The sequence below is a fragment of the Loxodonta africana genome, chromosome 1 (assembly GCF_030014295.1).
Source record: "Loxodonta africana isolate mLoxAfr1 chromosome 1, mLoxAfr1.hap2, whole genome shotgun sequence".
NCBI lineage: Eukaryota > Metazoa > Chordata > Mammalia > Proboscidea > Elephantidae > Loxodonta > Loxodonta africana.
This window is the reverse complement of record NC_087342.1, coordinates 125,197,337-125,269,425: the sequence shown is the minus strand read 5'-3', so window position 1 is coordinate 125,269,425 and position 72,089 is coordinate 125,197,337.

Below are 72,089 nucleotides of genomic sequence, written 5' to 3'. Positions count from 1 at the left end.
GGGATACAGATCCCAAATTCTCATAAAAAGACCATACTTAATGGTATGACTGCGACTAGAGGAATCCCGGAGACAATGCTCCCCAGAACTTCTGATGGCACAGGACAGGAACCATCCCCAAAGACAACTCATCAGGCATGAAAAGGACTGGTCAGCGGCGGGGAGAGAGATGCTGATGAAGAGAGAGCTAGTTAAATCAGGTGGACACTGGAGAGTGGGTTGGCAACTCTTGACTGGAGGAGGGATGGGAAGATAGAGAGAGAGGGAAGATGGCAAAATTGGCACGAAACGAGAGACTGAAAGGGCTGACTCAATAGGGAGAGAGCAAGTGGGAGAAGGGAGTAAGATGTATGTAAACTTACGTGTGACAGACTGATCGGAATGGTAAATGTTCACTTGATGCTTAATAAAAATTAATAAAAAAAAAAAAGACATGGTGACAAATTGGTTTCAAATTGAAGTAGTAGGTGGAGTCAAGGATAACAGTTAGGTTTCTGTTCTTGGCTGATTATGTAACTGAGAAAACCAACCCCGACACAGAAAACAGAGGAAAGGAGGCAAATATAAGAAACAAAGACAAGGAAAAAAAAAAAAAAAAAGATTAGTTTTGTACGTGTGAGTCTGAAATGCCTGTGGAAATACCTGGTGAAGATTTCCATGAGATAGTTGGTGAAGCCAGAGGTGATATTTGACTGGATGTGACTGTAATCAAAGCAATGAGAGGGAATGTGATTACCTAGGGAGAATGCAGAATTCTAACCACCTTTCAGAAAACAGAAGGCATCGGTCCCCCACATGTTCTCTTAGAAGTTGTTGGCGTTCTCGGTATTCCTCCAAAGGATTGTCAGAGGAGGGTTTCTAAGATACCACTGATGTTTTTCAAATTCTTAAGCCTCCTTTCTTGCTGGTTTGCAAACACTAACTTAACCCCTTACCTCCCACTGACCTGGCTTTCATATTCATCTATGAGGTTATAATTCAGTGTAATTACCATATTTCCCCTGCATTTCGGTGCATATTCCAACAATCTCCCTAAGCCCTTCTCTAATAGTCTTTGGCTACCTAGCTTTTGTCCTGCTCTCCAAATCCTCAAGGAAGCTTTCCCTGACAGTGAAATCTGAATTAACGTCCCCTTAACAGGATTCCATAGCAACATGTATCTATATCTATTCTAGCACTTATCCTCTTGTTTTTACTGCCATCGTTTTGTCTTCTGTCTTCCTCCACTACCTTACATACATTTTGAAACTATGAATTTTTTTATTTATCTCCACTACTTAAAACAGTGTCTCAATCTACAGGGGCCCATAAATGTTTACTGAATAGAAAAATACTGAATTTAATTTCATTTTGGGTTGCATTAATTTGCAGAGAATTGAATTGAATTGAATTTTTATGAGGCTGACTGGTAAACATGAAGGAGAAACAGTTGTTGACGACAGGACAGCTTTACATTGAATCAGTTTTGATGTTTGAGTCATGTAACCTGGAATCTCCTACAAAATGCTTCTTTTTAAAAACTTTCAGATACACCTCAGCTTTTGTCTTCTTCCTCTCCTTTGTCCTTCTCTGGAGAAAGTTATTAATACAAAAACCTGCCCTTTACTCCTTTCTGTACTTTACTGCCTTGGCCAGAATTTCTTCTTGTTGTAAACTGTCTTGAGCCAATTTGGCTCTTCAGCAGTTGTCAAGTTCTTTGTAAATATCTGAGAAAATATTAAAAGTAGGCAGTGTCACTATGTCTACTTTCCCACAACCTAAGCAGTAGGTGGTATGTTGTAAAGAAAGCAAGCCTCAGGTCACATTCTGTCAAACATACAAACGTTATCAGCGCAGAGTCAGGAAAAAGCCATACCACACTTCTTTAACCTGAAAAAATCTCACTGTGCCCTTAGGCTCTCTAACTCATGTTTTGAATGAAAGTTGATTTTAAGGCTGACACAATGACATCCTGATGGCAGCTACAGCCAACAGCCTTGTGGCAGAGCCAAGTAACAACTTCTTCGGTAAAGTGGAGAAATAAGCAACAAATTGCGCTGCATACCAAGAGTCATTCTGTGCTTGCCCTTTTTGTATGCTTAACTTATGAAACTTGAAACCATTTATTTGTTCAATAAAAACATTAAATCTACCATCCTATGAACTGATTAATAAGATATATGTTGACTTTGAAGTGTTAAGCAACCAGCATTTTAGTGCTGATTGCGGATTTCATTTATCTATTGCTGCATAACATACCATGCCAAAACCTTAGTGCTTAAAACAACAAATACGCCCACAATCCGGCAGTACTATTAGAACTCAGTAAGGAGTGCTCATCTTTTCTACACTTACAACCTCCTGGGCTAGAATGTCCGAGATGGTTTCTTCACTCGCATGCCTTATGTCTCAACAGGAATGGTTGGAAAACCAGAAGGCTAGCTGGTTACTTCTTTCAATATCTCTCTGTCTCCTGTTTCTGTTTCTCTCTACCTTCACATGGTCCCTCCACATGGTTAGCTTGGACTACCTCACATTAGGGAACTGTCCAAGTATTAGATTTCTTACATGGCAGCTGGCTTTCTTTAGAGCATAAAAGGAGAAGCTTCCAGGCTTTCTTAATTTCTGCATTCAGAAGTCCAAAAATGTCATTTCTACCATGACTGGGCCAGCCCATATTCAAAGGAGGGCAGTTGGACCCCATTTCTTGGTGGAGGAATAGCAAGTTCAGACTGAAAAAGAGAATGTACAGATAAGATTGCTACCTTGAGACCATGATCTATCTCAAATACTTAAACATTTTAGCCAAAATTCCTAAGGTATATATTAAAGCAATTAATACTCATACACACATCACAATATTTATACTAACATATTTTCAAAGCATATTACAGATAATATAATTTTTAAACTCTCTTCTAGTAAGTGCCTCTGTAGATCATGTATGAATTATTCTGTCATTTGTGTGGCACCCTCTGTGTACAACAACGTTAAAAATAGCAAATTGTATCTATCCTGTGAATGCCCACAGACTACTCTTATACATTTTCTGACCCTTGACCCCTTTCCTGGAGGTTTGGCCTGCGTGAATTTCCGGAGCATTCCCAAGCACAGTGGGGGACTTGGGACTTAGCCTGCTCTGTGGGGAATTTCTAGTTGATACTTCCTTTCTCTCCTCTCTAAGGCTTCTTCCCGTTCTCTGCTGTCACTGCTTCAAACTCGTGAGAGGTGGTTCAACCACACGTGTTACCATTTCTGGATACCTCCACCGTAAATGTGGCCTATTCACTTCTTTCCTCTTTTTGCTGTTTTGTCCCCCTACTTCTCTGCTCTTTTCATTCATTTTCTTGTCCCTAGTTCATACTTCCCTCCTTGGTGCAAGGGTTCCTTAGGTAATAACTGTTACCAACTGAAAATAATCTTTTTCTTCCAATGCTGTACTTTTTATTTTTTTTCATTTTTGATTTCCATTTGATTTTTTTCCCCCAGTTTTTTAATAATTTATTTTATTTTGTTATTGTTGAAAATGTGCTCAGCAGAACATACACTGATTCAACAATTTCTACATGTACCATTCCGTGACACTGATTACATTCTTCAAGTTGTGCATTCATTCTCACTCTCCTTTTCTAAATTGTTCTTTACCCATTAACATAAACTCACTGCCTCCTAAGTGTCCTATCTGTCTTTTCGAGCTGTTGTCAATTTGATTCCCAACAATTCTTTAAAAGACCACAATGCTGAAGGCAAATATTCTTTACTAATTCCTTTTGGATGTTTTAATTGTTTTATCACCATCATGCCGACTTTTACCTTGAAGTCCTTTTCATTGTTTGAAGTTATGTTTAAACATTTAAATAAGTTAAATGGTACTTAAACAGCAGTGATGACAAAAACTTAGGAGGACAAGCCACAATAGAAATACTTTTTTCAATGGTCATCTTTTATTAACTGTCCAATTTTTAAAAATATAAAAACAGTTAAACTTACCTCACTAAAAATTCCAAGAGCCACTTAATTTGAATTCACTAGATTGATTTTTCAAATAATCAGATACATTTTGAAGGTAAAGACTCTTTAAAGCAGCCTCAAAATAGATTTACTTGTTATTGGCAGGGAAGAGAAAAGGAAATACATTAAAGTTGTACTAGTTTTGAGCATTATTTTACTATCCTTCTATGACTGAACAAGAATTTTTTGGCAGAATATTAAAATATTTATTTTTTTCTAGGTACTGCTGTTAAATCTGGAGTTTATTTAAATAGAAACTCATACAAAATCTTAGCTGAAAATTAGCTTAAAGATCATAGAGTTCAAATCCCTCATTTTATAGGTGAGAAAACTTGTTGACAGGATGAAATGACTTAACTAACTTTAGGCTGCTACTAAAGACAGCTGGGAGCAGAACTAAAGTCAGCTGTGACCAAGAAAGGGCTCCATTCTGATCTTTGAATGGAAAAATTTGATTACTTTGTTGGGCAGATTTGAATCATTGGTGAAGAAAACTGGAAAAAATCCTGGTGTTTAAATTTGTGTTTGTAAGAAAGGAAAAGGGTCAGATGAGAAAGGAAAAGTCTAGAATGCTGAAGAATGGCATAAGTGTTCATGGAGTGAATCAGAGTAATCAGCAGACCAGAGATAAGTTGGGATACAGAGCAAGAGAGAAGTTTTGAAGCAGCTACTAGAAGTGTGGGATTTATGGAGAACAGAAAATGTCTAACCATAATGTTTAGGAAATCCTATTGTGTGGCTACATATATTCTGCCTCCCTTGGGCTTTAATAAATTTTTAGTAAAAGCGTACTTTACTCTTTAATGTTATTGTGGAGTTGTTTTTCTTTTGTGGATGCATTGCTGTCATAAAACAAGATTTAAGAAATAGGAAGGGAAACATAGTTTAATCTGAGATATACTTAGAGCAAGACATCTTACATTAAACTTTGCTACTATTCCTAAATCATATTTTGGTAGAATAATGATGACTTTTCATAGGTGCTAATGCACTAATAACCAAATGTATTGAGTACATGCTCTGAGCCAGGCATTCTGTAAATAATGCAATTTTAGACATTTAATTTACTCATCACAATATCCCTAAAGTGTAGGAATCTTTATTAGGTCCACTGAAAACAAACTAAAGTGTACCAAAAAACCAAACCCATTGCTGTCAAGTTGATTCTGACCCATAGTGACAGAGTAGAACTGCTCCACTGAGTTTCCAAGCAGTGGCAGGTGGATTCAAACTGCGAGCCTTTTAGTTAGCAGCTGAGTTCTTAAGCACTGCACCACCAGGGTAGAAATAGTAAATCATTCATCCTAGTCATAGCTAATAGCTTACACAGACATCAAGATACAAAAATAGTCACTGATGAAGTGACCGCCATTAAATCCCTTCCACTCAAGCATCCTTCCCTGATTAACATCTGTGTGGTTCAAACTATCACATCTATGTCAAAGAATAAGTCTGTCGTCTCTTTGCCAGTTGTCAAAGTTAAAACACAATTGTCGAAGTTAAAACAATTAAAATTGTTTATAAAAGAAAAAAACTGTACATCTTGCAAAAAATGCAGGATTTCTCCATGTTGACTAAAGTATCACTGAGAGCAGTTTAATCACATGAAGAGTGACAGATAAATGAGGATACAGCAGAGTTAGAACAGTTAAAAATGGAAGAAAAGCAAATTCATAAGGATGGTGAAAAAACACGACTTTAAACAAGAATGACTTGAATTTGACAAATCAAATGCAGCCCATGGGAAAGTAAAGGAAATCCTAGAATAGTTTCACAATAATAACCTTTTTATACTGGTAAAGTAAAAATCAAAGTAAAAGATGTTCTTTCATATCATTACAGTATTTCACTGGGAGAATTATGCTATCTCCTTGAGCCCAAAGAAACTCAGAAAACAATCAATTCTTCATTTATTCTTGGTATTTTCTAATAATTAAAGCATAATAGCCATATTTTCCATAGTCCATTGAATATATATTATCATTAAAATCACAAGTTTGTTTAATCTTTTGAGATGATATCACAAAGAAATTTTTTTTCTATATTTACTATGAAATTTTGGTGGAGTTTATATACAGATTCATTTTAAGTGGTCTTATCCAGATACCAGTTATCCTCAGATAATTAGTAACCTCTATTTTTCAGTTGAAAACCCTGGCGGCATAGTGGTTAAGTGCTACGGCTGCTGACCAAAGGGTTGGCGGTTCAAATCCGCCAGGCGCTCCTTGGAAACTCTATGGGGCAGTTCTACTCTGTCCTATAGGGTCACTATGAGTCAGAGTTGACCCTGTGGCACTGGGTTGATTTTTCAAAGTCTTCAACATCAATAGGAAAAATTATTGTTACTTCTTCTCTTTTGTCATTCAAATAACTATTATGATCATGGAAGATATACTCTTGTATTTTCAGCATTTTTTCATGAATTTCTACTAAAATTATTGCAGGATTTCATATAAGGCTGTGTTCCTATACTCACACTTACTGATTTTCAGTATAGATCTTGTTGGTAACGCAAACTGATTTTCTGAACCTTACCTTTGTCGGTTCTAGCTGTTGTCTTCAGACCAGTAGTTGATGCTGAAGATATTGAAGTTGAAGCTTTTATATAAAGTTATGAGGAAGTAAAAGACATCAACTCCAGCAAATAAATCCTTGAGGGCTTCTTCCAAACTGTTTGATATTATCATTCTAAGTTGAATGCTTACAAAATCCGACTTAGAGGTAATAAAAAATGATTCCGGAAAAAACCCTACCCAATGACCTAAAACTAACAGGTGATAAAAAATTCAACTGGCCCAAATCCAAGGAGGCAAAGATGCTTCTGAGAAAATGCTTGGAGTGGCATTATGAAAGCACAGGCTGTTTCAAAATGTCATTTACATTCTGAATCCATCTTACATTTAAAATTATAGTTGCCACTGAATTCAGAGGAGAAAGGAAAAATAAAAAGCTCTGACATTCAAAAATTTGATTAATCCAGTTATATGAATATGATATGTCCTCTACATTCGAAGGGGCTTTTAAGAAAGAGGAAAAAATTGCAATTGTTAAAGCAATACTCCTGTGATTACGTTTTCCTCAAACTAGAGAGAAGTTTTGTTTATGTCAGGTTTGTGAGAATGTATATTTTGAACAATTATGGCTTTTTATCATAGAATAATATACAGTGTAAAAAAAAAAAGTTTGTGTCAAGTCAATTCCAACTCATAGCGACCCTATAGGACAGAGTAGAACTGCCCCATAGTGTTTCCAAGGAGCAGCTGATGGATTTCAACCACCAACCTTTTGGTCAGCACCCGAGCTCGTAACCACTAAGCCGCCAGGGCTCCAACATAGAGTACAGGCTATAATTTTTTAATAGTTTAAAAAATATGATTTATATAATATTTATTACATTATATCTAATTTCTTTAACTTTAGCTACTTTGTAAATGCTTCCTTGGGCTCCCAGGGAGAATCCATCTTTCCATTATTTGTGCTGCCATACCTCCATTTACAACTTCACTTTAGCAGCTATCATATTGCTCTGTAGTCAGTTATTTGTCTATGTCTTCATTTTTTTTTTTCCCCGAGAAGTCTTGCTTAAGAACACACATCACATCTTATCATCTTATTATCATTTCTATCCTTAAGGTTTAGTACTGTGCCTGACACATAGTAGGTAAAAAGCACATTAAAAAAAAAAAAATTAAGAATGGTTTACTTCAAAAATGTATTTTTACAGTTCTTAATGCAAAATTGTAATAGTAGGAGGGATACAGCTCCATATTGCTCAAAACTACATTTTGTGGAAAGGGTATTTTTTTTGCTGTGTTGTGGTATCCAAAAAAACATTCAGCATGTTTGTTATTGCCTGAGATTGATTTTCCCTTTCTGAGTTACTCCTAGGTTTTCAGGATGGTATACTTCTAAGTCCCTTTTCTGCAAATGGTTGGGCCAATTAAGCCGTCTTCTTTTGTTCGTTGTATGTCTGAGAAGGCACAGGAACAAGAAAACATATACACTGAAATCTAAGTTCCATGGTATCTGCCTTCCTTTAAGAAATGGTTAGTTTTATTGACATCCACTAACCAATCTAGTTACATTTCATGTAGTTTTATGACTACTGATTTTCTATTTGGTATTCAGCAGACCCAGTACACGTAGAAATAAATCTGTGCCTTTATGACGATGGTGTATTTTGTAATAAAATAAGTAAAAAAAAAAAAAAAAGAGAGAGGGAGAGAAAATTTTCTATCCAAATTTTCATATTTAGCAGCTTGAAAGCTGGAACCAGTATCTCAGAGTTGAAGTTCCAAAAATTCTAACCCAACAAAATAAACAAATATTCACATCTGAAGAAAATAATAAGTAATGCCCATACCTCTTGGAAACCCTGGTGGTGTAGTGGTTAAGTGCTACAGCTGCTAACCAAAGGGTTGGCAGTTCAAATCCACCAGGTGCTCCTTGGAAACTCTATGGGGCAGTTCTACTCTGTCCTATAGGGTCACTATGAGTCGGAATCGAATTGACGGTGCTCGGTTTGGTTTTTCGGTTATACCTCTTAGGGAAACTGGTGGCATGATGGTTAAGTGCTATGGCATCCAACCAAAGGTCAGCAGTTCAAATCCACCAGGCGCTCCTAGGAAACTCTATGCGGCAGCTCTACTCTGTCCTATACGGTCGCTATGAGTTGGAATCAACTTGATGACAATGGGTTTTTTTTTTTTTTCATACCTCTTAACCACCATTCATCTGTCAGTTTGGCTACTGTGGTGGCTTGCATCTTGCTATGATGCTGGAAGCTATGCCATGGGTATTTCAAATACCAGAAAGATCATCCATGGTGGATAGGTTTCAGCGTAGCTTCCAGACTTTCAGCATTTCTCAAGCTGAAAGAACTGAAGAAAAAAATCAAGACTTGATTTGCAATATCGAAGGATTCAATGGGCTAAAAATTGAATGACACAGGAAGCATTAAAAGAAGATGGAAGGAATACATAGAGTCACTGAACCAAAAAGAATTGGTTGACGTTGAACCATATCAGGAGATAGCATGTGATCTCAGGCGATAACTGATGGTATCCAAGGGAGAAGTCCAAGCTGCACTGAAGACACTGGTGAAAAAAACGCTCCAGGAACAGACAGAATAGCAATTGAAATGTTTCAATAAACGGATGCAATACTGGAAGCACTCACTCATCTATGCCAAGAAATTTGAAAGACAGCTACCAGACCAACAGACTGGGAGAGATCCACATATGTGCCTTTTCCAAAGAAGAGTTATCCAAAAGAATGTGTAAATTATTGAACAAGATCATTAATATCACACGTAAATAAGATTTTGCTGAAGATTATTCAAAAGTGGTTGTGGCAGTACATTGAAAGGGAGCTGCCAGAAATTCAAGCCAGATTCAGAAGAGGACATAGAATGAGGAATATCATTGCTGATGTCTGGTGGATCTTGGCTGAATGTAGAGAATACCAGAAAGATGTTTACCTGTGTTTTATTGTTTATGCAAAGGCATTTGATTGTGTGGACCATAACAAATTATGGATTACATTGCGAAGAATGGGAGTTCCAGAACACTTAGTTATGCTCATGAGGAACCTGTACATAGACTAAGAGACAATCGTTCAAACAGAACAAGAGGATACTGCAAGCTTCAAAAATCAGGAAAGGTGTGCGTCAGGGTTGTATCCTTTTACCATACTTATTCGATCTATATGCTGAGCAAATAATCCAAGAAAGTAGACTATAATGAAGGAGAATGCTGCATCAGGATTGGGGGAAGATTCATGAACAACTTGTGATAATGAAGATGACACAATCTCACTTACAGAAAGTAAAGATGACTTGAAGCACTTATTGATGCAGATCAAAGACCACAGCCTTCAGTATGGATTATACCTCAACATAAAGAAAATAAATACCCTCACAACTAGACCAGTAAACAACATCATGATAAACAAAGAAAAGATTGAAGTTGTGAAGGATTTCATTTTACTTGGATTCACAATCAACACCCATGGAAGCAGCAGTCAAGAAATCAAACCAAGCATTGCATTGGGCAAAGTGTTAAAAAAGCATAGATGTCACTTGAGGACTAAGGTGCTCCTGACACGATCCATGATGTTTTCAATCATCTTATATGCATGTGAAAGCTCAACGATAAATAAGGAAGACTGAAGAAGAACTGATGCCTTTGAATTATGGTGTTGGTGAAGAATATTGAATAAACCTTGGACTGCCAGAAGAATGAACAAATCTGCCTTGGAAGAAGTACAGCCAGAATGCTCCTTAGAAGCGAGGATGGCAAGACTTCATCTCACACACTTTGGACATGTTATCAGGAGGGACCATTCCCTGGAGAAGGACATCATGCTTGTTGAAGTAGAGGGTCAGCAGAAGAGAGGAAGCCTCTCAACGAGATGGATCGACATAGTGTCTGCAACAGTGGGCTCAAGCATAGCAACAATTATGAGCATGCTGCAGGATCAGGCAGGTTCATTCTGTTATACATTGGGTCGCTGTCAGTAGGAACCGACTTGACGGTACTTAACAACAAGAATAACAACATACCTTTTAAACTTCTAAGTTATGGTGCACTAGAAAGGTCCGGCCAAAGAAGTAGGTCATGATAACTTCGCACCATGTAGAAACGAGTCCAAGCTAACTTTTCAGCTAGTTTTCAGTATCTCCAATAATGACTCATACCCCTATCTCTAGATTAGGAGTGTACTTAGCTCCTTCCAACATCCAGCCGTTTAAGATAAGAATGTAGAAAAAAAAAATCAAGTTAGAATTGTTATATAGTCATCGAAATTATGAAACCAGGTAGTTGTGAGATACAACTGAAGATCTATTTATTCTGAGTGCTAGTTTTCTCATTATAGTTTTGGAATACATAACAAGTCTGTTGTGTGGATTAAATTTGGTAGGATATATAAGGTTTCCAACACAGTGCTAGACACATAATAAACACTCAATAAATGATGCTTCTTTTCTTTTCCTTCTTTGTCATTATTAATGTCATCATCATCATCATCAATGCAAGGTCCTAAAATAGAGTCAAATAAATTAATACAAGAAGAAAGATACAGTCATATATTTGTTAAAAAAAAAAAAAACTTTGTTATCCTAGTTGAAAGCAGTGTTAATAATATGATGTAGCTGATAAAAACCTAATTTTATGTTAGTATACAAATATATGTGTAGAATCTAGAATTATGAGAACAAAAGCTCCCACTAAGACAAAGTAAATGTGCTTACATTATCAATGTTCTAGTTTATCCTCTTTTACCATCGATAAAGGACTTTTGGCTAGAATGCAGAGGATGGCCCAAATTGTAAAGGGAATGAAACCATGTCATTTGAGTAAGAGTAATGGAATTACTGTGAGTTATTTTATTTTTTCTGATATTGTTAGGGTTAGCATATGAAAAAGGAGATCTGGTTGCACAGTGGTTAAGACCTAACCAAAAAGTTGGCAGTTCGAATCTCCCAGCTGCTCCTTAGAAACCCTATGGGGTAGTTCTACTTTGTCCTATATGGACACTATGAGTCAGAATCGACTTGATGGCAATGGAGGTATATGGAAAAGGGATTAGACTCATTTCACAAAGTAGTATGAGACATAACAAGCACTAATGATGTGGTTATAGGAACACAAATTTAAGTTCAAAGTGGAAATGGTTTTTAGAGTTTAATAACAAAAGAGATGGTACAAGAGGTACAGAATTTTCCATAACTGGAGATATTCAAGCTAGAAAATCATCTTGCAGACAATTTATCAAAATGATTCAAATTCAAAAAAGTGTTTAATTAGGTTAATGACTCCTGAACACCACCTAATAGACAAAGTACCAGTTTTCACCATCCCCGGGTAAAATAAGAATCTCTGTTTCAATTTCAGAAATTTAATTAAAAATAGAAACAATTCCTTAGTCTTAAATTATTTTTTCTGATTTTTGTTGATAAACTGTGTTTTTATTTCAAATTATAATACTTGTAAGTGCTATTACTAGGAAAAATAGTAAACTGGCAATCCAACATCAGTCCTCCTAATGTTTTTACGAATTTAAATTGTGATATCTGGAAGTCTTCCTGGAGGAAAGCATAAGGTTAGAGTATGGTAATTTTATCTTGCTGTTGTTGTTGTTAGGTGCTGTTGAGTCGATTCCGACTCATAGCGACCCTATGCATAACAGAATGAAACACTGCCTGGTCCTGTACCATCCTTACAATCGTTGTTATGCTTGATCTCATTGTTGCAGTCACTGTGTCAATCCACCTTGTTGAGGGTCTTCCTCTTTTCCTCTGACCCTGTACTCTGCCAAGCATGATGTCCTTCTCCAGGGACTGATCCCTCTTGACAACATGTCCAAAGTATGTAAGACACAGTCTCTCCATCTTTGCCTCTAAGGAGCATTCTGGCCGCACTTCTTCCAAGACAGGTTTGTTCGTTCTTTTGGCAGTCCATGGTGTATTCAATATTCTTTGCCAACACCACAATTCAAAGGCGTCAACTCTTCTTTGATCTTCCTTATTCATTGTCCAGCTTTCACATGCATATGATGTGACTGAAAATACCATGGCTTGGGTCAGGCACACCTTAGTCTTCAGGGTGACATCTTTGCTCTTCAACACTTTGAAGAGGTCCTTTGCAGCAGATTTGCCCAATGCAATGCGTCTTTTGATTTCTTGACTGCTGCTTCCATGGTTGTTGATTGTGGATCCAAGTAAAATGAAATCCTTGGCAACTTCAATCTTTTCTCCGTTTACCATGGTGTTGCTCATTGGTCCAGTTGTGAGGATTTTTGTTTTCTTTATGTTGAGGTGTAATCCATACTGAAGGCTTTGGTCTTTGATCTTCATTAGTAAGTGCTTCAAGTCCTCTTCACTTTCACCAAGCAAGGTTGTGTCATCTGCATAACACAGGTTGTTAATGAGTCTTCCTCCTGTCCTGATGCCCAGTTCTTCATATAGTCCAGCTTCTCGGATTATTTGTTCACCATACAGATTAAATAGGTATGGTGAAAAATACAACCCTGACGCACACTTTCCTGACTTTAAACCAACTAGTATCCCCTTGTTCTGTCCGAACAACTGCTTCTTGATCTATGTAAAGGTTCCTCATGAGCACAATTAAGTGTTCTGGAATTCCCATTCTTCGCAGTGTCATGCATAGTTTGTTATGATGACACAGTCGAATGCCTTTGCATAGTCAATAAAACACAGATAAACATCCTTCTCGTATTCTTTCCTTTCAGCCAGGATCCATCTGACATCAGCAATGATATCCCTGGTTTCATGTCCTCTTCTGAAACCCGCCTGAATTTCTGGCAGTTTCCTGTCGATATACTGCTGCAGCCATTTTTGAATGATCTTCAGCAAAGTTTTGCTTGCGTGTGATATTAATGATATTGTTCTATAATTTCCACATTCAGTTGGATCACCTTTCTTGGGAATAGGCATAAATATGGATCTCTTCCAGTCAGTTGGCCAGGAAGCTGCCTTCCATATTTCTTGGCATAGACAAGTGAGCACCTCCAGCACTGCATCTGTTTGTTGAAACATCTCAATTGATATTCCATCAATTCCTGGAGACTTGTTTTTCACCAATGCCTTCAGAGCAGCTTGGACTCCTTCCTTCAGTCCCATCAGTTCCTGATCATATGCCACCTCTTGAAATGGTTGAATGTCAGATAATTCTTTTTGGTATACTGACTCTGTGTATTACTTCCATCTTCTTTTGATGCGTTCTGCGTCATTTAATATTTTCCCCATGGAATCCTTCACTATTGGAACTCGAGGCTTGAATTTTTCCTTCAGTTCCTTCAGCTTGAGAAACACCGAGCATGTTCTTCCCTTTTGGTTTTCCATCTCCAGCTCTTTGCACATGTCATTATAATACTTTACTTTGTCTTCTCGAGATGCCCTTTGAAATCTTCTGTTCAGTTCTTTTACTTCATCAATTCTTCCTCTTGCTTTCACTGCTCGACGCTCATGAGCAAGTTTCGAGAGTCTCCTCTGACATCCATCTTGGTCTTTTTCTTCTCTCCTGTCTTTTCAGTGACCTCTTGCTTTCCTCACAGGTGATGTCCTTGATTTCATTCCACAACTCATCTGGTCTTCATTCACTAGTGTTCAATGCATCAAATCTATTCTTGAGATGGTCTCTAAATTCAAATGGAATATACTCAAGGTCATATTTTGGCTCTCGTGGACTTGCTCTGATTTTCTTCAGTTTCAGCTTGAACTTCCATATAAGCACTTGATGGTCTGTTCCACAGTCGGCCTCTGGCCTTGTTCTGACTGATGATATTGAGCTTTTCCATCATCTCTTTCCACAGATGTAGTCAATTTGATTTCTGTGTGTTCCATCTGGCGAGGTCCATTTGTATAGTCGCTGTTTATGTTGTTGAAAGAAGGTATTTCCAATGAAGAAGTCGTTGGTCTTGCAAAATTCTATCATTTGATCTCTGGCATTGTTTCTATCACCAAGGCCATATTTTCCAACTACTGATCCTTCTTCTTTGTTTCCAACTTTCTCATTCCAATTGCCAGTAATTATCAATGCATCTTGATTGCATGTTGGATCAATTTGAGACTGCAGCAGCTGATAAAAATCTTCTATTTCTTCATCTTTGGCCCTAGTGGTTGGTGCATAAATTTGAATAATAGTCGTATTAACTTGTCTTCCTTGGAGTCGTATGGATATTATCCTATAACTGACAGCATTGTGCTTCAGGATAGGTCTTGAACATTCTTTTTGACGGTGAATGCAACACCATTACTCTTTGTGCTGTCATTCCGAGCATAGTAGACTATATGATTGTCCGATTCAAAATGGCCAATACCAGTCCATTTCAACTCACTAATGCCTAGGATATTGATGTTTATGCATTACATTTCATTTTTGATGATTTCTAATTTTCCTAGATTCATACTTCATACATTCCAGGTTCTGATTATTAATGGATGTTTGCAGCTGTTTCTTCTCATTTTAATTCGTGCCACATCAGCAAATGAAGGTCCCAAAAGCTTTACTCCTTCCACATCATTAAGGTCAGTTCTACCTTGAGGAGACAGCTCTTCCCCAGTTATCTTTTGAGTGCCTTCTAACCTCGGGGGCTCATCTTCCAGCACTATACCAATGTTCTGCTGCTATTCATAAGGTTTTCACTGGCCAATGATTTTCAGAAATAGACTCCTGGGTCCTTCTTCCTAGTCTGGAAGCTCAGCTGAAACGTGTCCTCCATGGGTGGCCCTGCTGGTATCTGAATACCGGTGGCATAGCTTCTAGCACCACAGCAACACACAAGTCCCCACAGTACGACAAACTGACAGAGGCGTTTATCTTAAAACCCCTAAATTTTATGATTCTTCATTCTAATGCCCACTAATATAGAAAAGACAGCCTATCATAAAATTTTTTTTTTTTATACAAAGAGGGAAATTACAAATATATTGCCCTTTGCACACAAAATCTTCGATGCACTACATTCACTTGGCTACTGACTTTAGTAATCATCCTTTAGCTTAGTTTTGTTTCCTCTTCTAATTTTCAGGTGCTGTTGTCTTCCCTGGTACGCCTTTGCCTACTCTCAACTGGTCAGAAACCATAGGATCTGGGCCAAATCAGCCTGCTGCTTGTTTTTGAAACTAAAGTTTTATTGGAACACAGCCACACTGCTTGTCCATGGGTTGTCTAGGGCTGCATTCTCACTACAGCAGTAAAATTGGGTAGTTGAGACAGAGATAAGTGGCCCATGATCCCTAAAATATTTACCTCTGGTCTTTTATGGTGAAAAAAAAAGTTACCAACCTCAATATTATACAGGGCTGGATTAAGACATGTGAGGGCCCTAGGCACTGATAATCTGAGGTATCCACTTCTCTACTTACTCACATGTTTGAATGGAATATGTGAGTTATTTATATATATACACACATATATAGATACATATGTTTGTATATACATGTGTGTGTGCATTTATCTTAGCTATCTGTGATGTAACTTCTTTTTTAAATGTGGCTATAATATTAGCCATTGAATGCAAAAGTGGCATATGCCATTTTATTAGAATAATATAAACTATGTTATAAAGTTTTTAGTGGATGAGAGGTACTAATATTTTTAGTATATACCACATTTTCTGCAAAAAGAATATTCTACATATTCTACAACAGAGAAGATGGATTTAGTTGTTTCAACAATCAATGTAAAATTCTCTTGGTCTCCCACAATGAAAAATTGACTTTCACCAGTTTTGATTTAAATCGCTGATACTTCAATTTTCCTGCTTGTTTTATAATAAATGCTATAATTATAAATGAACAACTAAAAATATATCATAACTTAAAATTGGATGATCAGAAAACAAATATTACAACAAATTACTGTATTTTATTTTTAGATACATCTTTCATCTCCAACATGTTAAAATCAAAAACATTTCTTTCTATTCTTTGCTCTGAAAATTCTTCAATAATTTCATCACAACTAAGCTGCCAAGCCGTATCTACTTCCAAAGAGAGTAAGGGTAATAAATTAAGTCTTTCTTGACTACTGTTGTATGCTGAGGGTTTTTGAGTCTCTTTAGGAACAAAAATGAGCACTCTGCTGTGTAGTTTGTGATCATTAAAGTTAGGGATATGAGTAAAGCAATTTCAACATTGAGAAATATGCATTATATTTTATCTTCTATAACGGAATCATATGTGCTTACGTGGTGTTAGGTGCCGTTGAGTTGATTCCAACTCATAGCAACCCCATGCATGAAAGAACAAAACACTGCCTTGTCCTGCGCCATCCTCAAATTGTTGCTATGCTTCAGCCCATTGTTGCAGCCACTGTGTCAATCCATCTCATCGAGTGTCTTCCTCTTTTTTTCCTGACATTCTATTTTACCAAGCATGATGTCCCTCTCCAGTGACTGATCCCTCCTGGCAACATGTCAAAAGTATGTGAGATGTAGTCTCACCATCCTTACTTCTAAGGCACATTCTGGCTGTACTTTTTCCAAGACAGATTCGTTCGTTCTTTTGGCAGTCCATGGTATATTCAATATCCTTCGCCAACACCACAATTCAAAGGCATCAATTCTTCTTTAATCTTCCTTATTCGTTGTCCAGCTTTCACATGCATATGAGATGACTGAAAACACCATGGCTTGGGTCAGGCGTACCCTAGTCCTCAAGGTGACATCTTTGCATTTCAACACTTTAAAGAGATCTTTTGCAGCTGATTTGCCCAATGCAGTGCATCTTTTGATTTCTTGACTGCTGCTTCCATGTTTGTTGATTGTGGATCCAAGTAAAATGAAATCCTTGAGAACCTCAATCTTTTCTCCATTTACCATGATGTTGCTTATTGGTCCAGTTGTGAGGATTTTTATTCTCTTTATGTTGTGGAGTAATTCATACTGAAGGTTATGGTCTTTGATCTTCATCAGTGTTTCAAGTCCTCTTCACTTTCAGCAAGCAAGGCTGTGTCATCTGCATAACACAGGTTGTTAATGAGTCTTCCTCCAATTCTGATGTCCCGTTCTTCTCAGGTTTTTTGCTCAGCATACAGATTGAATAGGTATGGTGAAAGGATACAACCCTGACGCACAACTTTCCTGACTTTAAACCATGCACTATTCCCTTGTTCTGTTTGAATAACTGCCTCTTGGTTTATGTACAAATTTTCTTTATCTTTCCGGAATCTTAATTCAGGAAATTAATCTTTCCTGAATCTGTATGCTTAGTTCTCATGTAAGAAGGAAATTGCCACACTCCACCATAAAGGTTTGAATTTAAGTCATCAGGATAAGCTTGCACTAATTTCTTGGAATGCCTTCATGCATTCTTCACCAGGTATATAAAAAAAAAATTTTTTTTTTTAAAGTAAAGTCTATTTGAAAGAACTTTTACACTCCCATCCTTCTTTTCATGCAAGATTCAAGTGGGTCAGTGATGGTGTAGTCAGTAGTTACATGAAATTGATCTCAAGCACTCAGTATTTCTGGATCATTTCTCTTATTTACTTGTTTCTTTGTAATGCATCTGTGACAGTGAACTTCTCCGTAATCAGTATTTGTTTTGTTGTGTTTTCAAAATTTTCAAAGTCTTCCCTTAAATTATGTAAATACCCTGTTAATGACTGGTAGAGATCTGTGCAAGTCTTTAAATTTATGTCTGAATCTTGGAGATCTTGACTCATCCGATGAAAATGCTGCAATATATTATTTCATATACCCAACATAAATATATACTCTAGGGTTTGCATTTTGTTGATAATGTTTTCAGCTTCTCTTTTAGTATCTCCTTTTGGCGTCTGGTCTTCAGCAATATTTTATAAGTCTGAGCATTTGATTCCAAGACTGCACTTGTTGCTATAGCATGGGATCCCCAACATGTATTAGAAAATATTTTAATAATCACTGTCTAAGTATGTTTGAAGAAATTCCCATCAGTGGGTAGAAGTGGCAAAAATGTATAGGGTAACTGAACAGTAGGGGAAAAAACAAAAAACTGCTTCCAAAGAACCATCTACTGTGCTATGTCCTGGTATGCGAATGACATATTCATTACCTTCTAAATTTTTCTGTTGCATGCCTTTAAAATTCGCTGACATATTGGAAACATTGTCACAGGACTGGTCTCTGCAATTAGAAAAATCAATTTTTCAAGCTTCACATTAATAGTAAAGTACTTGATTTGCAACTTCTTTACTGGTATGACTTGTAAAGCTAGTAAATGTGATAAATCACTCAACAGGTTTTCCATCTGTTGGAGATAACGTTTCTTAAAACAATAAGCTGGTCAGTATGAGAAAGATAGGGAGTGGAATCTACAAACTGAAATATAAAGTTATACTTATTTCACTGAAAATAGTTGATCGAACTATATCACTTATTAAATTTATTAATTCTTCACATGTTGTTTTTGACTTGTACGATAGGTTGCCCTTTCCTGCGTTATCATATTTTGTGATGTGACCTGCTAAAAATGGATCAAACTGGGTAACAAGTTCAAGTAAACCCCAAAATTTCCATATTGTGGGACCCAAACACTTCATTTCTTCCTCAAAAACAGTCCACATCCAGCAGTTGTTATAAATGACAGAAACAATGCATTGCAAAACAGCTTTCCAATACTGATCTTCTTCATTAGTCTCTCCAGTTCTTGAGTTAAGCCAAAACCACACGTACAATCTCTGTGAGTTGAACTGTTTTCATGTTTGTCAATCATATTCACATTGTGCAAATCACTAAATTCATCCTTAGCAAATTGAGAATTAAATGATTTAGGACTGAATAGTTTACAAACAAAACAGTATACAGTTCTGAGTGATGGAGAACAAATTAGCCACTCCCTCTTATAATTTTCATCATTAGCTTTTTGCTCTAGAATATATTTGGCTATAGAACCTTGTTTTCCAGCCAGAAATTTTTCACATGAATTTTCAAATGGTCCACTGTGATGTTGACACTTAGCCCTCTTTTGATCCAGTATTTTATACCATTAGAAGAAAAATTATTCCACAAAGCAGGATCCTTATTTCTGTTATTTATGGGGTCTGCAGATGCGACAATTTCAGATTCTAAAATAGTTTCACTTTCTACACCATTATTAAATTTTTTACTATAGCAAAGAATGGATGCAGAATTTGGAATAAATTCTGTTATATTCATATTACTATTAGTAATTTCAGCTCTAGCAGTACTAGTACAATGGTTTGTACCCATTAAACTTAAGTGTTCAATGGAAGAAGTCTCTTCTGATTCATTACCTTTTAAAAAGGAAGTTAATTTTGGATGGTCTTTAGGAATTCACAAATCCTTTTTTTTGTTTTGTTTTCTGTAAGCTTTTGTTTTTGTTCTCCACTTAGTTGATGCCTTTTCATTTTATTTGGATATAAAATTGTCACTTTTTAAATTTGGTTCTACCATAGCAAATAAATTTGAATAATTGAAAATAAATAAAATTTATAAAATAAGTAAGGTTTATAAAATGAAATTTACATTCCAATTTGGACATTAACACAACAATTTATATTTGAATATTAGTCATAAAAAAAAAAAAACTGATTTGGAACATTGTCTTAGTCATCTAGTACTGCTATAACAAAAATACCACAAGTGGATAGGCTTTAACAAAGAGAAGTTTATTCTCTCACAGTCCAGTAGACTAGAAGTCTGAATTCAGGTGCAGGCTCCAGGATAAGATTTTCTCTCTGTCGGCTCTGGAGGAAGGTCCTTGTCATCTGTCTTGCCTTGGTCTGGGAGCATCTTAGCCCAGGAACCTCAGGTCCAAAGGACGCACTCTGCTCCTGGGGCTGCATTCGTGGTGGTATGATTGTCCCATGTCTCTGCTCACTTCTCGCTTTTATATCTCAAAAGAGATTGACTTAAGACACAACCTAATCTTGTATAGCTCATCAATATAACTGCCACTAATCTATCTCATTTCATCATAGTGATAGGATTTACAACACATAGGGAAATCACATAAAATGGTGGATAATCACATGATACCGGGACTCATGGCCCAGTTAAGTCAACAGATATTTTTGGAGGACACAATTCAATCCATGGCAGACATGTAATTTTGTCCTTTAGATCTGAGATAGTAAAAGAAATAATACTTAGAAAGGCCGTAGAAAATAATTTCATTCATTTGTTGTATGATGTTTGTTTGCAGGCCCTTCCAGATATTCACAAGTGTTTTTTGTCCTGAATAATAAAGACTTGCATATTCACTTTCCATTCTTTAACGCTCTGTCTTCACAGTTCACTGGACTACTGCTGATACACAACAAGGGTGAGAGTGGTTGCAAAGAGCATGATACAAATACAAGGGTATGCTCAATCTGAAGATGAGTTTTAGTTTGCTTTGGCAGGACCAAATTTGTCACGAGTCATGTGGTTACAGCACCACTGGCTAGTTCTTATGTGGCTGATGAGAAAGAACTGAAAGTGAGGTTATATTCCATCAGTCCAAAATGAAAAGAAAAATTGTTATACTATATAAAATTTATAAAATGTACATTTTATATCTTTGTGGAATTTTTCAACTCCTGTATTTGGAGATATGTACACAATCGATGTAATAATAATACCACTTGTTGATCAGCAAGTTTGTTTTTTGAGCCATAACAATATCAATCAATTCTTAAAAGTCAGCCTAAAGGGAGATGGAAAATAAAATACATTTATATATTTTTTTATTGTCCAAATATTCATATAATTTATTTCCTCAAGGAAGTGTTCAATTTCTTTACACAGAGATATATAAACATTCTGATAAAATATAAATGTAATGTTCTAATAAACGCCCTTTGTTACTTTCTTGGAAGATGAATTTAGAAACACATTCCTTGTTGCAAAACAAATACATATTTCACACGATAAATATTGTGCCTAAGACCTCATTTATTAGTATGTGTACAGTAATATCAAGCAGAGTGTGTCTGTGTTCCATGCAACAGACAATAAAAAATGAAACTCACTTGATACATAAAACTTTTTGTGTCAGATAAGTATTAATATTTCCAGTGGTTTTTGGATATTTGCTATGTTGATATTATATCAAATTATTACCCCTGTTAGTATTATATTAAGTGTATGCTGTATTTCATCCCCACATATGCCAGATATTTTTAAAGTTAAAGTTATAAACATTATTGTTTACAAAATAGTACGTAACTCTGTACATAAATCCTATACACTTAAAAAGTAACTTGACTGAATTCATTGCAATGGTAGACTTATTCAGGTTTCCTCACTTTTGCACATCATCTGAGACTGGAGTTCCCATTGGTTGCTTGCCAGGATGTCGGCAAGAATGTACTCTTGTGTTTTCATCATGGCAGAGAGCATTGCTAGTCCTCTTGGCATGAGCCACTGGGTCAACATACGTGGATGTACAAGATGGTTCTCTCAAAATGGATGAGAAATCTGTTATCCATTAATATAATCTTGTTTATTAGAATTAGTATACTCCCAAGAGACCCGCCAAGATAAGGAATTTCAATTACACTGGAGGGGACCATAGGAGACAAATGTCAATGAAGGTGTTAAAGTGGTAGAGGACTTATAGCTTTAAAAAAACATTGTGTATAGGCGCCTTTGTGACCCTGTGTAAACTTTATTTCTGGCTGGCACATTTTCACGCACTGAGCTGATCTATAGGGCCATTAGGAGTGTGAATTGACTCAATGGCAAAGGGTTTAGTTTGGGTTTGGTTTGGAATTGGTCTCAATTTCATTTAGTGCCCTGCCAGTTCCTTTCCACATGGCACTTGCTTTCCCTTGTGTCCTATCTGCTTGGAATCTGTAGGTCTTTGCTTTGGACAACTGGTGCCCCTGTTTTGTTGACTCCCTAAGCACGTGCTTACCTTGATTATTGGGTAATCTGTCCCCGATATTATACAACTAGAATCAGAACACTTAGGCCTGAACGACTTCATCTTCCTCCCCAATAAGCTCCAAAATTTGGTTCAAACACATCCCTTTGCTCAGTGATATGAAATGAGGAAAAGGTAAGTTATCTTGATATGTCTGAGAGTTTAGGAATTTCATACATTTCTGCAAGAGCCATGAAGAAGCACTTTGAAGAAGTATCCTAATGACAAAAGACATGCAATTTCTTTAGGTGGCCTTCAGATAAAAAGCAAAAATGCCATGTATTCCATATCCCCTTAATTTATTTGGCAGATAGGATTTAATTGTGATCTCTTCGAACTGGAAATAAGAAACCACCCATGCATACTTTTCTTTTTTACTCTATTCAGTGTATACAGTGTTCTCTCAAAGAAAGTCATCAGCAAATGTCTATATAATTCTGTGATGACAACAAATGACCAGAATGTGAATTCTAATTATTTTCACTACCATATAAAATGATGTAGTTTTTTTACTACATATTTTGATTAGTTTGTTTTGATTCATGTTACTTAATGTAATCACCCAAATATTAATTGGCCAAAGAGAACCATTGAATAAATGCAAATTGATTCTGCCCCCAGAAATAGATGTTGACTAATTCAAGTTTAATGAGCCTCAAAATAGCATTTTAAGTACATTTTTATTTTTCATAGACTTTAATCATATCTGTCTTTAGGGCTTGGATTTAAGAATGCCAAAGAACAATTCTAGGCTAATTAAGCTTCCTCACCTGACAGGTTTTCCACAGCTCACTCAGCTCTGCTCAGGGCAAAAGCAACCATAGGAAAAGAAAAATTAGATTATGTTGGAACAGATTTCTACAACATGGAGACAATTCCGTCCTCGAAAATCACTCTCCATAACAATGTCACACATCAAAATTGCACATATTTGGCAAACATGGGATAATTGTGTCATCTCTACCTGATACCTGTACAGAAACACCTGCTCTCTTATCAAGTGAATGTTTCCAATAGGTGAAAATGGCCAAAAGGTTGACATTTTAAAAATTGGGAAAATGAGAAATTTACACTGTGCTGTTTAAGCTGCAGACTAAGAATATTCACTTTGATTGTTTCAAATTCTGATTTAAATATTCAGAAACATAATTATCCTGTACTTGATTAAACACATTCTCCTAACATATAAGCTGCTGCAGGGAGAAGATGCTGAGTAATTTTGAAAGCTGTGTGAACTCTCATGGGCCACCAACATGCCATTTAATTTTCTAAAGAAATAAATTGCTGGAGTAAATAGCATTCGAACAGCAAGCCAGCAAGTGTGATGGAACACAACTGGAACAGCAATTCCAAAGTTTCATTTAGAGCCTTTTATTTTTCTTTTATGCTATGGGTATTTAAATAATAGAGATAAAATATCATGTTGTAATGTTGGACCTGACCTGAGATATAAAGAGCTTGGAATCTTAATTCAGAAAAAACTGAGTTCGAACTTCACTCTACTATTATAATAACACAGATTTCAATAGCTTCATTGCAAAATAGGCAGAATCATCGGCGTGTGGTCAGGATTCAGTAAGACAATGCACATAAAGTGTTTCGGAGTGCTTCGTGCCTTGAAGTTTCCTGATCTAATCCCTAAGCCTTCCCGGATCCCCTAAACTGGAAATTACCTCAACCTTAACACATCTTCACAGAATCACATGTGGACCTCTCCTGTGGTGCTCGTCACTTGCTAATGATATGAATGTTACTTGTTAACTCTGCTAGGGACAATCTCTGCCTGCTTCATCTTTGTATTCCCTCAATATCTTCTGCCTGTCCACAGTAGCCACTCATTAAATATTTGAATTAATGTTTCAATTGGTTAATATATACTATATAATATATAGTTGATTTCTCTCAGGAAACAAACTACTCAGGACAGTGATTTTTGACTTGTCTAGAAGTTTCAACAACTCTATTGGGAACTTAGACTTGATTCAGATAATCTGGGATTCATTCTCAACCTAATAGTTAATATTGGAACAATGTTTGGATGGAAAAATTGATCAATATAAATACTCATGTAATGGTTATTCTAAAAAAATATGTTCCAGGCACTATGGAAGGTGATCTATCATATATGTATATATATATGGGTCGCTATGAGTCGGAATCGACTCGAGGGCACTGGGTTTTTTTTATATGAAAGGAGTCCTGATAGCATAACCGTTAAATGCTAGGCTACTAACCAAAGTGTCGATAGTTAGAACCCACCAGCCACTCCAGCCTTTCTTTCTTGTGTTTTTAATAAAATTCTGCTCTCTTTAGGTATGATGTCTTTGAGGTCATTCCATAACTCATCTGGTCTTTGGTCTTTGGTCAGTAGTGTTCAGTATGTCAAATCCATTTTTGAGACCATCTCTAAATTCAGGTGGGATATACTCAAAGTCATATTTTGCCGTCAAGTGATTCTGACTCAATGTGAGGCTATAGGACAGAGTAGAACTTCTTTATAGGGTTTCCAAGGAGCAGATGGTGGATTTGAACTGCCAGCCTTTTGGTCAGCAGCCAAAGCTCTTAACCACTGCGGCTCTGGTGGACTTGCTCTAATTTTCTTCAGCTTCAAATTGTACTTGCATATAAGCAATTGATGGTCTGTTCCACAGGCAGCCCCTGGCCTTGTTCTGACTGATGATATTGACCTTCTCCATCATCTTTTTCCATAGATGTGGTCGATATGACACCTGTGTATTTCATCTGATGAGGTCCATGTATATGGTCACCGTTTATGTATCTGCAGTTAAGAAGTCGTTAGTTTTGCAGAATTCCATCCTGCAATCTCTGGCATCATTTCCATCACTAAGGCCATATTTTCCAACTACTGATCCTTCCTATTTGTTTTGATCTTTCACATTCCAATCACCAGCAATTATTATTTCATCTTGACAACATGTGTTTGACCAATTTCAGACTGCAGAAATTGGTAGAAATCTTCATCTTGGCCTTCGTAGTAACCAAAAACCAAACCCAGTGCCATCGAGTTGATTCCAACTCATAGCGACCCTATAGGATAGAGTAGAACTGCCCCATAGAGTTTCCAAGGAGTGCCTGGTGGATTCAAACTGCCGACCCTTTGGTTAGCAGCCGTAGTAGCACTTAACCACTTCACCACCAGGGTTTCCAGGCCTTAGTAGTAGGTGCGTAAATTTGAATAATAGTCATATTAATTCATCCTTCTTGTAGGAGTATGGATATTATCCTATCACTGGCAGCATTGTACTTCAGGATAGATCTTGAAATGTTCTTTTTGATGATGAATGTGAATGCCATTCCTCTTCAAATTGTCATTCTCAGCATAGTAGACCATATGGTTGTCTGATTCAAAATGTCCAATACAATATCAGTCCTTCTCAGCTCACTGATGCCTAAGATACCAATGTCTATGTGTTGCATTTTATTTTTGACAGCTTCCAATTTTCCTAGATTCTTACTTCATACATTCCACTTTTGGATTATTAATGGATGTTTGCAGCTGTTTCTTCTCATTATGAATATGCCACAGCAACAAATGAAGATCCTGAAAGGTCTACTCCATCCACATCATTAAGGTCAGCTCTATTTTGAGGAGACAGCTCTTCCCCAGTTGAATCTGAGTGCCTTCTAGCCTGAAGGGCTCATTTTCCAGCACTATATCAAACAATGTTCCACTGCTATTCATAAGGTTTTCACTGGCTAATTTTTTTTTTTTTAGAAGTAGACTGCCAGTTCTTTCTTCCTAGTCTCTCTTAGCCTGGAAGCTTTGCTGAAACCTGTCCACCATGAGTGACCCTACTGGTATTTGAAATACTGGTGGTACACCTTCCAGCATCATAGCAACATGCGAGCAACCACAGTATGACAAACTGACAGAAGAGTGCTTGCAAAAACAACTATATATATTACATATATATATATATATATATACATATACATATATAAACCCACTGCTGTTGAGTCAATTCCAACACATAGCGACCCCACAGGGATTCTGAAGTTGCAAAATCTCTATGGAAGCAGATTGCCACATCTTTCTTCCGAAGAAACACTGGTGGTTTCCAGCCACCAATCCTTTGGTTAGTAGTTATCTCACACCTCACAAATTTGTGATGTAGATAATATTATTATCCCCATTTTACTAATGAGGAAATTCGTGAATATGGAGTTTGCATAGCTAAGTGGTAGAACAAGATTTAAATCTGGGCTGTTTCCTCCAGACTCCATGCTCTTAACTCAAATGCAAAACTAATCAATCAACCAGGAAAATATGAGATAATATTTGACTGTGTGTGGAATTTTAATTCTGTATTTATTTTAATCTGGTTTCATATAATATAAAGGAGTCCTGGTAGAGCAGGGTGAATGCACTTGATTGTTAACCAGAAGGTTGGCAGTTCAAACCCACCAGATACTCCCCAGGAGGAAGATGTAGCATTCTGTTTCTGTAAAGGTTTACAGCCTTGGAAACCCTGTGAAGCAGTTCCACTGTGTCTTATAGAGTCATTATGAGTTGGTTTAACTCGACGGCAATAAGTTCATATAATAAGCACATCACACTCATTATTTCATGAATATTTTTGCTTATGAAAAAAAACCGAACCAAACCAGTTACTGTCGAGTCAATTTCAACCCATAGCAACCCTATAGGACAGTGTGCAACTGCCCCGTAGGGTTTCCAAGGAGCAGCTGATGGATTCAAACTGCTGACCTTTTGGTTAGCAGCTGTACCTCTTAACCACTGCACCCTTACTTAGGACAAGGTTAAAGTGGGTAGTGATGTTGGTCATGAGTAGTTTTAAAGAGACAGAAGAAGTAAATAGAAATATTTGTGGTATTTAGCCATAGCAACAATTTTAAGTCGGTTTTTGAATGACTAAATGCTTAAAAGGAGCCCTGGTGGCACAATGGTTAAGCGCTGGGCTGCTAAATGAAAGATCAAAGGTTCAAACCCATCCAGTGACTGCATGGGAGAAAGACCTGTGATCTGCTCCAATAAAGATTACGGCCTAGAAAACCCTTTGGGGCAGTTCTATTCTATGAGGGTTTGCTATGAGTAGAAATTGACTTGATGGCACCTAACAACAACAACAAAGGCTAAGAAGGAGTCCCTGGTGGTACAAACAGGTATCGCACTAACTTCTAACCAAAAGGTGGGAAGTTTCGAGTCCTCTCACAGGTACTTCAGAAGAAAGACCTAAAACTCAACTTCCAACATTTTGTTCTGTTATACATGAGATGGCTATGAGTTGGAGCCACCTTGAGGGCACGTAACAGCAACAACAATATATATATATATGTGTGTATTTTAATGAGATTTATTGATAGAAATGGAGGGCTTTTACTAACATAGGTTTTTCAAAGTTCCAAACTTACCTGTATAGTATGTGGAGATAACTTATTCACTAGGAAATTTGAGAATATCAATTTTCTAGTATATTTCATATTAAAATAGAATGCTAAATGAAGAAAGGAAACAATGTAGGTGGAACTTGAAGATAAGGAAATCATAACTATTTTTCCAGATGCCTTAATCATACATTATAGACTGTTAAAGCTGAAAGAAAACACCCAGTTTAAATCTCCCCGTCTAACAACGAGGAGACAAACTGTGAAGGTAAGCTTCTATCTTTGCCTTCACTCTCCCACCTACAGAATCAATGTGTAACATTTAAGATTAGAACATACATGACCTATATAAAAATCTAAAGTGAAAAATGTGAAGTTAACACAAAGAAACAATAAACAGGGGTGGTGTTTTCGGTAGCAATCCTTTGTTTTGCTGAATTAATTGCTATGGGACTTATTTTAAAATAAGTGCCTTTGTATAAAATTGTGATTTAATTTATACTTTCCAAGAAAGAGTGTATAATTGCTTCTAGCTGACATTGACCAAAGCTATTCACTTCCCTCCGTGTTAGAGTTTCCATGAATAAATCAGGGAAACGTTACCATATATCTAACACCGTTTACTGTACTATTTGTCTTTAGACAGATCAAATGAACCTCATATTATAAACTGAACTCTGTTATTTGGGTAGTTTTTGGTGACCATTTAGTGCTTTTAAGCTATTTTGATGACTGTTCTGTGTCACCAATAAAAGCAGTGTTCAGGCAAGACTTTGCCTGTTACATTACTGCAGTCAATCTCTGGTGACCCAAAGTGCCAGTTGTCTTTCTCTGTATTTACAACTTTCTTTCTAATAAAGGAGATTTTCTGCACCTGTGAGACTCTGACAGCCCCAGCACAGATGTCAGCCTTGTCCCGCTAGGCTAGAAATGCTAGGTTGCAGGGAATAGTGAACCCACTTGGTGGAGCTGACTTCTCTGCAGGCAGTCTTGGAGTACCCTCAGTGGTCCTTTGCCTTTCTTCCTGGTGGTGGTGTCCCTCCCACCCACCCAGTATCACGGTGCTTTCACTAGCTTCTTCCGCATCAATTCATGTTCTTAGGAAAGAATCTGATCAAAGATTATGCCTTGTCAAATGTTTGATAATTTAATATTCCTTGTCTCCTTGGGATATTTATACTTCAACAAGCTAAACGTCTTCATCCAAAAAGATAATTCAAAAAAAGAAAAACCAGAAAAAACAAAAACTCACTGCCAACAAGTCGATTCTAACTCATAGCAACCTTATAGGACAGAGTGGAACTGCTCCATAGGGTTTCCAAGGCTATAATCTTTAAGGAAACAGACTGCCACATTTTTCTGCTAAGGAGCAGTTGGTGGGTTCGCACTGCTGACCTTTCTGTTAACAGCCACGCATTTAACCATTGCGGCATCGGGACTCCTGGATAAATCTCAGAGGGTGGGATTTCTGGCATCATCAAACCAGAGGGCAAAGTTCTGTTTGTTTGTTCTGGAGATTTTTCTGTCGTTGTTAGGTGCTGTCTTCCAACTTAAAGCGACCCTATGTATAACGGAACAAAATACTACCCAGTACTGCACCATTCTCACAATTGTTACTATGTTAGAGCTTATTGTTGCAGCCACCGTGTCAATCCATCTCATTGAAGGTCTTCCGCTTTTTCACTGACCTTCAACTTTACCAAGCGTGATGTTCTTCTCCAGGGACTGGTCCCTCCTGATAACATGTCCAAAGTACGTGAGATGCCATACTTGCCAAGCTCTTAGCCACTGTATTACCAGCTCCTATTTATGCACAGGATCTCCAAATGCTTCATGTAGAAGATTCTCAAGTATTCATGGAGAAAGAAATAAAAAAGAGTGAAAATATTTCAAAAGGCACAGAGCTCACAGGATTGCCACAGAACTTACGTGAAATATAAAGTTTTGGTCCAACGGCAATTAGAATCAAAGGCTTATAAAGTTTCCCTTTTCAAACTAAGTTTTAAGGACTAATGCTCACACAGATTTATACATAACTATCATCTGTTCTAAAAACGCATGCCAGAAATGAAGCAGCGAACATGGCAGACGTGTCTCTCTCTTCATGGGGCACCTAGTCATATTACATTATAATTATTTGTTTGCATATTTATACTCCGGCCTACACGGGAAGCCATTTTAGGGCAGAGACTGTGTTTTGTTGAGCCATATGTCTCTACCCTTGGCACAATTTCTAGTGAATCTAAGATGTTCAATAAATACCCTATTAAATAAATTTATGAAGGGTTCACTAATTATACAATGTTTCGTATGTATGATTATACAATTATTTATGTATGATTATAAAATCAGCAAATAAAATTATATTTTCTCAAGGGACACAGAGTTTTTGGTCTTAAAAAGTTATGATTCTGTTCCCTTTTCTTGAAAACATAAGTGTGGAATCTTAAAAAATAGGTAAACAAGTATGTTAGTGTTTATTTTGTTTTTCCATTCTGGATCTTTTAAGTTATTAAATCTCATTCCATCTATTAGTCCACAGATACTTATTAAGGACTATAGTGGTTAAGAGCTTGGCTGCTAACCAAAAGGTGGGCAGTTTGAATACACCAGCTGTTCCTTGGAAACACTACGGGACAGTTCTATTCTGTCCTATAAGGTTGCTTTGAGTCAGAATTGACTCAGCGGCAGCGGGTTAATGGGGTATGTGCAACACTGAGAAAGGTACAGGGTAAGATGAAAAGACAGGTGTTCATTGACATTAACAACACCGTATGTTCCATGTAGCCGGAAAAAGAAACCACACTGAAAAAAAATAGTAAGGATAGTGAGAATGGAAGACTTTCTCAAGGTTTGGTTATAAGTGGATGCATGATAATACTAAACCAAACCTGCTGCGATGGAGTTGATTCGGACTCAGCGACCCTATAGGACAGAGTAGAACTGCACCATAGGGTTTGTGACGAGCGCCTGGTGGATTCGAAAGCCTGACCTTTTGGTTAGTAGCTATAGCTATTAACCACTAGCCACCAGGGTTTCCTGATAATGACACTAGCTAAAGCATATTGAACACTTAAGAATTAGGCATTGTTTTAAAATATTTTACATATATTAACTTATTAGGATCCCACAATAACTCTAGGAGGTAGAACTTTTTTTTTTTTTTTTTTCGGATAATGAAACCAATGTACTGTTAGGTTAACTCACTTGCCTACGTCTACACAGATAGAAAATGGAGTAGCTACAATTAACATCCATGCTGGAAATCACTATAGTGGTTGCTAAAGAGGTAGGAGAGGTCGAGGAAGAATATTACTTTAAGAAGGGCAATATTAAAGCATATTTATGTGCAAATTGGAATGGTCCACTAGAGAAAGATAGGGCTGAAAATATGTTTCCTCTTGAAAATATTTGATATCACTTTTTTCAGAGGGAATAATTCAGGGCTTTTTTCTCCTAGAATCCTCAATCATCTGATTACTTATGATTTACTGTCTGTTTCTATTTCAAATGACCATATAATCCACTGAAATGATTTTTTTTTTATCTTTATACATTCAGATACTCTGAATTAAGGAGAAATTATTCTGCCCTTGTAAAAACCACAGATAGCTTTAGATATAGATTCAGATAGGATAAGGATAAAGATATACCTATCAGTGTAAACATAACCCATTGCCATCAAGGCAGCTCCAACTCATAGCAATGTAGATACAGGTATAGATAAATATGTAAATATGTGATGAAGGAGAAAAAAAGAATATCTGGAATCTGTGAGTACTATTTGGTCTAGCCTAACTTTTGTCAGAATATTTTTATTTCCATTTTTGCCACATTTGAATAGACAGAAGAACTGAAAATAAACTTGTATAGACCAAAATAAACCTAAAAGAATTACAGACTATTCAGCCCAGCTTTGTTTTTGTTGTTTAGTTGGTTGGCAGGTTTTCTAAAATCCTACTAAATTGTCACACAATTTGATAAATCTTCACTCCAATCAGTTGTTAGTATGTGGAAAACTGAACTTACTGGGTTTTGACACACTGGATTAACTCATAAACATAGAAACATAGCGTTTGAGGATGTGTGTCTTTTCCTCGAATAAATGTGATCCTTTGTCACAGAATCCTTCTAACTTCGATCTTCTCCCTTCTATTGTTTTCTTTGTAATTTTAAAGACACAAAATGAGAGATTTGGGAGGAATGTAGTATAAGCGTGTTTGTAACATGCCAGACAAGAGTAGCGTTGATATCAACCTTTTGTGTTGAGCTATTGATACCTGACTTTCAAAGCATGAGGAGAAAGCTTATGAAAATTATTTGCAACAGCTGAACAGTGGGTAACAAGGGATTTACATAAATTATGGAACGTAGGGGGATGTTTGTGAATTATTTCATGAATTTTAAAGTTTGGAATATGGTGAAAAAAATTTCTTTTAGATAATGGCTGACCATAAAGTTAATATAATTCTTAGAACTTTATTTTTTTTTCATACTGTAAAATCTTTTCCATGATACATCTTTTTCTAGAATGTGTTCAACATACCTTACAACATCATAGATGGGGAACTAAAGTAACACCATAGCCTGGAGAATGTTCTGTAGTACCAAAAAATGTTATTATTGGGCTTCGTGTGGAAAGTATTCTGCCTAATTGCTAATAAGTCTTCATTGGCAAGCTTGATTCTATGTCTACTAAAGACAGGGACCCTGGAAAATGTGTTGGTTACTGGTGTCAAAACAATAGACTCTCCATTATTTCCCAAACATTTTGTGTTTAGTGAACCATGACTAGTCAAAAAAAATCCTGAGAAGCAGAACATTTAGCTTAAACTTGAATTTATATTGCTGACTTCTTCAAGTAACTATTTCAAATGGAAGATAACTACACATTTTGTTATTGTGGTTCAAGGCAAAACAAGACCAACCTTTTCCCATATTAAACTTTAAAAATATTTAAGTGCTTTGCTATTTCAAGAACCACTCAATGATCAAATACGGCATCAGCAAACTCAGTTTATTTTTTGAAGAGTTCCTTCACTTTTTGTTTTAAAACTGAAAATAATTTAAAAAGACATAAATAATATTTCTCCTTTATTTTCACTGAAAAGTCAGAATCTTGAGTTTAAATAAAAAGATTATTTTATTGCTAATACAAGATTCTAAGTATTTTAAGGAATCATTAACTTTTACATTGTGCTGATCAATATCATAGCCTAAATATCTTTTTCAATTGGCACTTGCCTAATTATTCAGACTGAAAACAAGGGGTGCCTTATTTTCTGCATTTCAAATTATGATTTAAATTTCATAGTGTGTTACTTTCAATAAACCCTATTATTTTGCATGATAAAGTCGTGTGGGAAATTGTATAATCAATACCTTACTAAATCTCAACACTTGAAATGGGGCCAAAGTTGTGGTCTTAAGAGAATACATTATAAGACACAAAATTTCAGACCTTTCCAGAGTGAGTTGAGAGACTCGCTCTGTCCTTTCTTTAACTGAATGACAAGCTGATCAGTGACTGACACATTTTGCTTTTAGAGAAAATCCAATCATATAGGTCATTCAATATGATATGCTCCAATCATTTAAATTTTCTAACAAAACAATGCAGTTTAACTGATGGGTCAAGTTTAACCAAACCTCAGCCAAACTCACTGTCATCAAGTCAATTCCACCTCGTGAGATTTTTTTAGTAATATTTTTTTTTCATTTTCTTCCGTATAATTACGTAACTAATAAAAGAATATACATATCCAGGGAATAGACTTTCTATCCCATTTTTTCTATTTAATCAAGCATAATATTGCATTTTTTTCCCTACAGTTTCCTTGTAATATTACGACATGGTTATTTTTTAAACAACACTAATCAATGTATGTGGAAACCCTGGTGACATAGTACTCTGTCCTATAGGGTCGCTATGAGTCGGAATCGACTCGATGGTACTGGGCTAATGAATGTACATTGCAACCATAAAACACTGATGTCTGTTACAAAATTTTGTTTCTAATTTTAATACTTTTTTTTTTTTGCTCTTTGTAAGATAAAACAAACAAGGCACAGAATATAATACAATATTCAGTTTTCATATTGAAACATAATAGATATGTAAATAGCTATCGTGACTGTGTTTCATTCTGTTGTATAGGGTCCTTGTGAGTCAGAATCAACTCCATGGCACCTAACAACAACTACGAAGAGCTATAACAACATTTAAAGTCATGTAAAACATTTGGGTTAAAAGAGTACCATGTTTTTAAACCTTCAATAAATCCTCATTCTCAATTTGAACAATTCAATCATGCCACATCCAAAGTAGCGACTGTCATGGATTGAATTGTGTCCCCGAAAAATATCTGTTCACTCGTCTGGGCCATGATTCCCAGTGGTGCATGATTGACTACCATTTTGTCATCTGATGTGATTTTTCTGTGTGTTATAAATCCTATCTCTGTGATGTTGACAAGATAGGATTAGTGGCAGTTGTGTTAATGGGGCAGGACTCAATCTATAGGATTGGGTTGTGTCTTGAGCCAATCTCTTTTGAGATATGTAAGGAAGAAGAGAGCAGAGAGACTGGGGGACCTCATACCACCAAGAAACAAGAGCCAAGAGAATAGCGTGTCCTTTGAACCCAGGGTAACTACACTAAGAGCTCCTAGTCCAGGCAAAGATTGATGCCAGAAACCTTCCTACAGAGTCAACAGAGAAAGAAAGCCTTCTCCTGGAGTTGATGCCTTGAATTTGGACTTCTAGTCTACTAGACTGTGAGAGAAGAAATTGTTTGTCTAAGACATCCACTTGTGGTATTTCTGTTGTAGAAGGACCGGATAACTAAGACAGCAACTAAAGCTGTAAAGATTCTTAGTGTAAGGGAGGGAGTAAAAGCATGACCTGTGAGGCCAAATGGCCTGATAGCTAACCTAGTTCTGTCATGTCCCAGGTTTGCAATGTGGGCAAGTTACCTAAGTTTTCAAAGAGTATAGGGATTGGTGAGATTTGGAAGAGTCCTCTTTCCCAAGCAAGTTTAGAACCGACTGAGCAACCAATGCAGGACATCAAAGAAATGGAGATATATTTGCCATTTTTTTATTGATAGTAAGTAAATTGGAGATGTGGATTTGGATTTTCAACCAAGCATACTTCCAAATACTTTGCCCCAGAATAAGACATTTATCTCAGCCAAATATAGGCTTTGGAAAATGCAGTGATACTTCCTCAATATATATTAGAAGGCAGACCTTCTTTGGGGTGGTTGGCTTCTCAGAAAAGAGAGGAGGAGAAAGAAGCTGAGCTAAGCTTACTCAGTGCATTCTCCCAAATTGCAACTACTGTGGAAAGGGTAAAATCATTTCCTTAGGGGAAGATCCTCCATATGTTAACATGAGGCTGGAGAAATACATGATCTTCCCAACAGCAATAGCAATAGAATTTATACCATAAAATTAATATAAGGAACAAATAAGCACCTAACATGTGATCAATACTCAATAGAATTTTTTTTCCCTTTTTTTAGGTCATTGCTATTAGTATTAGAAAAATCTCATGTCATTGAGTCCTTTACCAAACCAAAATTACTTAAAATGGGTACCTAGCTGTCTATAGATAGTGTGGGATGAAAACTTCACTGTTAAAATATAAACTCAGGATCTTAATTACTAGATTTTTAAATGGTTTACCTTAGCACAAAAATAACTAATGAAAAAAGATTGGGAGATTAAAATATTACTAAGAAATAGATAAGTTATATCTCAGTAAACCTGGCACATTAAAAAAAAAAAAAATCCATGGGAAATCCCTCAGCCCGCAGATAGCTTTCTTGAAATAATATGTGTCAGTGATTGGGGGTGGTGGATGCTGTAGTGGTGGTAGCATGGAACAGAGCATGTCTGACTTTGCTTTGAGGAAGATTAAACTGGAGACAAACAGGTGATCCAACAGGTGATGTTGTGCTCATGCTTCTCTACTGGCTTTGTACAAGGGCAGTCTCTCTCTGTGTCTGCACCGAAGGAGTGGCAATCACCAACAGTACCAAAGCAAATGTTCACAGGGCTAATTCTAGACAGCTCTAATATCTTACTTGCTTAAAGATTTTAGAAATACAGGCTTGAGGATCCACCCTTCTAATCTCCCTGTCTGGTCCTCCAGGGAGAGTGATTACAACCTAAAGAATACTCCTCATATGCTGTTTCTCTCTGGTGCAAAGAAGATAAAATTCAGACTTGAAGATTTGATTTGTTAGACAATTTGTTTGACAATTTCAAATGACAGTTATTACATGTAATTTTATTGTGCCTGAGGCCCTCCTCCCTGGGCTGATTATCTTTGGCTCAAGCCAGAGTATAGAGTAGCCAATTTTCCAGAGACGTATATGCTTAAAGAGCAAAATAATAAGACAGCTAAGGAACAGGACCACCTCAAGAGATAAACAACAAATGCATTACATACAATATTAGTGTAAATATGATATACAATATTAGTAACAGAAGTGTTAGACTAATAAGAGCGTATGTTAAAAATAGGCATAATAAACACATTAAAAGAGATAAGGGAAGACATAGCTGATCTGGAAAAAAACACAAGAAGTCATTTTAAAAAGAATGAAGAGGAAATATTAAGGCTATAAAACAATACTTGGAATCAAGAAGATAAGATGGCGTATTTCAAAATGGATATAGCTGAAGAAAAGACTAGTAAATTGAGAAGATTGAGAGAAATTCTTTTCAAAGAAGCAGGGAATGATAAAGAGTTAGAAAATGTAAAGGCAAATTTAAGAAACATGGAGATAATTGGAGCCTCAGAGTCTTCAGAAGATGGAACTCAAAGACCTATTTTAAAAGTCTTTGGAGAATTCTTCCAATAAGAAGGTAAACAAATCATACAAACACTACAAAAAATATGAGAAGAAAGAATGACCAAATGCCTCGTGTGAGAATATCACGGTGGATTCTCAAATTCACGACACAAAAATAGTGTCATCTTCATCAAGTTTACTTAAGCTCAGAAAGAATACAGAATGGAGGAAACAGCACCATGAACACAGGGTTGGATTACCCAGTAAGCAAGATAAACACAGGCTTACTTGTGCTTACTTACTAATCTGTCGTGAACAATTTTATATGAGTTTCACCATATTTTGTGGTGAAAAACATGTGAAACTGTTCACTACAGCAAATTTACAAATTAGTGAATAAGTACAAGTAAACATATGCTTGCCTTGCTTACTGAGTACTCCATCCCTGTCAGGGATTGTAAATTTGAAAAGAGGCTTTGATTCTGTAGGAGGGTGCTGTGGGGTTGGGAGAGAAACAGATGCCAGCCATACCTAGAAGCAGAATCTTTGATGTGGTGAAAAAATGTGAAATTGTTCACTACAGATTAGTAAGTAAGTACAAGTAAGTCCATGCTTACCTTGCTTATTAGGTATTCTGACACTGAATGTACAACATGGAGGTTTTGGACACCTAGATGGGATTTTGAATGTGTTAATGACTAGATTTCTAATTTTTTGCTGATTTTTTTCATCGTGGCATCTAATTTCTTAATCATATTATTATGGATTGAATTTTGTCCTCCCAAAATATATATTGGAATCCTAACCTCTAGGTCTGTGGATGTAATCCTGTTGGAAATAGGTTTTCTTTATTACTGTAATGAGGCCATATCAATGCAGGGTGTGTGCCAAACCTAATTACTTCTGATTTATAAAAACAGCAGATTAGACACAGATAAAGCACAAAAGAGGGAAGATAGATGCCACTGAAGATAACCAAAGAACCAAGAAACACTGGGACTACCACAGAGAGAGACTTACCCTACTGCTGACCCTGAATTCAGGTTTCTATCCTCCTGAACTATGAGAAAATAAATTTCTGTTCTTTACAGCCACTCACTTGTGGTATTTCTTTTATGACAGCAATAGGAAACTAAGACGCATACTAATTACAAGTGTTTTTTTAAGAGGCTAAGTCTGATGATTGCCTTATAAGGACCTCCTATGAGTTTATCCCTATTGATTTTTATTTTTTATTTATTTTGGGGTTATTTGGTGCTTCATTCAGAAAGAATATACTTTCTTTTTTTTTTTTTTTATGGCAGGCAGCCACCACTTGTCTGTCAGCTTGTTGTACTGTGGTGGCTTGCATGTGAAAACTGGACAATGAATAAGAAAGACCAAAGAAGAATTGATGCATTTGAATCGCAGAGTTGGCAAAAACATTGAGTGCTAGAAGAACTAACAAATTTTTCTTGGAAGAAGTGCAGCCAGAATGCTCCTTGGAAGCAAGGACTGCATCTCATATACTTTGAACATATTATCAGGAGGGACAAGTCACTGGAGTAGGACATCATGCTAAGTAGAGTAGAGGGTCAGTGAAAAAGAGGAAAACTCTCAATGAGATAGATTGACACAGTGGCTACAACTGTGGGCTCAAACATAGCAAGGATTGTGAGGATGGCGCGGGACCAGGCAGTGTTTCATTCTATTGTGCCTAGAGTCACTATGAGTTGGAACCGACTCTATGGCACCTAAAAACATAGCAGACAGTTGTATTAAGGGCAGATTACCTGAATCCAGTTACCTTAATCCAAACCTTGATTGAAAGATGGTTTTCAAGATTTGGAAAATTAGCCTATTTCCAGATTGTTCCTAGTCCTAAAATATATCCTTTTGGCAATAGTAACAGAAAACCTTAGTTGTTTATTAAAACACTCCTGCTTGTTTGATCCTGAATTTCAGTGTTTTTCCCCTAGCTCCAGAAGACTTACTGAAGCTCCTGTTCAGCTTCTCTAAATCTTGTCAGTCACTTGTGAACTCCTAAGTACTTCAAGATGAAATGGAATGCCGAATGTCAAGATCAACACTTAGTGCTTCCCTTTTCTCTGATCTGTTTGCCCTTCATATCCTTGCTACCTTGGTAGTTTTCTGTTGCCATCAAATAATTCCTTATCTAAATTCTACTTTATCTAGTTGTTGTTATAAGAGGGTTGATCTCTTAAAGGATACTCTGTCATTATCAGAAATGGAAATCCATCATCCTCTTCCTTTTTTTTTTTTTTTCAACTGACCTTTATCTGGTTTTCTACTCCAAAGTGCCTAGTCCTGCAGATGCTAGCCTACATGGTGACTTTGTTTGTATTAGAAAAAGTAAACCCTTGGGATAAACAGGTTTTTTAAAGTAAGCCTTTCTGGAAAGATAAAGTGAAAAGAAAAACGTGGACTAAATTCCAGTCTTTGCTCCACTTCATTAACTAGGCTCATTTTGTCAGTGCACAATTTGTGTAATCATACATGGCAACTTTGTGCTCATTACAAAAATGTGCTTAATAAACATTTGTTTAGCCAATGCATGCATTTTATTCTCATCTAGAGAATTAGGCTTAACCACTGTTCTATTTTACTTCTATGTATATATTTTATCTACACGAATCCTGAAAACATTACAATGCACACATAATTTAATGAATATATTAAAATGAAATTGGTTCTTGTATTAAAAAAATTTAGAGACTAAAATATCTCTATTTTTCGTGTAGTCGTTTCTCATTAAGTTGCTAATTCTCAAATTTAAGATATTTAACCACTCAAGTCTGTCAGTTGGCATTACATCTAGTACACAGTTCTAATATGATCTGTAAGAGCTAAGCATCTAAAACACTACATGTTAACATCTAAGTTCACCTATGTTGTTGTTGTTGTTAGGTGCCACTGAGTTGGTTTCGACTCACAGTGACCCCATGCACTACAGAATTGTGCTCACAATTGTTATGCTTAAGCCCATTGTTGCAGCCAGTGTGTCAATGCATCTCGCTTAGAGTCTTCCTCTTTTTCACTGACACTGTATTTTACCAAGCACAATGTCCTCCAGGGACTGATCCCTCCTGATAACATGTCCAAAGTATGTAAGACGTGGTCTCACCATCCTTGCTTCTAAGGAGCAGCCTGATTGTACTTCTTCCAAGACAGATTTTTTCGTTCTTTTGGCAGTCCATGGTATATTCAACATCCTTCACCAACACCACAATTCAAAGGCTTCAATTCTTCTGTCTTCCTTATTCATTACCCAGCTTTGGCCTGCATAGGAGGCAATTGAAAATACCATGGTTTGGGTCAGGCATACCTTAGTCCTCAAGGTGACAAGTTCACCTACAGGTGCTCAAAATAGGTACCTCCTACCAATTTTTTGACATATCATTTCCCAAGGTCTCCAGCCTTCAAATAATTTTTGAGAAACTACTAAATGCTTAAAAGGCATTAAATAAATATTCATAGCATTGAATCTTCTGCTTCTTAATTTTTGTGTTTCTCCTTCATAAACCACATGTAGTTTGTCAAAGTCTTATTAATTCTTTCACCACAATACCACTCACATCCTTTCCATTTTTTAGCCACTAGCAAATATAAGACTTAATTACATCAGCCCTACATTGCTTTATGAGCCTTTAGTTGCTTTAGTCAGTTTGAAGCTGGTACTGACAAAATTTGATTCTGTATGAGTCATTTATAACAATTCAGTATATTTTTGATAACATATTGAAAGGATATTCTCTAATATCAACCATTATACCTTAGGAACTTTATAGAAAATTATTTTTAATTCTCTTTTAAAAATGTAAAAATTAAATAGATGAGAAGGCTTTACACTTGCTAGTAAATATGGTAGATTAAACATGTTTGTTTACCTTCTATCCCAAATTCCTAAAGTATCACTAAATGAACCTCATTTCTTTCTTTGTTTTTAACACCTAAAGTGGAAGTAAAGAGATATAAACCCACCAAAAAAAAAAAAAAAAGAGGAGAGGACATATGTAGCAATTCTGAAAATAATACAGCAGATGGAAAAGTGGTAATTGACCTAAGTTAACCAGAGAAAGCTAAAATAGAGCCAGTAGGGAGATATCACAAATATAAGCCTGTTTGTCCATAAGAAATTCAAAATGGTTCAGAAATTGAAGGAACAGATATCTCAGAAAGTAGTGGTTTTTGTTGTTGTTGAAAACAAGATAATTGTTTCAAGCCCTGTTTAAAAACTGGTTAACCCCTGAGACCACTTTTTCTTCCACGTTGGACCCTCTTGTATAATACAGATAATCTCCCAATCTCGGTACCCTTAATTCAGCACATCTGCCAAGTCTCTTTTACCATACAATATAACATAGTCTCAGGTTCTAGGAATTTTAGGAGGTGAATATCTTTGGTCAGCAATTATTTGGCCTACTACACTCTTCTATTCTCATAGTCAATCCAAAATTTGGCTAAGGATAGAATTCCAGGTTACCAATAAATTTTCTCCAGAATATTAAATATTAATGCATTACTGTATTTTTTTTTCTAGTTTACATGTTGTGCCACAGAAGTCTAATGGCATTGTGTTTTGTAATTCTTTGTGTGATCTTTTTTTTCCTCACTCTGAAAGTTCTTAGAATTTTGTCTTTATCATAAGATTTCTGAAATTTCATAATGGTATGTGTTGATATGGGTCTATTTTAATCCATTATTTAGGTGACTAATGAATTTAGAAATATAACTTGAGACTTGGAATAATATTCTTGATAATTGGTTTCTTTCCTTTTACTCTATTCTTCATTCAATAAACAAATATTATTTGTATAGTGGATTACCTGGAATGATTCTCTAGTTTTCTTTTTCTTCTATTTAAGAGCTTGACTGCTAACCAAAATGTCAGCAGTTTAAGTCCACCAGCACTCCTTGGAAACCCTTTCTGGCAGTTCTACTCTGTCCTGTAAGGTTGCTATGAGTCAATATTGACTGACAACAATTTCTTTTTTTTTTTTTTTTTTCTTTCCTTAAGAGCAGTCCCTCAAACACAGCATGTTCCAGTTCTTCCATTTAATATTTTACTTCAGCTATCATATTCTGGTGGCATAGTGGTTAAGTGCTACGGCTGCCAACCAAATGGTCAGCAGTTTGAATCCTCCAGGTGCTCCTTGGAAACTCTATGGGGCAGTTCTACTCTGTCCTATAGGGTAGCTATGAGTAGGAATCGACTCGACAGCACTGGGTTTTTATCATATTTTTTAACTTATTATATCCTTTTTTTTTGTTCTCTCTCTCTCTTTCCACCCCTCCCCCGAACCCCCCATTATATGGATGAAATATTTACCATTCTTTTTCTGGGGATATTATTCATACTTTACAAAAGTTTACTTCTGCCTCTTCCATTGTCTTTATTTGTCTTTTCTGCTTTTCCCCGTTCTTTTTTATTGTTGTCTCATATGTTTCACACTTTCCCCATGTGTCTAGTAAGCCTTGCATTTCCTTTGGTATTTAAAAGTGAGATAGATAAAAGGGAAGTGAGAACTCGGCATGCATGTGTGGGTTTATCAACTCGATGGCACGGGGTTTGGTGTGGCTTTTGGGTTTTACTATTGATGGAACCCAGGCCATTCCTTTGAGGTACTCCACTTAGCAGTACTTAAGACATCTCCTTCAGTGTGGAGATTCTCCAGCAGGGAATGCTGGAGGGTAAACTGTTAGTGTTGTGCCAAGGCAGAGGGATAGGCTATACAACTCAACACAAAGGACAAGCAGAAAGCATCAGGGCTGCAGGATATCACAAATATTTCTAGCTTTTCCTGTGTTTTCTTTGCCCCTGAATGAGCAATTTTTCTTGATGTTTCAATAGCTACAGAAGAAACATCTATGTAACTGATGTCTGAAAGAAAAAAGGGCAAATGACGGAGGCAAAAGACAGAAAAGTACAATGTCTCAATGGGAGGGATGAGTGTATCATCTTTTTGTTTCTATTTTTCATCGATAAATCACTGTAATTATAAAACTTTTGGGCTATATTAAATTTGCTCTACTCATTTGTAAGTGAATTTGAGTAATTTGTACAGTAATAAGAATATACAGACTCCAGGTACTTTTTGATTCATCACGTGGTACTTTTTCCTACTAATTTTTTGAATGCTATATATGAAATGAATTGAATTGCTGTACTATCAATATATTGAATAAATCAAATCAACTTCTCAATCCAGTAGTGCACCCTGGCCAATTTATGGCAAGGAAAATGCATCAAAGAAAATCATATAAATTATCTTTCTCTCCTTCTTCCTCTTTCTCTCCTTCTGTTTTTCTTAGATTTCTGGACCAGTCAAGAATTTTACTGGCTGCATAGAAGTTATAGAAATCAATAACTGGGGATCATTTATACCTTCCATGGCAGCGAACAAAAATCACTTTGACAATTGCAGGTAAAAGATCACCAGTGATTTTTAAATATCTTGTTTAAATAACCACACCAAGAGTTAGAATTTCCAGCTTCTTAGACACATCCAGACTCCCTGAGGGACTGAATTACTGGGCTGAAGGCTGGGGACCATGGTCTCAGGGGACATCTAGCTCAACTGGCACAGCATAGTTTATAAAGAAAATGTTCTACATTCTACTTTGGTGAGTGGCATCTAGGGTCTTAAAAGCTAGTGAGCAGCCATCTAAGATACACCACTGGTCCCACCCAGTCTGGAGCATGGGAGAATGAAGGAAACCAAAGACACAAGGGAAACATCAGTCCAAAGGACTAATGAACCACATCTACCACAGCCTCCATCGGACTGTATCCAGCACACGTAGATGGTGCCTGGCTATCACCACTGACTCCTCTGATAGAGATCACAATAGAGGGTTCTGAGCAGAGCTGGAGAAAAATGTAGAACGAAATTCTAACTCACAAAAAAGACCGGAGTTACCAGTCTGACAGAGACTGGAGAACATGGAGTATGGCCCTGGGACACCATTTTAACTCAGTACTGAAATCATTCCTAAGGTTCACACTTCAGTGAAAGACTAGACAGCCCCATTAAACGAAACGAGACTAAATGGGCACACTAGCCCAGGGGCAAGGACAAGAAGGCAGAAGGGGACAGGAAAACTGGTAATGGGGAGCCCAAAGTTGAGAAGGGAAGAGTGTTGACATGTTGTGAGATTGGCAACTAATGTCACAAAACAATATGTGTATTAGTTGCTTAGTGAGAAGCTAATTTGGTCTGTAAACCTTACTCTAAAGTACAATTTTAAGAAAGGTAGAATTTCCATTTGAAATCATTTAATCAGGACTAGACTATATTTCCTTCACTTTGTTTTTCTTCACACTCTCACACTCTACTTTCTCATAGAGTATAGAATTTTTAAGTGATATTCCAATTAAGTTGGACAGTTTATTTATAATGTGTTTTTGCTTTGTGTTGTATAAGATACATCTTATCGATCAACCTATGGTTAGTCAGGCATGATCAGAAAACATCATCTATCAGGTCTAGTTTAAAAAGTGAACCCCCCAACAGTCATGCATGACGAGTATTTTTTAGCGTGCTAAAATGCTTCTTTGTCCCACAATATCACTCTAGATAAATTGTCCTCGTGCTTGAATTTTCATTACTGGTGACAAATGCCTTTAACCAATCTGCTTCTGGCTACAGAAATCTACAAATATGAGGACGTGAGGGGACTACAGAGATGACACATTTGGGACAGTAGTAGGAATAAATGCCTTGGTGTGGATTTTTTTAAAAAATGTTTCCTTAGTTGAGAATAAAGAAAAAAGATGATTTTGGGAGCACGGTGTTGGACTAGAAAAGCATCACATAGGACATGTATGGTGTGGTAAGGCAGGGTGTTTGGACACAGGACAGCATAAAACCCTGTTTATCAAAGCAGAAATACATTGATTCATTCTACCAAAAAAATGAAATCTTGAAATCCTAATATGCACTATGGTCCAAAAGTGAATCAACAGAGGCACAGTGTCTGTCCTCAAAGAGTTTATAGTGTAGCAGGGGAGATACTGATGAAACACTCAAATGAATGTATAAATATGGAGAGTGCTTGGAAGGAAAAAGCACATAAGGTTATGAGAACTTTTCATATATAAATACAATCAAATATATTTCCTTCACACTGTCGAGGAAATGTTGTATATAAAACCAAAGCCAAACCCATTGCCATGGAGTTGATTCTGACTCACAGCTACCCTGTAGGACAGAGTAGAACTGCCTCCTAGGGTTTCTAAGGCACAGCTGGTGGATTCGAACTGCCAGCCTTTTGGTTAGTGGTCGAGCTCTTAACCACTGGTCCACCAGGGCTCCTATATTGCACATATTCACGCATTAAAGAAATATTTCAGAAAGTAAAAAAGATGATTCATTACCTATTGTTTCATGCATATTGACTTTCAGGCTAGTATATTTAAAATATATTTAAGCCGTGATGACACAGTGGTAGATTGGGTGTTCTTTTTTTTTATTTTTTTTACTTTTAATTAAAGGAAAATGTATCTTACACTAGGCACACTAGATGGATCCTGAAATTTTAATATAAATCAAATGCATATAAGTCAAGTTGTATTTTACTATTCATTCCTAATTTTAAAGAAAAGTTTCTATTTTCTTTATTAATTCACAGTTAGCAATGTTACCTAACACTCCTTTAACTGGCAAGTTCTTTTCTTCCTACCTTCTTTGTTGAATACTTAATGATCTGTTAACTGGTCATTAAACAAATTATAAGCAGTTACTAGGTAGCAAATCCACTGGAAAGGATACACTGTTCCAGTGATTTATATAGTTATCTGCTATTTTGATTATTTTAAAAACATGAATTTTTCCATTTTTAGTTTTATAAAAGTAGGGCACAGATTTTTTTGCTTATAAGAAGGAGTATAAAACAAAAACAAAAACAAATCAAAATGTGATCTCTAGATATCTGCAGGCCAATTCTATACCTTGTCTTTTCTTCATCTTTACTCTTAGAAGTCCTATTTTGTTTACTTCCAATGACTTTTAATTTTATACTTACTTTGCAATATTGGACTACTTAACCACTATACATAGCTTAAAGATTCTAGTGATAGTATATCTCTCTAAACCCAGTATCTCTCTTTACAATATCTAATATACCTGTGGGAAAATAAGAGACATTTTTCTTGTAATTAGGATCAGGGCAAGTGAGGACTGCTGGAATTTCTCTGTATTTTCACTCTGCTCCCTTCCTTCACCAACACCTAAGACCAAGTGAATTCACTTAAAACCACATTTCCTAAGAGAGGCATTATACTGGATTGATATAGAATACAGACTTTAAAGTCTAATTTGCAAATTATTGGCTATATGATACTGAGCAAGATTTAAAAAGTCCCTGTTTTTTGATCTTTTTTATTAAGTCTGTCCAGTATGTTGTTAAGCTAAAGCAGCTGAAGAAACTCTGACCTCAGAAAAATATGTGTTTAGAAAAGATAAACAAGAACCATTTGCTGTTAACTCTGACTCACGGTGACCCGGAGTGTGTCAGGGTAGAACTGTGCTCCATAGATTTTAAATGGCTATTTTTTCAGAAGTAGATCATCAAGCCTTTCTTCCAAGAACCTCTAACCTTTCAGTTAGCAGCTGATGGTGTTAAATACCTGTACCTTCCAGGAAGCCTTTGAAAAAAAATAGGGGTTTATGGGTAGCCTTTTATGATAATTGGGAATATTCTTTGATATTACACCAAAACTTGGCAAGTAACAGAGCATTAAATGTTATCTGCAATGTGGAATCTGAAATAACATTGACAAAGTCTTCATACTCTGTTAAATTAAAATCCATTGGCCTATCTTGCACTTCAAATTGATCTTAAACTATGCATGATTTTCTACTATCATTTGGAAAATATAGCCCCTTAAGTAATTCAGCTATTCCAACATCAAAAATTTTCATTATAAAATGTTTCATTTGAAAACACTTTTCCAAAACTTTTAATATTTGCTTGAAACCTCAAAATTTATCATTGGCAACAAATACTGTTAACTGCTTTTATTTTAAGTGATAAGCTCATTTCATTTGTTTTTGAGAAAATGTCTACCTAGTACCTAAAATTTTATAACCATAATTTGAATGTCAGCTGCTCTTTCAAGTAAAAATTGTGTTCCATAAAAACAACAGATAGTTGGTCTCTTAAGTCAATTAATTGCAGTCCTTTTCCTTGAGGCAACCATCACACGTCAGCAGGCAGCAGAAGTCTTTTATGCAAAGTATTCTTTTCATCACATATATTATTAAAAAGTCATGTGCTTTCATAAGCAGCAAATTACAAAATAGATAAATGGGACCTCACAAAAATTAAATACTTTGTTCATCAAAGGATTTTATCAACAAAGTGAAGCAACAACCTACAGATTGGGAGAAAATTTGGGAGAATCATATATCTGATAAAAGTTTAACACCCAAAATAAATAAATATATATTTAAAAACTTATATATATAAAATTTTATATATAAATTTACATATACAGATAAACTTATATGTAAAAAATTTTATATGCATAAAACTTCTACAATTTGAGAACAAAAAAAAAAATAACCCAGTCAAAAAATGGGCAAAGGACTTGAACAGACATTTCACCAAAGAGGATACACAAATGACCAACCAGCACATGAAAAGATAATGTCATTAGCCATTAAACCAAAAAAAAACCATTGCCATCCAGTCAATTCCTACTCATACTGACCATATTAAAAAAAAAAAAAAAAAAAGAGATACAAATTAGGGAGACACAAATCAAAACAACAATTAGATAATACCTCATCTCCATTAGAATGACTATGATTGAAAAAATGGAAAATAACAGGTGTGGTGAGGATGTGGAAAAATTGGAACTCTCATCCATTGCTAGTGGAAATGGAAAGTGCTACAGCTACTGTGGAAAATAGTTTTGAGGTTCCTCCAAAAGTTGAGCATAGAACCTCCCTATAATCCAGCAATCCCCCTCGTAGGTATATTCAAAAGAATTGAAAGTGAGAATGCAAACAGAAACCTATACACCAATGTTCATTACAGTACTATCAATAATAGCCCAAAAATGAAACAACCTAAATGTCCATCAACAGATGAATGGATAAACAAAATGTGGTATATGTATACAATGGAATATTACTCAGCCATAAAGAGAAAGGAAGTCTTGCTACATGCCACAACATGAACGGACCTTGAGAACATTACACTGAGTGAAATAGGTTAGTTACAGAAGGACAAATACTGTTGATCTCACTTATATAATAGGTAAATGGACCAAAGCTTATTTGCAGGGGTAAAAGGGAGGGAAATTGTTGCATAGGGGGCACTGAGTTTATATTAATATTGATAAAATATTTCAGAAAAAGATGATAATGATTGTACAATATAAAGAATGTAATCAATGTCACTGAATAATTGACAAATAATTGCTTACTTGGCAAATGTTTAGTGAATGTATATTTTACCTTGCATCATCAGTGCAAATGCAAACAGTAAAAAGGTGAACAATATCTTAGTATTATTATTAAAATTGTTTTGACCTCATGGACAATAGGAAAGGGTGTTGGAGACCTTCAAACTACTCTCTGAGAACTGCTGCTGTCCACTAATTTGTTGGCTCTCTGTTTACCTGATCATTACAGCAAAGATCATCTGTAAAGATATTGTTTACCACAATGGAGGACTATACGTACTAGTTCCAGTCTTACACCCAGAAAGTAAGGTGACTATCCCAACTCGAAGGCCTTTTGCTTGATGATGCAGGGTTTTGTTATTTTTTACTTTGTAATTTACTAAACTCGTTGCCATCAAGTTGATTCCGACTCATAGAGACCCTGTAGGACAGAATAGAACTGCCCCATAGGACTTCCCAGGCTGTACTCTTTATGGCAGCTTCTTTCTCCAGTGGAGTGGCTGGTGGGTTTAAAGTGCTAACCTTTTGGTTAGCAGTTGAGTGCTTTAACCACTATACCACCAGGGCTCCAATTTACTAAAACACTAATTTTTTTTTAAATAGAATGTTCTAGTTCCTCACCTTTTTTTTGCTTCCGGCTTTACACTGGTAATACAAGGAAAAACAGCAGCGGCTTTCAATTTAGCATTGTCAAGGAAATTGATTCACCTATTTTAGTATTTTGGTTCTCTTTATTTGGGTTTTGTTGGGTTTTTTTGTTTGTTTGCTTCAACCATTTTACCAATATTTTCCCCCCAGTGGCTGAATTGATAATGATTTTATCTATGTATATAACAATTTCTCTAACCTTCAAATTGTTGTAATATTTTCTATCTCTTTTTTAATAATCACACGTATTTACTTTACCTGTGTTCTTTATAACTAGATGGCATACACCTCAGGAACAGAAATTTATCGTCATCTATTAGATTATGTCTTCTGTCCTGAGTATGAAAAGTTGATCTTTCATTCAGGCTGAATAGACAGGTATCAATGTGGCATGACATCAAGAATAGCTAACTGAATTATTCTACTTCTAGTTGTCTGCTGTGGAGAACCACTTGTATATGAGCCAATGACTATCTGAATAGCCTTACAGATACACCGAAACATTGGAAAATGGAGATACGGATTTTTTTTTTTAAGGCGACAAATATGGTGGAATGCTTACTGTCAACTGGAAGAATGATATAGATCTGTATTTATCAACATAGATAGATTGTAAAATATATCGTTTAGAAAAAAACACTTTGCCAAATGATAGCTATAGCAACACACCACTTGTGTAAATTTTTTATCTAAATAACCATAGTACTTACTACACATCCTAAAATTTCTCCATATAATAGTAAATATTCTAGTGGACTAGGTATTATTTGTACCCTTCTTCTTCTAAATAACACCCATTCCTAGAAGACTGTGTTGTGATAATGGGGGAAAATATTCAAGGAGAAGGAACTATTCAGAAAGCAGAGGGCAGCAAGTGACAAAGAACTTTTTTTTTTTTTTGCTAAAAAATTATCTTAACAGGACATTAGCATCATTAACTTGAACATTATTTGCTTTGCAAAAAGGAGTAAGTTATAAAGTATAAGCACGTTATTATAAATTTTTGGTAACTAGATGCCCTACTTTTAAACAAATATTTAATTAATAAAAGAGTAAAGTGTACTGTTTTAAAATCATACATTAATGTCATTTATTTTTAAAATCATCTACTATAATTTTCTAATACACGATATTGTTGTTAGCTGCTGTCAAGTTGAGTCTGGCTCATGGTGACCCCATGCGTGCAGACTAGAACTGCTCCATAGGATTTTCAAGGCTGTGACCTGTCAACAGGCCTGTTCCAAGGCATCTCTGGGTGGGTTTGAACCACCAACCTTTTGGCTAGTAGTTGAGCACTTAACCATTTGCACCACTGAAGGGCTCCTACACACAACATAGACCTTTAAAATAAAATCTATGGGGGGGCCAAGATGGCGGACTAGGTGGACGCTCCCGCGGATCCCTCTTGCAACAAAGACTCGGAAAAACAAGGGAATCGATCACATACATAACAATCTATGAACTCTGAACACCAAGCACAGACTTAGAGACGGAGGACGAACAAATACGGGCAGACAGCGACTGTTTTCAGAACTAGGAGCCAGCGCACCAGGCAGGTGACCTTCGGAGCTCGATCTGGGGCAGAGCCCAGGGGGGCAGACGGCACAGAAAGGGGGCCCACCCCTTCCCCCCCGAACCCATCCCGGGAGGAAGCCTAGCAGGTTGGCGCAGGCGGCGTAGGGGCGCAGCCGGAGGGAGAAACACCCGGGAGGCAGTGACTGATCTGAGAGGGGGGAGAACAGCGTCCCAGCTGGGGTGCCGTCCCGCCGGGAGTTAGGCGAGAAGCCGACTGGGCGCGCGCGGGGGGGCGGTCAGCTGTGTTTCCCTGGAGTGACCCCAGGGCGGGGCCCACGCGTTCGTGCAGGAGGACGCGCACCCAGTCCGCGCGTGTGGCACGGCACACCAGAGGGAGAAATCCCCGGAGGTGTCTGGTCTCAAAACAGGGAAAGCAGCATCCCAGACGGGGAGCCATTCCGCTGCGATCTGGGCACGCGCGCGCGCGCGCGCGCGGGCGGGGCATGAGCGCGGGGTCCATTTTTATTACCCTGAATTGACCCAGGGGGCGGGACCACCTGGTCGTGCGAGTGACGCCCTCCCAGTTTGCGTGAGAGGTGTGGCACACCGGAAGGAGAAGTCCCCGGGAGGAACTGTTGGGTCCCAAAGCGCAGAAAGTAGCGTCCCAGACAGGGTGCCGTCTTGCCGGGGCTTGGGCGCGCGCACGAGCGGGGCGTGAGCACGGAGTCCATTTTTATTGCCCTGAATTGACCCAGGGGGCGGGCCCACCTGGCCGTGCGGAGGAACTGATTGGTCCCGAAGCGCAGAAAGTAGCGTCCCAGACGGGGTGCCGTCCTGCCGGGGCTTGGGCGCGCGCACGAGCGGGGCGTGAGCACGGAGTCCATTTTTATTGCCCTGAATTGACCCAGGGGGCGGGCCCACCTGGCCGTGCAGGTGACGCCAACCCAGTTCGCGCGAGAGGTGTGGCGCTCCGGAAGGAGAAGTCCCGGGGAGGAAGTGACTGGTTCCCGAACAGGGAAAGCAGCGTCTCAACCCGGAAGTCATCCCGCTGGGATTTGGGCGCGTGCACAGGCGGGGCGTGACCGCGGGATCTAATTATAATCGCCTGAATAGACCCTGGGGGCGGGCCCACCCGTTCGTGCGGGAAACGCCCACCCAGTGCCCACGAGCGGTGCCGCGCACCGGAGGAAGTCCCCGGGAGGAAGGGACTGGTTTCCGAGCAAGGAAAGCAGTGTCCTAGCCAGGGACCCGTCCAGCCCGGATTTTGGCGAACGGGGGCGGAGCGTGAACGTGGTGTTCAGCTCTATATTCTGTGGTGCTACACTCCTAGCTCTCAGATCCCTCCCCCACCCCCCCCCAGGCGACCCCATTAACATCCGAATACCCGGAGCCAGAGGGAGAATTCAGATAGGGATCTGACTGCATTTTTTTTTAGCTGACTACTTGGAAAATCTAGTTTCCCAGTGATGGCTCGGAGACAGCAGTCCATATCAAACCACATAAAGAAACAGACCATGACAGCTTCTCCAACCCCCCAAACAAAAGAATCAAAATCTTTCCCAAATGAAGATACAATCCTGGAATTATCAGATACAGAATATAAAAAACTAATTTACAGAATGCTTAAAGATATCACAAATGAAATTAGGATAAATGCAGAAAAAGCCAAGGAACACACTGATAAAACTGTTGAAGAACTCAAAAAGATTATTCAAGAACATAGTGGAAAAATTAACAAGTTGCAAGAATCCATAGAGAGACAGCATGTAGAAATCCAAAAGATTAACAATAAAATTACAGAATTTGACAACGCAATAGAAAGTCAGAGGAGCAGACTCGAGCAATTAGAATGTAGACTGGGACTTCTGGAGGACCAGGGAAACAACACCAACATAGCTGGAAAAAAATCAGATAAAAGAATTAAAAAAAATGAAGAAACCCTAAGAATCACGTGGGACTCTATCAAGAAGGATAACTTACGAGTAATTGGAGTACCAGAACAGGGAGGGGGGACAGAAAACACAGAGAAAATAGTTGAAGAACTCCTGACACAAAACTTCCCTGACATCATGAAAGAAGAAAGGATATCTATCCAAGATGCTCATCGAACCCCATTTAAGATTGATCCAAAAAGAAAAACACCAAGACATATTATCATCAAACTTGCCAAAACCAAAGACAAACAGAAAATTTTAAAAGCAGCCAGGGAGAAAAGAAAGGTTTCCTTCAAGGGAGAATCAATAAGAATAAGTTCAGACTACTCAGCAGAAACCATGCAGGCAAGAAGGGAATGGGACGACATATACAGAGCACTAAACGAGAAAAACTGCCAACCAAGGATCATATATCCAGCAAAACTCTCTCTGAAATATGAAGGAGAAATTAAGATATTTACAGATAAACACAAGTTTAGAGAATTTGCAAAAACTAAACCAAGACTGCAAGAAATGCTAAAGGAGATTGTTTGGCCGGATGACCAATAATATCAGGTACCAGCACAATACAAGGTCACAAAACAGAACGTCCTGATATCAACGCAACTCAAACAGGGAAAGCACAAAAACAAACAAATTAAGACTAATTCTAAAAAATAAATAAATAAACAAAATAATACACACAACAGGAAATCATGGAAATCAATAGATAAACGATCAAAATAATCAAAAAGAGGGACTAAATATAGGAGGCATTGAACTGCCAGATGGAGAGTGATACAAGGCGAAATAGAAGGATACAAGTTAGGTTTTTACTTAGAAAAATAGGGGTAAATAAAAAGGTAACCACAAAAAGGAATATCAATTCCATAACTCAAGAAAAAAGCCAAGAAAAACGTAACGACTCAATAAACACAAAGTTAAACATTATGAAAATGAGGATCTCACAAGCTACTAAGAAAAACGTCTCAGCACAAAAAAGCATGTGGAAAAATGAAATGGCCAACAACACACATGAAAAGGCATCAAAATGACAGCACTAAAAACTTACTTATCTATAATTACGCTGAATGTAAATGGACTAAATGCACCAATAAAGAGACAGAGAGTCACGGACTGGATAAAAAAACACGATCCATCTATATGCTGCCTACAAGAGACACACCTTAGACTTAGAGACACAAACAAACTAAAGCTCAAAGGATGGAAAAAAATATATCAAGCAAACAATAAGCAAAAAAGAAGAGGAGTAGCAATATTAATTTCTGACAAAATAGACTTTAGACAAATCTGCCACAAAGGATAAAGAAGGACACTATATAATGATAAAAGGGACAATTGATCAGGAAGACATAACCATATTAAATATTTACGCACCTAATGACAGGGCTGCAAGATACATAAATCAAATTTTAACAGAATTGAAAAGTGAGATAGACACCTCCACATATATAGTAGGAGACTTCAACACACCACTTTCGGAGAAAGACAGGACATCCAGTAAGAAGCTCAATAGAGACACGGAAGACCTACTTACAACAATCAACCAACTTGACCTCATTGACTTATACAGAACTCTCCACCCAACTGCTGCAAAATATACTTTTTTTTCTAGCGCACATGGAACATTCTCTAGAATAGACCACATATTAGGGCATAAAACAAATCTTTGCAGAATCCAAAACATCGAAATATTACAAAGCATCTTCTCAGACCACAAGGCAATGAAGCTAGAAATCAATAACAGAAAAACTAGGGAAAAGAAATCAAATACTTGGAAAATGAACAAGACCCTCCTGAAAAAAGACTGGGTTACAGAAGACATCAAGGAGGGAATAAGGAAATTCTTAGAAAGCAACGAGAATGAAAATACTTCCTATCAAAACCTCTGGGACACAGCAAAAGCAGTGCTCAGAGGCCAATTTATATCGACAAATGCACACATACAAAAAGAAGAAAGAGCCAAAATCAGAGAACTGTCCCGACAACTTGAGCAAATAGAAAGTGAGCAACAAAAGAATCCATCAGGCACCCGAAGAAAACAAATAATAAAAATTAGAGCTGAACTCAATGAATTAGAGAACAGAAAAACAATTGAAAGAATTAACAAAGCCAAAAGCTGGTTCTTTGAAAAAATTAACAAAATTGATAAACCATTGGCTAGACTGACTAAAGAAAAACAGGAAAGGAAACAAATAACCCGAATAAGAAACGAGAAGGACCACATCACAACAGAACCAAATGAAATCAAAAGAATCATATCAGATTACTACATAAAATTGTACTCTAACAAATTTGAAAACCTAGAAGAAATGGATAAATTCTTGGAACAACACTACTTCCCTAAACTAACACATTCAGAAGTAGAACAACTAAATAGACCCATAACAAAAAAAGAGATTGAAACGGTAATCAAAAAACTGCCAACAAAAAAAAGTCCTGGCCCAGATGGCTTCACTGCAGAGTTCTGCCAAACCTTCAGAGAAGACTTAACACCATTACTATTGAAGGTATTTCAAAGTATAGAAAAAGACGGAATACTACCCAACTCATTCTATGAAGCTACCATCTCCCTGATACCAAAACCAGGTAAAGACATTACAAAAAAAGAAAATTTTAGACCTATATCCCTCATGAACATAGATGCAAAAATCCTTAATAAAATTCTAGCCAATAGAATCCAACAACACATCAAAAAAATAATTCACCCTGATCAAGTGGGATTTATACCAGGTATGCAAGGCTGGTTTAATATCAGAAAAACCATTAATGTAATCCATCACATAAATAAAACAAAAGACAAAAACCACATGATCTTATCAATTGATGCAGAAAAGGCATTTGACAAAGTCCAACACCCATTTATGATAAAAACTCTCACCAAAATAGGAATTGAAGGAAAATTCCTCAACATAATAAAGGGCATCTATGCAAAGCCAACGGCCAATATCACTCTAAATGGAGAGAACCTGAAAGCATTTCCCTTGAGAACGGGAACCAGACAAGGATGCCCTTTATCACCGCTCTTATTCAACATCGTACTTGAAGTCCTAGCCAGGGCAATTAGGCTAGACAAAGAAATAAAGGGTATCCAGATTGGTAAGGAGGAAGTAAAGCTATCACTATTTGCAGATGACATGATCGTATACATGGAAAACCCTAAGAAATCCTCCAGAAAACTACTGAAACTAATAGAAGAGTTTGGAAGAGTCTCAGGATATAAAATAAACATACAAAAATCACTTGGATTCCTCTACATCAACAAAAAGAACACCGAAGAGGAAATAACCAAATCAATACCATTCAGAGTAGCCCCCAAGAAGATAAAATACTTAGGAATAAATCTTACCGAGGATGTAAAAGACCTATACAAAGAAAACTATAAAACTCTGCTACAAGAAATTCAAAAGGACACGCTTAAATGGAAAAACATACCCTGCTCATGGATAGGAAGACTCAACATAGTAAAAATGTCTATTCTACCAAAAGCCATTTATACATACAACGCACTTCCAATCCAAATACCAATGTCATACTTTAAGGGAATAGAGAAAAAATCACTAATTTCATATGGAAAGGAAAGAACCCCCGGATAAGCAAAACATTACTGAAAAAGAAGAAGAAAGTGGGAGGCCTCACCCTACCTGATTTCAGAACCTATTATATAGCTACAGTAGTCAAAACAGCCTGGTACTGGTACAACAACAGGCACATAGACCAATGGAACAGAATTGAGAATCCAGATATAAATCCATCCACGTATGAGCAGCTGATATTTGACAAAGGACCAGTGTCAGTCAATTGGGGAAATAATAGTCTTTTTAACAAATGGTGCTGGCATACCTGGATATCCATTTGCAAAAGAATGAAACAGGACCCATACCTCACACCATGCACAAAAACTAACTCCAAGTGGATCAAAGACCTAAACATAAAGACTAAAACGATAAAAATCATGGAACAAAAAATAGGATCTACCCTAGGAGCCCTAATACAGGGCATAAACAGAATACAAAACATTACCAAAAATGATGAAGAGAAACCCGATAACTGGGAGCTCCTAAAAATCAAACACCTATGCTCATCTAAAGACTTCACCAAAAGAGTAAAAAGACCACCTACAGACTGGGAAAGAATATTCAGCTATGACATCTCAGACCAGCGCCTGATCTCTAAAATCTACATGATTCTGTCAAAACTCAACCACAAAAAGACAAACAACCCAATCAAGAAGTGGGCAAAGGATATGAACACACATTTCACTAAGGAAGATATTCAGGCAGCCAACAGATACATGAGAAAATGCTCTCGATCATTAGTCATTAGAGAAATGCAAATTAAAACTACGATGAGATTCCATCTGACACCAACTAGACTGGCATTAATTCAAAAATCACAAAATAATAAATGTTGGAGAGGCTGCGGAGAGATTGGAACTCTCATACACTGCTGGTGGGATTGTAAAATGGTACAACCACTTTGGAAATCCATCTGGCGTTATCTTAAACAGTTAGAAATAGAACTACCATACAGCCCAGAAATGCCACTCCTCAGAATATACCCTAGAGAAATAAGAGCCTTCACACGAATAGGTATATGCACACCCATGTTTATTGCAGCTCTGTTTACAATAGCAAAAAGCTAGAAGCAATCAAGGTGTCCATCAACGGATGAATGGGTAAATAAATTGTGGTATATTCACACAATGGAATACTACGCATCGATAAAGAACAGTGACCAATCTCTGAAACATTTCATAACATGGAGGAATCTGGAAGGCATTATGCTGAGCGAAATGAGTCAGTTGCAAAAGGACAAATATTGTTTAAGACCACTATTATAAGATCTTGAGAAATAGAAAAAACGGAAAAGAACACATACTTTTGTGGTTACAAAGGGGGGAGGGAGGGAGGGAGGGAGGGAGGGAGAGGGCTTTTTATTGATCAATCTGTAGATGGGAACTGCTTTGGGTGAAGGGAAAGACAACACTCAAAACATGGAAGGTCAGCCTAATTGGACAGGATTAAAAGTAAAGAGGTTTCCGAGATAAAATGAAAGCTTCAAAGGATAGCGAAGCAGGGGCTGGGGTCTGGGGAACTTGGTTTGAGAGGACTTCTAAATCAATGGGCAAAACAATTCTATTATGAAAACACTCTGCGTCCCACTTTGAATTGTGGCACCTGGGGTCCTAAATGCCAACAAGCAGCCATCTAAAATACATTAATTGGTCTCAACCCACCGGGAGCAAAGGCAAAGGAAGAACACCAAGGTCACACGACAACTAAGAACCCAAGAGACAGAAAGGGCCACTTGAACCAGAGACCTACAATATCCTGAGACCAGAAGAACAAGTTGGTGCCCGGCCACAATCGATGTCTGCCCTGTCAGGGAACACAACAGACAACTCCTGAGGGAGCGGGAGACCAATGGGATGCAGACCCCAAATTCTCATTAAAAGACCACACCTAATGGTATGATTGCGACTAGAGGAATCCCAGAGACAATGCTCCCCAGAACTTCTGATGGCACAGGACAGGAACCATCCCCGAAGACAAATCATCAGGCATGAAAAGGACTCGTCAGTGTGGGGGAGAGAGATACTGATGAAGAGTGAGCTAATTAAATCAGGTGGACACGGGAGAGTGTGTTGGCAACTCTTGACTGGAGGGGGGATGGGAAGATAGAGAGAGAGGGAAGAAGGTAAAATTGGCACGAAACGAGAGACTGTAAGGGCTGACTCAATAGGGGGAGGGCAAGTGGGAGAAGGGAGTAAGATGTATGTAAACCTACATGTGACAGACTGATTGGAATGGTAAATGTTCACTTGAAGCTTAATAAAAATTTAAAAAAAAAAATAAATAAAATAAAATAAAATCTATTATTTTATTACTCAGAAGTAGGAATATAAAGTTTATACATTCAGAAAATAAAATCAAATAAAATTGTAAAATGAAAATGAAATTACTTTCTCCAGTTTTTTAGCCATTCAGGTACTTCTATCAATGTTCTATTACATTAATATATTCAAAGTTTCCTAGAGAAATTTTTATCCTTCACAAATGAAGACCAGAGGTTAGGGTAAGAGATTGATACTGTAAAGTTTGAAATTTATTCTATGTATGTAAATTAAAGACTGAAGAGGGGAGAGCTTTCAACATGAAGTTTAATTTCTCACAGATGCAGGAACTCTGTTTTTAATACATCTTCCTTGGCATGCCTCCTTTTGGTAACTGCCAGTTTGTTTTAGTTTTTCTAATAGCTAAATTGTGTCATGAGTTACTGATCACCATGAGGGGGGCCAATAGTATATGAGACTTGTCTTCAAGGATTTCTGTTACTCTGTACCAGGACATCCACTAACAGACCGTGCACAACAGTGACAGCCAATAATAACAACAAAAACTTTCATTTCAAAATTCTCCTTTTAGAAGACTTAGAGTCCAGCAAAACTGGGTTGACAACCTGACGGTTTCATACATGTTTTCATTATTTCTTTTCTACTATATATTCTTCTTTCACTTCTCTCACTATTGTATTTGGTTCCTTTTTTCCTTTCTGCTATCTTGTATGAGTTAATTCCTTATAACATTTATTACGTGTTTTCATCTGCTCCAGAGCTTCTGGGAAGAAGTCTATCATCTTTGCAGCATTTTTTCAATCTTTTTGCCTAATTTATGCCTTTACACTTAATTAAATATCTGGCTTTATATTGAAGGCATAGAAAGTTTGCAAATGATGATGAGACCACCATATCGAGTATTTTAACTCTTTAAGATTTGAAATTAAGGCTATACTAGAACTTTTGCTTTGGAAAGTTGTCCAGTGAAAAATATTTTAGATTTATCTTCATGAAATCCAGTAGTCCTACATGAGGAGAAATGTAGAGATGATAAACTGCATACTAGAAAAATATATGTATCTTCTCAGAGTGCTAGACTCTTTCCAATTTATCAAAGATATTTTGGGTTTGTTTTGGATTTTACGTGTGTATGTCTTCAAAATTAAAAGTAAGAAAATATATCTACTTGGAAATAAGGTCATTTTTATTTTCAAACTCTCAAAATTCAAACTAGATATTCTTAATAGTCAATAATAATATTTGGAAAATGTGCAGTTATTTTAACTAAAGCATAACTCTGAAATTATTTTATCATCTTTTATATTTTGTGCTATTTTTTATATCTTTTAAGCCTACTTCACAAAATTTTAAAAAAGAATTGCTTCTCTAGCATCCATAGTGAACTTAATCACACAATTAGTATGCTCATAATTTAGATATGACAAAATAGGTCTAATATGCATGGGCAGAGTTTGCCTGTGAGTATGTATGGGCAGAAACAATAGACACATGAGTTCCTTAAGTAGGTATGCCCAAGGATACATTAGAATAGGGCTAGTAAGCGCATAATTGAAATCTTCAACAACCTGGGTTTTATAAAACTCTAAGGTAATTAAATTGCTTATATGTGCACATGGCTACTCTTCAAACATTAGTAAAAAAAAAATGAAGTGACTGTGAATTATTCAATTTTGTAGAATCATAATTTCCTTTGATATATCTAAAAATGAATTGAGTCTTCACCCTGTGTGATGTAATGTCTAATGCCTTTCCCATGACCACAAGGGAACTTATGCTTGAAGGCATAGCTCTTATCATATTCTGTTTATTTACTGTTCCCTCGATGATATTTGTACTCTAATTCTGAAGCTCAGAGTTAATTGTAAGAACAGTGACTCTGAAACCACACGTTGAATGATGGTTTTACCACTTATCTGTGTGACTTAGTAGCTTCTCCATCTATAAAATGGGAATGATAAAAACAACATTGGCCACAGAGTGTTGATGTAAGAATTTATCAATATGATCAGGAAGAATCAGTAAGAATTTTGAAATGCATGACTTAACATATAAGTTTAAAATCCTCAGATTGGTACCAAAAATATAATATGCATTTTATAATTACTAGCTATTTCTGTCTTTGTTATTGTTGTTATCTTTTGTTCCTCCTCGAAAAATTATCAGTCCTTTTTCCTAGTTTTTTCAACTAACAGAAAAGGTTGCGGGTCCAGAAGAAAGAGTCAGGTATATCAGAGAACAGCATAACATAGCAAAGATGTAAAAAAGAAAAATAAATGGATATTATCCAGTCCTGGTCTTAGAAATCTCTTGACCACTCCATCCCAGGTATTTCCTAAAGGTCTGTTCTTGACCCCAGTCTCCAACCTTATTTCAGGTTGTGTGTTCTGCCTATAATCTGTCTTTATTTCATTATTTCAGGAGCCCTTAATGCCTCACTCTCTAGAAACTCCATTTACTTTTCCCCCTGTCATATTAAGAAGGACAATTAACATTTGTAGCTCCATCTTTTTATGGCTGGACCATGCACTGGGGTCTATTGTTTCACAATTAAGTGCTCTACTATCATATTTCACAAACTAAAGGCAATTCTCTCCCTAAAAGTAATTTAAAACATTCTTTTTGTTATTACACAGATTTGATCACAAAGCATGGTTAATATGTTGAAGCTGGAGAAAGATCGCCTCTGCTGTGTTACACAGATGAGGACTAAAGAGTTTATCAACTGGTTTTGTGGAAGCAGCTCTAAGTTAGTTAAGCTGATGTGTATCTATGTCAGAGGAGTTAACAGTCAGTAAGCTCTGCTGATTATTACAGATGTAACCTTAGCAAAGTCACTTACGTTCTTTATACCTCGGTTTCCTTACCTGTAATATCGGGATAGTGATATTGGTATCATAAGGTTGACATGAGGATTGAATGAAATTGTATATAAGCAAAGTGCTTATGCAGTGCCTGGACACAAGCTGTTTCATTTTGGTAGCTATTATAATTAGTCATTTTCACATGTGTTTATTTGATTGCTTTCTCAGTTAAGGAAGGAAAGAGTCATCTAGGAAGAAGAATGCTTTTAATGAGAAGTTTGAAAGTTCTATCTTCATTTTTTTTTAAGCACCTATTTTTATTCAAGTGAAAAATAAAACTAAATAAGAAGTAGATGCAAAGACATTTAAGATCAGGGTACAAATATGAAATCCATACATTTTGTTACACTATAACTTGGGGGTATTTCTATTCCAATTTGACTTTTTCATTTTGCATAAAGTTTGTTTTAAAACTGAATTATATTTTCACTCCCCTACACGGTAAAAACTTCCCAGTGTTCTATTCCTGTCTCATTCAAATCTTTGTTGCATCATATGAGCTCCTTGACAATTGAAAGATATCAATATTTATATTTTAAAGTCTATTTTAATACTTGGGAAAAGAAACATTCAGGAAAAGGGAAAGTATTTTTAGTTTTGCAATAAAAATGAATATAGTCAGGTTTTACTTATACAAATATAATCATATTTGGTGGAATGTGAAATGAATCTTTTTTAAATGTTATTAAGGTTCTAGTTATATATAACATGTATTAATATTATGAAAAATAGAAGGATTGTTCATTTTTTAATAATTGCATTCATGATATTGTTCATGATTAATGATGGCTTTGCTAAAACTGTCTTATATGTTCCAAACTCTGGAGAGACTGATACACCGATCCTATCCCTCCATGCCCTCAGGCTTCTATATGCAGTATTATGCTTCAGACATATTTTCAATTTCTGCTTTTATTATTAATGGATGACAATCTTCCAAATGCTTGCCATTGCTTTTAGAATAAAAGTTAAATTCTCTACTAGCTTTTCAACAGAAACTCATGTACCCCCTCCATAATACAGAATTGTCCCCTAGAAGTAATTGTCTGTCCAAAGACATACTTGCCCCATCCTTTCCATCTCCCTCACATCTAGGTGGGACCATGGGGCTAATCCCCATTAGTGGAAGGTGAGCTGAAGGAAGTGCATAGTTTGTGGCCTGTGATGTCTGGGAAGTGCATTGGCCATCGTTAACTGAATGAGGAGAACTTTAAGGCCCCAGGGGATGATTGACTCACGTAAAGACCCTGGGTCCTTGGGTAACCAGACAGATAAAGATGACTGCCTGCCTGGGTCAGCTGCCATACTAAATGTGTGAAAAATAATCTTTTACTATATTAAAAATTACATCACTGAAATTAAGAAGTAATTTGTTATTGCAGCTAGCATCACCCAACCTTTTTTTCAACTGCTATAGACATTGATATTTATAATGAGGTTCTGTAAATGCTAATATATAATATTGGCTAAGAAAACAGGAGCCCTGGTGGTGCAGTGGTTAAGAGCTTGACTGCTAACCAAAAGGTCAGCAGTTTGAATCCACCACCCTCTCCTTGGAAAGTCTATGGGGAAGTTCTGCTCTGTCCTATAGGGTTGCTATGAGTCAGAATTGACTTGATGGCAATGGGTATCTAATAGTTTTTGGAGCCCTGGTGGTGAAGTGGTTAAGAGCTCAGGCTGCTGATTAAAAGGTCAGCAGTTTGAATCCACCAGCCGTTCCTTGGAAACCCTACTCTGTCCTATAGGGTTGCTATGAGTTAGAATTGACTCGAAGGCACACAACAAAAAGACAACAAGCAAACAGGTGGTGGATGGTAAAGAAGCAGGTATTTGAGGCTGGAAATATGGAGACTTATGTGTTGCGGTGGCAAAACATTGCTGAAATTCTCACCTAAATTAATTTGGACTGCAGACCATCTCTCTACTTTCTTGGAAATCTAGGAAAGAGGTTGGAAAGAGCCAGAGAATTATGCGTGTTTGGTAAAGTTGTCACAATAAATGCATGAGTTTGGGAAATAATTTGCTGGCTTGAAAACAAAGATGGAAGGGAATACAGAAATAAGAAATGGAAGAACACAAAAAATAAGAAATAAGAAGGTATATTTAGAGCAACACAGGCCCATTAAGTTATCACAGCTAAACATAAGAACTCAGCCATGCAGCAAAGATCAATACAAAAGATGTTTCATATCCTCCAAACTTATTGTTCAGATGGCTTCAAGGTAGCTGCCGTTAAACTGAGAGACAGAGTTAAAGGAGAAGAAAAACAAAAAGATAAATCTGCCTTGAGAATTGTGCCAAGGAAAGAATCTTGCACGTGTTGCTAACATGGACCAGACTAGAAGCAAATCAATGGGGGTATGTTCAATTTTGATGGAAGTCTATTGCCAAAAAAAAAAAAAAAAAAACTGCAAATAGGCATCCAAAAAGCCTATGACTATAAAACACTCTTGGACCTCAAACTGTATACCAGTACGAAGCAGAATGAGAGCTCTGTCTTTCCCGAGTAGCGTATCTCCTCAGAGCCCACCTTCTCTAGGTATGACTACAGAAGTGAGGCTGTGAGCAATAGATAGAGAAGTAGCTGCTCAAAAAGAACCAGTCTAATCAGAGAACCCTCTATACTGCTGAGAGAAGTGTCACAATTGATGGCCTGGATGCTTTTCTTTGTTGCTATGGATCTACAAACTAATGTGCATTTCTTATTACTTCCTTTTTTGAATGGGCATTTTTGTGCACTTATTCCATCCCTTCTCCATCCATTTATATTGTTTTTTAGTTTGTAACTATCTTGACTATGAGGACTCCTAACCAGGTCTGATGGAAAGGACTGGGCATCACCCAGAGACCATTAAATTTGATCTGGATGCAGTAATTGGATAAGATTTTGTGCTATATCCTTTGGGAAGGGGCTGAGTGTGATCTACATGAGAGAAAAAGGTATGCATGGATATTTAGTGGCCAGAGGGGTAGACTAAGAGAGACACAGCTAGCTGTCCATCAAAACAATGTGGAATTTTTACTAATGGCAATGGCTCAGACAGGGATGACCTTTTCCAACCACAATAAATCTTGGTCAGAGATCAGTTACGATCACAGACCAAATTTATCTCGCCCCCTTTTTTTGGTAAGGCTCAGGAAATAAGAATGCCTTTTTTACATTTTTAAATGGTTGGAAAAAAATCAAAAGAATAATATTTTGTGACACTTTAAAATTATATGAAATTTAGAATTCAGCATCCATAAATAGAGTTTTATTGGAACATAGCCACACCCATTCATTTACATATTATCCAAGGCAGTTTTTGCACTACAAAGACAAAATTGAATAGTTGAAATAGAAGCAATATGGCCCACAAAGACTAAAACATTTATTTTTTGGCTGTTCACAGAAAAAGTTTGCCAACCTCTGATCTAAATGGTGCCATAGAGCCCGTTCTTATCCATGGAATATAGACAGAATTGAACTATATCACTTACTGGTCAAAACAAAAGATTGTGTGACTGTTCCATGAGTTTTCTCTTCCCTGTTCTTTTTTCTCTCATCTTCTGGCAGGATGCAGAGAATGTAAGGCCCTAGTCAATGGTAGAGTTATGGGATGGAAGGATTCTAAGACCTCAAATCCCTACCTGGAGAACCTCCTCTCCAAACATCACTGAATAGAAACATCAGCATTAGACTACTAAGTGAGCAAAACTGAAGAATTGTGCTAGGCCACCGGACTTGGTGGTTTATTTGTTACAGTGGTAAGGATATACAAACTAATAAAAAAAAAGAAAACCTGTTGCAGTCCAGGTGATTCAAAATCATAGTGACCCTACAAAAGAGAGTAGAACTGCCCCATAGAGTTTCCAATGAGCAGCTGGTAGACTCAAACTGCCAGCCTTTTGGTTAGCAGCCATAGTCTTAACCACTATGCTACCAGGATTAAATATGAACTAATACCAAAAAACTCAGTGCTGTCGAGTCAATTCCAACTCATAGCGACCATATAGGACAGAGTAGAACTGCCCCACAGAGTTTCCAAGAAGCGCCTGGCAGATTTGAACTGCCGACCCTTTGGTTAGCAGCCATAGCACTTAACTACTACTCCACCAGGGTTTTCTGAACTAATAAAAAAACATACAGGCTGCTAAATTTTTATTTTACCTAAAGTGCCAGTATGTCTCTGTTCAGTCTTAAAAATCCTTACTGTCTGTTTCCATTATTTTCCTCCAGCTTCTCTTTCACCAGTCCTTCCAATTCATCTTATTCATTTCTTAATTCTACAATATTTCTTAACTCCTATTATTACATACTAATGGAGCCTTGATGGTGCAGTGGTTATGTGCTATGGCTGCTAACCAAATGGTCAGCAGTTTGAATCCACCAGCCACTCCTACGGGGCCGTTCTACTCTGTTCTGTAGGGTCACTGTGAGCTGGAATCAACACGACGGGGTTTTACTACATGTTAATGTTGTGGATGTACTCAAGGTCATATTTTGGCTCTCGTGGACTTGCTCTGATTTTCTTCAGTTTCAATTTGAACTTCCGTATGAGCAATTGATGGTCTGTTCCACAGTCGGTCCCTGGCCTTATTCTGACGGATGATATTGAGCTTTTCCATCATCTCTTTCCACAGATGTAGTCAATTTGATTTTTGTGTGTTCCATCTGGTGAAGTCCATGTGTATAGTCACCATTTATGTTGTTGAAAGAAGGTATTTCCAATGAAGAAGTTGTTGGTCTTGCAAAATTCTATCATTTGATCTCCAGCATTGTTTCTATCACCAAGGCCATATTTTCCAATGACTGATCCTTCTTCTTTGTTTCCAACTTTCTCATTTCAATCACCAGTAATTATCAATGCATCTTGATTGCATGTTCTATCAATTTCAGACTGTAGCAGCTGATAAAAAAATCTTCTATTTCTTCATCTTTGGTCCTAGTGGTTGGTGTGTAAATTTGAATAATAGTATTAATTGGTCTTCCTTGTATGGATATTATCCTATCATTGACAGCGTTGTACTTCAGAATAGATCTTGAAAAGTTCTTTTTGACGATGCATGTGACCCCATTCCTCTTCAAGCTGTCATTCCTAGCATAGTAGACTATATGATTGTATGATTCAAAATGGCCAATGCCAGTCCATTTCAGCTCACTAATGCCTACGATATTGATGTTTATGCATTCCATTTAATTTTTGATGATTTCCAATTTTCCTAGATTCATACTTCGTACATTCCAGGTTCTGATTATTAATGGGTGTTTGCAGCTGTTTCTTCTCATTTTGAGTCATGCCACATCAGCAAATGAAGGTCCCGAAAGCTTTACTCCATCCACATCATTAAGGTCGACTCTACTTTGAGGAGGCAGCTCTTCCCCAGTCATCTTTTGAGTGCCTTCCAACCTGGGGGCTCATCTTCCAGCACTATATCAGACAATGTTCTGCTGCTATTCATAAGGTTTTCACTGGCTAATGCCTTTCAGAAGTAGACTGCCGGGTCCTTCTTTCTAGTCTGTCTTATTGTGGAAGATCAGCTGAAATCTGTCCTTTATGGGTGATCCTACAAGTATCTGAATACCTGTGGCATAGCTTCCAGCATCACAGCAACCCGCAAGCCCCCACACTAAGACAAACTGACAGACACGTGGGGGCCAAAATATGACCCTGAGTACATCCCACCTGAATTTAGAGACCCTCTCAAGAATAGATTTGACGCATCGAACACTAGTGACCGAAGACCAGACAAGTTGTGGAATGACATCAATGACATCATACCTGAAGAAAGCAAGAGGTCATTGAAGAGACAGGAAGGTAAGAAAAGACCAAAGGGAATGTCAAAGGAGATTCTGAAACTTGCTCTCGAACGTCGAGCAGCTAAAGCAAAAGGCAGAATTGATGAAGTAAAGGAACTGAACAGAAGATTTCAAAGGGCATCTCGAGAAGACAAAGTAAAGTATTATAATGGCATGTGCAAAGAGCTGGAGATGGAAAACCAAAAGGGAAGAACATGCTCAGCATTTCTCAAGCTGAAAGAACTGAAGAAAAAATTCAAGCCTTGAGTTGCAATAGTGAAGCAGTCCATGGGGAAAATATTAAACGATGCAGGAAGCATCAAAAGAAGATGGAAGGAATACACAGATTCATTATACCAAAAAGAATTAGTTGATATTCAACCATTTCAAGAGGTGGCATATGATCAGGAAATGATGGTACTGAAGGAAGAAGTCCAAGCTGCTCTGAAGGCATTGGCAAAAAACAAGTCTCCAGGAATTGATGGAATATCAATTGAGATGTTTCAACAAACAGATGCAGTGCTGGAGGTGCTCACTCGTCTATGCCAAGAAATATGGAAGGCAGCTTCCTGGCCAACTGACTGGAAGAGATCCATATTTATACCTATTCCCAAGAAAGGTGATCCAACTGAATGTGGAAATTATCGAACAATATCATTAATATCACACGCAAGCAAAACTTTGCTGAAGATCATTCAAAAATGGCTGCAGCAGTATATCGACAGGGAACTGCCAGAAATTCAGGCCGGTTTCAGAAGAGGACATGAAACCATGGATATCATTGCTGATGTCAGATGGATCCTGGCTGAAAGCAGAGAGTACCAGAAGGATGTTTACCTGTGTTTTATTGACTATGCAAAGGCATTTGACTGTGTGGATCATAACAAATTATGGATAACATTGCAAAGAATGGGAATTCCAGAACACTTAATTGTGCTCATGAGGAACCTTTACATAGATCAAGAGGCAGTTGTTCAGACAGAACAAGGGGATACTGATTGGTTTAAAGTCAGGAAAGGTGTGCGTCAGGGTTGTTTTCTTTCACTATACCTATTCAATCTGTATGCTGAGCAAATAATCCAAGAAGCTGGACTGTATGAAGAAGAACAGGGCATCAGGATTCAAGGCAGACTCATTAACAACCTGTGTTATGCAGATGACACAATCTTGCTTGCTGAAAGTGAAGAGAACCTGAAGCACTTACTAATGAAGATCAAAGACCAAAGCCTTCAGTATGGATTACACCTCAACATAAAGAAAACAAAATCCTCACAACTGGACCAATGAGCAACATCATGATAAATGGCGAAAAGATTGGAGTTGTCAAGGATTTCATTTTACTTGGATCCACAATCAACAGCTATGGAAGCAGCAGTCAAGAAATCAAAAGACGCATTGCATTGGGCAAATCTGTTGCAAAGGACCTCTTTAAAGTGTTGAGGAGCAAAGATGTCCCCTTGAAATCTAAGGTGCACCTGACCCAAGCCATGGTATTTTCAATCGCATCATATGCATGTGAAAGCTGGACAATGGATAAGGAAAACCAAAGAAGAATTGACGCCTTTGAATTGTGGTGTTGGTGAAGAATATTGAATATACTATGGACTGCCAAAAGAACGAACAAATCTGTCTTGGAAGAAGTACAACCAGAATGCTCCTTAGAAGCGAGGATGGCTCGACTGCATCTTACATAGTTTGGACAGGTTGTCAAGAGGGATCAGTCCCTGGAGAAGGACATCATGCTTGGCAGAGTACAGGATCAGCAGAAAAGAGGAAGACCCTCAACGAGGTGGCTTGACACAGTGGCTGCAACAAGGAGCTCAAGCATAGCAGCGATTGTGAGGATAGCTCAGGACCAGGCAGTGTTTCATTCTGTTGTGCACAGGGTCGCTATGAGTCACAAGCCACTCAGTGGCACCTTACAACAACAACAACAATGTTGTGGATATTAAGACTAATAAAAAGAGAGTTTCTGGTCTTCAGAAATTCACGGCATTTTAAAGGGGAGAACACATAGATAATTGTAATAAAAAATGTCGATTAAAATGATACAAATATTCCCTGCGTTGCCACAGGGAGTGACTGTGATTGATGGAAAGATACCAACAGACATGGAGGAGTTCATTTACTATAGGTACAGAATATGACTTAGTAGCACACAGTCACTTATTAGAGCTGAGCAGGAATACAGCTCACTCCCAGTCAGAGATACAACTTCCCTAAACCTTAGTTCTCAAGGAAGATAATCAGGTAGGACACATGTTGCTTGATAGGGGAGACAGTCCATTCAGATCCTCCAAGAAAGTTTCTTTAGCATTATCAGGCCCCTTCAACTTTTGTGCAGACTCTGCCATATGGCTGTCTACTCACCAGATATAGGTAACTGGTAATAATCTCAAAGAATCCTATGGTAGTATATAAATCAAAAGTCGAGTTGTCTAAGAATACCACTTGGCCCCAGGTAGATATGGCCTCAAATATTCCTGAGTTTTATCCCTGAAATATCCACCTACTTATTCATTCACACATTCAGTAAATATGTATTGCCTACCTACTATACACTAGGTTCTGTTCTAGATATTTGGATATAAAGATGTACAAAACAGATGCACTTCTGCCCCTTGTGAGACAAAGTCTGGTGCAGACATTTTCAGAGAGTGAGATGGGGAGGGTAAAAAATGTCAGCACCAGCCCAGAGTGGCGCATATCAGAATCAGAAGTGATATCTGGCTTCTGTCCTTCAGAGTCCTTCTGTCCTTCAGAAATAATAAAGAATAATATTTTATTTTTATTGAAGGAAAGTTGGCTAGATCTAGCTAGTTTCTGGCTGATTAAGGAAGAGAAAGGAGACAAGAGGGACTTCAGAACAAACATGCAGGAAGATATGTCCATCAGGGAGATTTATATTAGAGAATAGATAGCATAGGGTAGTAATATGAATTGGGAATATTAGGCGTTAAAGTATCAGGTAAAACCATAAAAATGAATAAAGACATCCAAGGAAAGTATGTGCAGTGAAAAGAACAATGGGTCAAGGACAAAGCCCTAAACACCGCCAATTTTTTTTTTTCTTTTTAACAAGTGTCAGTCAATGAAGCACACGAAAGAGATGGTTCTTTAGAGGGTCATCAACTCTCGGTTCATAAGTTTTCTTGCAGCAGAATTTCATATATCAGAGAAAACTACAGTGGCAGAGTATTCTTCGTGGGTGTTTCAATTACCTGGAGTGCTTTGTAATTCATCTGTCTTATTTTAGGACACATCAGTTCATTCATTAATTTAAAAATTTGTACAACAGCATGCTAAGTGTTTGGGATTTAATGCTGAGCTTCATAGAGCTGGCCTCTGACTCCATGGAACTTTCAGTGGGGTCATTTCATTTAAGCAATAGAAATTCAGAAAGTTTGTTGTATTCCCAGTTGTGATAATATAGTATGTTCGGGTCTATTGTTAATTGTGAAATATAACTGTCAAGGCCTAAAGGGTGTTCTAGATATCTTACTCCTTTTAAATAAAATGACATCACAATGTCCATTCTGAACATGACTTTGGCATTTTGAAGAGTTATATGCATTGCTGATGGCCATACAGTAATTTCATAACATCTGAGAAGGGCCAGTCCCTGAACATTACTTTATTTGATGACATTGTAAAAAACAGGACATTCTAAGGCAATCCACTTGTTAAATATATTTTGATGAATTTGTCCAAACATGACTTAATTTTAACCGTTGTATTGGCCAGCAGAGATGTACAGCATTCAATAACTGTCGTTATACCATAAATATATTTCACATTCATTTTGTTATTGTTATTTAGGTGCTGTCAAGTGGGTTCCCAATCATAGTGACCCTATGTATGGCAGGACGAAACACTGCCCAGTCTTGTGCCATCCTAACAGTCATTGCTGTGTTTGAGCCCATTGTTGCAACTACTGTTTCAATCCATCTCATTTACAGTCTTCCCCTTTTTTGCTCAGTCTCTATAAAGCATGATGTCCTTTTCCAAGGACTAGTCCCTCCTAATAACCTGTCCAGTGTTCCTGAGGTAAAGTCTCTCCATCCGTGGTTTTAAGGAGAATTCTGGCTGTACTGCTTCCAAAGAAGATTTGTTCATTCTTCTGGTAGTCCGTGGTATTTTCCATATTCTTTACCAACACCATAATTCAAAGACATCGATTCTTCTTTGGTCTTCCTTATTCATTCCAGCTTTCACATGCATATGAGGTGACTGAAAAAACCATGGCTTGGGTCAAGCACACTTTAGTCCTTAAAGTGACATCTTTGTTTTTTAGCACTTTAAAGAGATCTTTTGGAAAAGGCTTGCTCGATGCAATATGTTGTTTGGTTTCTTGACTGCTGCTTCCATGGGCATTGATTGTAGATACAAATAAAATGAAATCCTTGAAAAATTCAACCTTCTCTCCATTTATCATGATGTTGTTTATTAGTCCAGTTGTGAGAATTTTTGTTTTCTTCATGTTGAGGTGCAATCCATACTGAAGGCTGTGGTCTTTGATCTTCATCAGTAAGTATTCAAGTCCTCTTCACTTCGATCAAGCAAGGTTGTGTCATCTATATATATAACATGGCATCAGTCTTCCTCCAACCCTGATGCCATGTTCTTCTTCATATAGTCCAGCTTCTCCGATTATTTGTTCAGCATACAGATTGAATAAATGTGGTGAAAGGATACAACCCTGATACACACCTTTCCTGACTAAATTTAAAACATGCAATATCCCCTCGTTCTGTGTGAACAACTGACTCTTAGTCTACGTGCAGGTTCCTTATGAGCACAATGAAGTATTCTGTATTTCCCATTCTTCACAATGTTACCCATAATTTATTGTGACCCACAGAGTCAAATGCCTTTGCATAGTCAATAAAACACAGGTAAAATTTTTTCTAGTATTCTTCATTTTCATCCAAGATCCACTGACGTTAGCAATGATATCCTTTGTTCCACGTTAACTTTTGAATCTAGATGAATTTCTGGCAGTTCCCAATTGATACACTGCTGTAACTATTTTTGAATTATCTTCAGCAAAATTTTACTTGCATGTGATGTTAATGATATTGTTTGATAATTTCTGCATTCTGTTGAATTACCTTCCTTTGGAATGGGCACAAATATGGATCCCTTCCAGTCAGTTGGCCAGGTAGCTGCCTTCCAAATTTCTTGGCATAGATAAGTGAGCATTTCCAATGTGTTGGATCCATTCCTTGAAACATCTCAATTGGTATTCTGTCAATTCCTGGAGCTTTTTTTTTTACCAGCGCCTCCGATGCAGCTTGGACTTCTTCCTTCACTACCATCTGTTCTTGATCTTAAGCTACCTCCTGAAAGGTTGAATGTCAACCAATTCTTTAAGTACAGTGTCTCTGTGTATTCCTTCCATCTTCTTTTGATGCTTTCCAGGTCGTTTAATATTTTCCCCTTAGAATCCTTCAATATTGCAACTCGAGGCTTGAATTTTTCTTCAGTTCTTTCAGCTTGAGAAATGCTGAGCATGTTCTTCCCTTTTGGTTTTCTAACTC